The 72089-nt window shown below is 40.0% G+C and overlaps 1 protein-coding gene across 1 annotated transcript; it reads right to left on the reverse strand.

The window, feature by feature from the left end:
- Positions 1–19106: 19106 nt before the first annotated feature.
- Positions 19107–49399, reverse strand: LOC136676983 (RLA class I histocompatibility antigen, alpha chain 11/11-like). The gene is made up of 7 exons (XM_066654312.1): positions 49231–49399; positions 45354–45620; positions 23155–23427; positions 19844–20140; positions 19514–19609; positions 19264–19287; positions 19107–19157 (listed from the first exon to the last, which is right to left on the reverse strand). The coding sequence occupies exons 1-7, from the start codon at positions 49289–49291 to the stop codon at positions 19126–19128; spliced, it is 1050 nt and encodes a 349-aa protein (XP_066510409.1). The 5' UTR covers positions 49292–49399; the 3' UTR covers positions 19107–19125.
- Positions 49400–72089: the final 22690 nt, after the last annotated feature.

The following is a 72089-nucleotide window of genomic DNA, read 5'->3' on the forward strand; positions in this document are numbered from 1 at the left end:
ACCCTTGTCGTTTTTTTTATTTGAATACCTTTAGCACTAATTATTGGAACACAATAATTGTTTTGTAAGCTCTTTGACCCTTGACCTACATACACAGATGAATCTAATTATGAGAAAGGGTTGAGGTGACCAATTGCAAGTTTTTCTGCTCTTTGCGTCTTCTCTGAACAAAGATTGTTCAACATCATGATTCAGGGGAAGGATACAAACAGCGATCTCAGATTTCAGCTGTCAGTTTCTCTTTGAGGAACATAGTGAGGAAATGGAAGACCACAGGCACAGTTCTAGTTAAGGCCCGAAGTGGCAGACCAAGAAAAATCTCATATAAGCAGGTGAAGGATGGTGAGAACAGTCATTGTCAACCCACAGACGAGCTCCAAACACCTACAACATCATCTTGCTGCAGATGGTGTCACTTTGCATCGTTCAACTATTCAGTGCACTTTGCACAAGTAGAGACTGTATGGGAGAGTAATACAGAAGAAGCCTTTTCTGCACACACGCCACAACAGAGTCACTTTAGTTATTATAAAGCACATTTGGACGAGCCAGCTTCACCAGAGTAAGCATGAATAACACTTCAGGAGGAGAACAGGCTTCAAAACTCACACCAGAGCTGGTATCACCTATTATTTTAACAGCACACTCTCAGGTAAAATGTAAGCTGTCATTGAAGTGTTTGTGTTTGTCATTTGAGTTGTAGCCGCTGTAGTCAATGTGGCTTTTTAAAATAATTACTCAGTTTGTTTATATCAGTAAATGATGCTTAAATAAATAAAGCATTAAATAATGAGTGTAGCCATTCTAAATTGTGAGTAAAAAAGTTCATGTGGGGTTTAGTATTCCACTGTTATCCATGAAACAATAAAAGATTATGTGACAACATTCCTCATTACTACAAATGAATACAATTTTACAATACAATAACCTGTTTTCTGTGATCATTAAAAAGGTATTTTTCAGGGTCAGTGGAAAAAAGGGTGAGCTTGTTAAAAGTGTGGTTTTGATGAAGCAACAAGTGAAAAGGCTGAAGGTCAGTTTTGTGGTTGGAAAAAAACTTAAACCATGACTTACCAATACAGAGACACACTATCACTCATTTGCAAGCTTGTAGATGCATGAGTACAGTCACGCTGCACATTCACACCCACACACACAAACATACATATACACATTTTGTATAAGTACAGGTCTGCATGCTTAGTCATCAGTTATACCATTTGGAATCAGCTAAACTAGCAGTGCTTTTATTAGTTTTGTTTTGTTTACCCTATGTTTAAATCAGAACAAGTCACATTCTTAGACTCTGTTGTTTTGTCCTTAGAATTTTAAAACATATCTGAGCTCAGGGGGGTTTCTAGACTAATTGTTATACAGTGGGGCACACAGAGTTTAGAGGTTCACAGCTGGACCCATTTGCTCACCAACTGTTGGAGCAGAACTGTACGTCCAGTAAACAAAGCATGTTTGCAAATACTGCGCCATAAACCGGTAAAGCTCCGCCTAGACCCTTGTATTTGCCTGCTTTGTCTGTCAGAAATGTCTCTGGAAGGATATTTGAACAATATTACTTTCTATTTTGTTATTTTATATTTAGTTCTCTTTCATATTTTGTTGGAAGTGCTGCAGAAATCTCAGTATATTTGTTTTAATGGAGGTGTGGGAAGGATGTTAAAATTGAAGTGTGGAGGGTACAGCTGAAGAAGTGAGGGTTCATTCAGCAAGGAGCAGGCAGGACTCAAAATAACTCATTCCGTGATAATTTATTAAAACATAGCACACGTGATAACGTCACGATAAGAGAGGTACCAATAAAGAAAAGAAAAGAAATAAAAACAGCGAGTTAGAACTAAACAGACCTAGTTTGTCCTACTTTTAGCTACTGCAGCCAAATCCAACTGCAGCCAAATACTGCACCCAACTCTGGCAAAGGGGTAACAAAGTTACTTACAGGAAGATATTTATTCCCTACAATATAACCATTAACTGATATCCCCAGCACATCTTATTCCGACTTCACTGGTGAGTATTTATCTATGTACATAGTTTGTTAGTATTTTTACTCATTTGCTTTTTCCCTTTCACAGGTTCCCGAATCCAGCTCTCCCCCCCCCTCTCTACACCTCACCGTGGGCCCTTCGGCTAGCGCAAAGAGAGACAGGAAATTCACCGCCGTTCCCCTAGGAACAGGACCTGAAACACAAGTTAAGTAACAATAACGGCATACATTCCTTAGTGTATTATCCAGTCTTGGTGACGGGACCAATTCACTGACCTCATCACAGGAGGTTAATGTAATTTCGTGCCTCTGATTCTGGAACAGTACATTCTGCATACTTGAGTTATGACTGAGGCTAAAACAAAGTTGAATAGCACATTATTCCTGCTTCTGAGGAAGTAGAGGATTATAGTATGTCATTCTGCAGCTTCTTCAGAGACGGGACTCATGTGTGCAGTAAATTACTTTTTCAGAATCTGCCTCAGAGGATGCAGAGAATTCTGCAGCTTCATCAGAGGTAGAGTTACACACTCCTATATTTAAGCAAAAAAAAAATCGTGCTGCTATTTACAGAGAATAAATCATTGCATTGTCAGCATATAGCTGCATCTATACATCAGGACAAACAGAGGGCAGGTATTTAGTGTATAATAATAAGTATAAGTGGTCCTAGTATACAGTAGATCCTTGCAGGACACTGGTAGTTATAGTAAGAACCATGGATTTATGATTTACTTTTGTGTAAAATTAGATTGTTATTTTAAGGGAATCACCTAAAAAATCTAAAATCAAATTGTATTAATTAATATTCGATTACAGTCAAAAGTCAAACTTTTCTATGGTCAAGAAGTCCAGAATAACAGTTTATTTTGTCTGTTTTAAACCACCCCTTGTCATTATAATATTGATCACACTTTGGCTGGAATATGACGCAGCAATAGGTTAAAAGAAAACAGAATGTTTTGGAACGTACTTTTTACATTTTTTATGTACGCTGGGTGGGCTCTGGGTTTGTGGGTTCAATCCCCACCTTACATCATTTTCTGTGAAGAGCTGTGTGTTCTCCCTGTGTGTGTGTGTGTGTGTGTGTGTGTACTCCAGTTCCTTCCCACAGTTTAAAAATCCATAAGTATGAGTGACTGGGTGAGTGTGTGATGCCCTGTGATGGACTGGTGCCAGTTACTACAGAAATTAACGAGTTAATCTTTGTTTTTATTTAAATGTTTTATATAAAACATAAATATTTTTTGTATTTTGAGGGCTTCAAAGAGACCTTCATTCTGCTGCATTGTAATAACATATGGATGGATCCATGATTTTAAATTCAGCACCTGGAAAATAAAGCAATAACAAATAATGGCATCATTTTTCTGTGGAAAAGGTGTGTTATTAGGAATAATCTCTGTGTGATATAATACAATATACCACATATTCCAATAAATAACTTTAGGTTTATTAAAACTAACATTAAAATGTTATTCTGAAAAATAAAAAGATGAATTACCAGAAAATGTGATTGCACAGCAATGTAATAATTCTTTGTGCGATTTTATGCATGGTCATGTGTACATGATAAATATTATACAATAGCTGTTATGTAGTGAAATAGCACGGGACTAAGGTATCTGGGCCGGTATCCAACAAAATTTGGTGATTGCTCTGCTAAAACACACACCTTAAACCTGACAATTAACAGATGAGTTGACTCAGGTGTGTGTGAGCAGAGGTATAACCAAAATTTGCTGGATACCGGCCCTCCAGGACTGGAGTTGGTCACCCCTGCTATAGCCCATAGACCTCTAGGACAGCTATTTCTAGCCCCATCCTCTAATGATTCTACTTTTCTCCCCTTTATAGGTTTTAGACCCGTCCCCTAATTAAACCAAGCCAAACCATTCTCACCCTCCAGGTGGAACATCCTTGAAACTATTAATTCCTATTATCTAAATACATAAGATCTAATCAATAAAAAAATAAACATAGACATTACATCTATTTCCAAACTCTTTCTATCGGTGAGTATACTTCAATTCATTTAAACTCTTTCCTTCTTCCTCTACAGGTACAATATCAGACCAGTAGAACAGTCCTGTAGCTCAGTGAAGCTCACTGACCTCTATGTGCTTTTGTTTTATTTATATATATATATATATATTTTGTGTGCGTGATCTGTTTTGTAGCTTTTTTTATTGCAGTGTGTCTCTGTCTTTTGATGCTTTTTTTGTTCTGTGTCCTAATATTGTCATCATTTTGGATTCTTGAAAAGCCCTTTATAAATAAAATGTATTATTATTATTATTATTATTATTAATTGTGGGCGGCATGGTGGTGCAGCAGGTAGTGTCACAGTCACACAGCTCCAGGGACCCGGAGGTAGTGGGTTCGATTCCTGCTCCGGGTGATAGTCTGTGAGGAGTTGGTGTGTTCTCCCTGTGTCCGTGTGGGTTTCCTCCGGGTGCTCCGGTTTCCTCCCGCAGTCCAAAAACACACGTTGGTAGGTGGATTGATGACTCAAGTGTCCATAGGTGTGAGTGTTTGAGTGAAAGTATGTATGTGTGTGTCGCCCTGTGAAGGACTGGCGCCCCCTCCAGGGTGTATTCCCACCTTGCGCCCAATGATTCCAGGTAGGCTCTGGACCCACCGCGACCCTGAACTGGATAAGCGCTTACAGATAATGAATGAATGAATGCACTCAAAATACTGAGATAGTATACCATCTCAATATATTGACTCAGTATCTCAAAATAATGAGATAATATCTCAAGATTTAAATAGCAACTTACATATAAATGAAAAAAAAATGATTCGTTCACAAGCAATTCCTCACTCTGTGCGTACAAGTTTCTTGCGAGGCATATTTACACATGCAAAGTGTGCAGGTTTATATTTTCCACCTGGTGTTTTTACACTTTCTTCTTTTGACATTGATGTGTCGCCACAGTAAACAGCAGATGACAAACTAGGGACACATTTTAGTTAAAAGTTACATTTATCCAGATATAATACAGACATCAATGTGTATGTGTTAATTCAAGGCAAAACAGACTCTATTTAGACAGCCTGCCATAATTTGGGTATCAGACATTTTCCCAACTCTATTACTCTGTTATTTAATAAATAAAAATAAAAAAACGTAAGTTAAAAATGTTGATGGAGTGCTGAATTGTTATTACTTTGGGCTAATAATATTAAGTGTACAGCTTGTACTGCAGTCATTTTTGATATCCTGTTTTTATAACAACAGAATGTGAGGCTGATGTTTATCTGTGGTGACGGAAAATGAGCTGCAGTTGTGTGGTTTTAATTCAGCGAAAAGGTGAGATCTTGTGAAGGTCAATTTTTGTGGTTGGAAAATATTTAGACTAAGGGGGCATGCGGAATACATAAATATTTCCAGTTTAAACGCATGTTGCATTGTAACCTTCTCTATGATCTTTACACGTATACAGATTATGGTCATTTAATTTTCTAGTGTATTGGAGTCATCAGGTGTAAGACAGAGAGAGAAGTCTAAATGTAAATATAAAATATAGAAGCAAATCTTTTCAAACAGCCACTAACATTCACATTTGCATGTCCTAGGGATGTAAAATCACAAGCTGCTATACAACCCCATGTCCAAATAACTTAGGACATGGTGCAAAATGTAAATACATTTTTTAATTATGTTTAAACCATAACTTCAATGATGTTTAAACCATTTATTAAATTTAAAATAGTACAACCACTATATTTTAAATGTTGAAATTGGGTTTTTTTAACTTGATGCCAGCAGCATGTTGCAGAAGTTGGGACAGAGGCAGTGTTTACCACTGTTTTGCATCACCTTTTAAACACACTGTAACTGAGGAGCCCAGTCTCTGCTGTTTTGAAAATGTAGTGTTTTTTTTCCATTCTGACTTGTTAAAGGATTTCAGCTACTCAGCAGCTCGGGTCTCCATTATAGTCTTGTTTATTTCATGATGCACAAGTTGTTTTCTTCCCCCAATCCTCCCCCAAGGAGGCTTTCGGATTTAAGAGTGGGCTTGTGGACAACGTAAAAGCGGATGGGTCCATGCAGATGATTGACTCGTTGGAAGTACAGTGCAAAACAGGTGATATTTACTTGTGTGACGTAACAAGACAGACAGAAGTGTTTTGAGGAGAAAATTTATCTTCTGGTGTTTTCAAAATGAAGAGAGGAGACCAGTCTGGATATAATACTGTTTATTGAACGCTCTGGTTCCTGAATGAAATCTGATCTGGAATATGGTCTGGTCTGGTCTCAGACTGATCTGATGGTCTGTGAGAGGCACACATCTTTATGCCCCATTTTACAACCTTACACATGGGCTGATCATTATCTAGAACAGAAACAGGATTTTAAAAACAGTAGTAACCATCATAACACATCCTGGGCCACTGTTGTAAAACCTGCTCTAGCCTTTAACAACAAAGGCCATAAACATCATCAGTGTTCCTGGTGCACTGTCGTAAAACTGACCAGGTTTGTCTAACAGACTGAGCTTATCAGATGAGCTAAAGTTAGGGAGTGTGTGACCCTTCAAACCTGTTCAAATGCCAGGAGAAATGGTACCATTCAGCTTAAGCTTAAACCATTTACAACAGAAGAAAACACTGAAGAACTAACTGAAAGAAAACACTTTTTACAAGGGGATACTGGCTCTAGCCTCAGTCCAGTCACCCATAAATGAGAACTGGCCACGAGGCTAAAACTCCATACAGTCTATACACACAGACACAACTATACAAACCACTAGCAGTTGGCTCAGGTGTTCCCTCTGATAGATAGCACTGACTTTAATACTTTAATCCCTGCCCCCAAACCATACCATTCCTGCACCAGGAGCGAACATTATAAACTAATCTGAATAACACACATCATCTGTACAGCATCATACAAACAGTTACACATTTACATCTACCAGTAAGTATTTGCATACAGAAATGATCATGATCATTAATCCATCTTTACTCTTTCCTCTTTACAGGTATTGGTGCAGAGTGACTCCTCACCTCTCCATCGGCGGATCCTACAAACTAAAAGAAGATGAACCACAGTTGGCCAATACTGGTTTTGAGTCTAGTTTCTTGTAAATTGAGATTTCTCTGGATTCTTTGAAACGTTTAACCTGTTAACCTGAAATTACATGGACAAATTTGAATGATGATTATTTTCTAAATATTTGGAATAAATGAAAACTGATGGAGTTTTGTGTAAAAGAACATTTTAAAGATAAAAAAATGTGGTTTTTGACCCTACGAAAGTTTACATTTGCTTTCAATTAAATTCTAAATGCCAAAAAAAAACTGTCTATATTTATTAACACTATAAATGACTTTAGAGACATCAACCAGGATCCACAGATGTGAATTTATATGTAGATCTTTACCAGAAAAGTTCTGAGTGTTCCAAATATATTTATTTTGATATTTATTCTAAATGGAGGATCACATGTGGTGTTCCATAGGGTTATTTATTTATTTTTATTATTAGATTTTTTTTTTTTTTGAGGGGGGGGGGGGGTAATGTTTGTTTTATGAATTACTACAAATATACATTGCATGGTTTATGTTCAGGTTATGAAAAGCCACATTGGGCAATACTAGGTTCTAACAAGCAATAATGGACTTATTAAATAAGGAGTGTAACTATTAGTCATTTTTGAAATACTGGGGTAATAAATATCCAGTGTCAAAAATTGTGTCAAACAGTGCTCCATTACCTTGAATAAGGCGTTAAATGAATGGTTGGGCTGCCCTCTTGTGGCTGTTAAGTGGTATTGCGTGATAATGTGCTATTCCCCTTATAATAGAGAATATACATGTGTATATATATATATATATTTTTTTTTTTTTTTTTTTTTTTTGTAAATAAGGATTGCACATGGTTTGCTTGAGGCAGATTCCTCATTATTTGTCTTTATATTTACATAAATTAAATGGAAATAAGACAGTTCCAGCTTTCATATGACATCTTCATTATGCATATATCTTATAAAATATAAAAGTTATGAAGCAGAGAATGTGAAAGTCTGAAACCACCAGTGGTTCATCGGCGCCAAACTGATGTGTCGTACATGATGTAATCCCCAGGTTCTTTACTATATTAAGTCGAGAAATGTTTTCTTTGAATTATTTCATTGTGTGCCCATGCAGTCTTTCCCAGAGTGGTGAACCCCTCCCAGTTTTTACGTATGAAAAATACAGCCTCTGAGAGACACTTTTTTTAATATTGTCTTCTAAATTGAATATAGGATTTAAATGATGAGAACATTGCATTCTGATTTATTTACATTTTACATTTATTTCCCAAATTTCTGGAAATTGGGTTACAACACTGTACACAAAAAACCTAATATGAGGGAAATATTATAGACAGAGTATTCACCACATTATTCATCATCACTATTTTCATCTCAAGACAGTTTAAAGATCACATATGAAAATTATATTTCTTCTAGGATATTTATAGGGTGCCCCCTTAGTGTAATGTCACTAGCAGAGCACTGTCATATGTCAAGCACTCAGTGTGTGATGGGGAGCATCATCCAATATATTTAAGATGCTGTGGGGTTTGTGATCCAGAACAAATCATCCAACATCAGTACCTCAGTAATGCAGCTGTGGATTCTGAAGAATTGGGTAAAAGTTGGAAAAGACAAACAGAATAAAAAGTTCTTCTGAAATATATACTATAGAGGGGTTTCTAATATTGCAGTGAAACAGGTCTTAAATCTGAATCTGTAGAGATTGTATACCAGTGATTGTAGATAAACATTGAGAAAGGACTGTGGTGTGGTTTAATCACTTATAATGTGACTGTACTGTATTGTCCTTTTATTGGGGCCAGTCTAAGCCACACCTGTGCAATAATCATGCTGTCTAATCAGTATCTTGACCTCACACCTGTGAGGAGGACGGATTATCTCAGCAAAGAGAAGTGCTCACTAACACAGATTTAGATCAATGTGTGAACAATATTTGAAAGAAAAAGACCTTTTGTGAACATAGAAAAGGTCTTAGATCTTTGAGTTCAGCTCATGAAAAATGGGAGAGTGCTGCATTTATAGTTTTGTCCAGTATTAGGTGCACTTCATAAATCTACACAGAGTGGAGGTTATCTGTTGCTCCATTTACTTTATTTGCCCCTTTCACCCTGTTTTTCAGTGGTCTAGAACCATCACAAACCACCAAAGAGTAGGTATTATTTGGATAGGTGTCGTTCACAGCACAGCAGTGTCACTGGCATTGTAATGGAGTGTTAGTGTGTGTTGCACTGGTAAAGTGGATCAGACACAGCAGTGTTGCTGTAGTTTTTAAACACTTTACCATCACTGCTGGACTGAGAATTGTCTAACAACCAAAATTATCCAGCCAACAGAGTCATTTTAGCTGCATCCTGTGTCCACTGATGAAGGACTAGAAGACGACCAACACAAACTGTGCAGCATCTATAAGGTGGAGAGTCAGTGGGACTCCTGCAGGTCTGCTATGTCATATCCCCTCATACAATAACACACTAACACTCCACCACATCTGTGTTACTACAGTGATGAGGATAATTCATCACTCAAATAACACCTGCTCTGCTCTGTGGTGGTCCAGACCTGTGTCCAATATTGTGTAGTGTTAGAACCATCTTTTGTTTATTGTATAGTAAATTTGGATTCAACATTTGATTAATATTTGTAACAGAATTTTGAGTTATATTTATAGTAAGTAAATTTATAGTATAAGGATTTAGAAATGTAATCTGATTGGTTGCTGAGTTTAGTATAAATGCGTGGATTCGAGACCTTTTATTTTCTGATATGTGTCGTGTGTAAAAGTACTTCAAAAATCTATAAAATTCAAGAAATATATACATAATGTGCTTTTTTTTCAATGTAATAAATATAATTTACACTTGATTTTAATTAGGTGTAACATACATTAAACTTCCTGCAATCCTTTTAAAACTCTGGGATTTATTATTATTATCAAGAACCCAAAGCCCTTAAAAACACACAATGACACACAGAAAAACTTTCAAAAAACTGTCTGAGTTCTTAAGAGTGGGAGTAGCAGAACCAAACTGATCAACTATGTCTCAGTGCAGGCTACAAGAGGAGAGAAACTGAAAGTCTGAGCAACAACAGCATACTGTTGTTCTGTCTTTGGTACAAAACATCCTTGCACCAAATATGGCTCAGGAACCCACTGGTTTGTGAAAATAATCCACAGAATAACATCACTGTACTTCCAGTAAAAAAGTCAAAATATTGACCATGACCCAGTTACCTCTCCTCCACTCTAATACTGATCAAATCTCACTTAGTCCCCATGTCAAACAACATTACACAAACAACATCAAAGGTAGACACACACACACACACACACACACACACACACACACTAACACACACACATCCAATCCACCCATAACTCCAACCCACATCTCCTGAGTTTCTTAAACAGAATTCTAAAGAAGATTTCCTGAAACAGTAAGAACATTGCTTAAACGTTATAACCCAGGGGTGGGCAATCTTATCCGCAAAGGGCCGGTGTGGCTGCTGGTTTTTGTTCCAACCAACCAGGAGGTCACACGATCATTTGTTTTACTCAAGCCAACTAATTAAAGGAGTGAAATCAGGTGTGCTTGAGCCTGAATGGACTTAAATCCAGCAGCCACACCGGCCCTTTGCGGATAAGATTGCCCACCCCTGTTATAACCTGTGTTGCTGTGCTACTGTGAACTTGGGTGTCATTCATCAGTGAACTCTTCCACAGTGAAACTTAGTGTTAAATTTAATCTTACAGAGTTGAATTTTACAGCGTCAGATTACATATGGTCCCCCTCACTATAGTGTAAAATAACTCTACCACAAGAATGAATAACTTTCCAAAATGTTACCTTAAAACAGTGCTTTAAACTTACTCCATGTCACACTTTTGCCCTGTTTCGTGTGTTCCTGCTCTGTCCATGTCTGAGTTCCCTTGTTTAATTTTGTTTTTGTCTCCTCCCTTGTCTCCGCCTTAGCTCCACCCTCTCATTACTGTTTCCACCTGTGCCCCCTTTGTTGCCCTGCCCTCTCGTTATCTCTTCCAGGTGTTGTCCTGTGTAAATATACCCCTCAGATTCAGTGCTCCCTTGTCTGATTTTTTATGTTAATGTATGTGGTGTTTATGTCACACACTACATCGGTTCACTGTTGTTTTCTGTTTGTTTCTGTGCATTCCATTGTGTGTTATTTTGGTTCAAATAAAATAATCCCTTGAGTGTATGTCCACCTCCTAGTCTCCCTACAGCCATGACACTCCAGTTTATTTTAATCTTGTATTTAATTAGTCACTGAATCACTGTTAAATAACACACTGTTACTTCCCCAAACTATAAATCACTTTTATCTTTCTAAACTGAAGAAATATTTGAGTCTGTTTAAATACATGCTACACACCAGTGTTAAATAAATAAAGGGGTCATTTTGCCCTGTGTATAATTCAGCAATCTGTAAAGAAATGCACTGCCTTTCAACATTCATTCTCAAATTATGGTTGTTTCAAACACAAAAACAGATGCAGTAATGTGTCTGGTTTAATCTAAGAGTGCCACCTGATGGAGGCACAAAGCAGATCTCATATTTAGTTCAGAATATATCATGTTTTCTTTTCAGTAAAATATGAGGACACTTTTCCAGCCGTTAATGTTTGAAATAGAAAGCTCTGTGTTGCTTTGTGCAAAAAGCAAATTTGAAAGAGTTTTTAAACATTTAGCAGCTTTTAAAGGAGCGATCTGTCGTTTTTACCACCACACAACTGAACCCAGGAAGCACATGATTATGATGTCTTTGTTTTTTGGAGTAATTCTGGTCTTAATGTCACATGACCTAAACATTTTCAACAATAATGGTGTATATTTATGGATGAGAATGTGATGTCAGTATAATTCCCCCAACCCTTGAATAGAACTTTAATCTATGTTCATCAGCACAGAGCCTCCCCCTTCACACCTTGAGATAATCCCGTCACTGGAATCCCAGACGTCTGCAGGCCACCGTAGCCACCTAAAGACTTATCAAGATAGTCTCTGTCTTTCTGATTGAGTCAAACCATGCAATTTCAACATTAAAAATAAAATAAATCTCTTCTCCTGTGTTCAATATGGAATGTATTTTACAACCAAGCACTGGGACGTCACGTGACGATTAAGTTGATACCAAAAAGTTATAGAGTTAAAATGAGGAATAAGTGTCATGAATAAAACTTCTGCAGCAACTGCGCCCTCACATGGAGCTATAGCGCCCCCAAGCGGACGCCCTGAGATACAACGCCACGTGACTTCCTGTAATATTTCTGTCCTGCACCTGATACAATTCCTGTATTTTTCTCTGTACAAAGATACATTCTTTTTACCAAGGTTTTCACATCTTGCAAAGCTTCTTACATTCTTGGTAAGATGTAACACACACAGATTGTAAGATTGAATGTTTGCTTCTGCTTTTGTGTTTAATGGTGACGCGTTGTCATAAAAATTCCACACAGAAAAAATTAAACAACTAAATGTATTTAATTGTTATGTTTTTATAAGATTAATGACTCATTATTCTGTATTTGGTTTAAAACTGTTTTGTTTATATGCAATGTGCAATGGACTGGAACAGTCCACCAGGAAACATGTTTTATTCCAATATCTTTCTCAAGAGAATTTATTATTAATGAATTAATTAACCCTTAATTATGTCATTTGGAAATAATAATGAAGGGGTGTGATGTATTTGGGAGGACTGGGAGAAGCCAGGTGTCAAGAGATTGTCAAAGGCTGTGAGGATGTGAAGAACAGAAATATAATTAATAGGAAGGAAAGTGGTGCAGCAGATAGTGTCACAGTCCCGCTCCGGGTGACTGTCTGTGAGGAGTTGGTGTGTTCTCCCTGTGTCTGCGTGGGTTTCCTCCGGGTGCTCAGGTGTCCTCCCACGGTCCAAAAACACACGTTGGTAGGTGGATTGGCGACTCAAAAGTGTCCGTAGGTGTGAGTGTGTGAGTGAATGTATGAGTGTGTGTCGCCCTGTGAAGGACTGGCGCCCCCTCCAGGGTGTATTCCTGCCTTGCGCCCAATGATTCCAGGTTGGCTCTGGACCCACCGCGACCCTGAACTGGATAATGGTTACAGATAATGAATGAATGAATAAATGAAAATGAGTATGGGAAAGAGTAAAATGACATTGAGTATAGATAAGAACTTTTTCTAAAAAAGCACACAAACTTTGTTTTGAACTTAATAGTGTCTTAATAGTGTCTAGTAAACAATGTCTGAAGAGCTGACTGGAAGTGGAAGCTCTTAAATGTACACGGGGAATAAGGTGCCTTTTGGTTGTAGTGGGATCCAGCTCAGCCTACTGATTGTGTGAAAAAGATGGGGTGATATTCTTATCACCCCTGAATACTCTACAAAAATGAGAGCTTCACCAATGCTTTTTTGACCTACCCACATTAATGTGTCTATACTTTAACCTACTTTAATTATTTTTTTAGTATCTCTTTCTAGACCTACCCAGGATAATGCAGCTATGCCTTAACCTGTTTAAATAAAGAATGGAACCTGTTCTCTTTTAACCTGAAACCTGAGTCAGGGAATTTTTTTAGTTATTGATTTTTAGTGATTTTTAATGAGGAATATACAAAGCTAAGTCAGGCTTTAAAGGAGAACGCCTCTTTGACCTGACAGCCACCCGAATGTGAAGGCAGAAAAGTTAAACAAGACAAAAATTCAGACAAAAACTCTTTTTGTTAATTAACCCCAACCAAAAATGAACTGAATCCCTAAAATGAACTTAAAGCCCTTTCTTTTCTTTACTTAATACCCACTATTAACGTTCGACCCTCTACAAAGGTGCGACAGTTAAGTGCTGTTTTTTGGCTTTGTTTTGGCCTTATAGTTGAGCCTGGCCTACATTGATTACCGCTGGGGATTCTAGGACATGGAGTCTTTTCACCCACCAGCTTCTCTACTGTGATGGCCAGACACTGGTGGCTGGTGGTACAGGCAGTCACCATACAACAGTATTATAAAGTTCATTCATTCATTCATTGTCTGTAACCACGTATGCAGTTCAAGTGTGTGGTGGGTCCGAAGCCTACCCAGAGTCACTGGGCAAAAGGCAGGAACACACCCTGGAGGGGGCATCAGTCCTTCGCAGGGCAACACACACTCACACATTCACTCACACTCACATCTATGGACACTTTTGAGTCGCCAATTCACCTGTGTGTTTTTGGACAGTGGGAGAAAACTGGAGCACCCGGAGGAAACCCACGCGGACACAGGGAGAACACACTAAACTCCTCACACACAGTCACCCGGAGCGGGAATCGAACCCACAACCTTCAGGTCCCTGGAGCTGTGTGACTGTGACACTACCTGCCGGCACCAGCGTCCTGTCCGGTATTGCAAAGTGTTTAATGCAAAAGTGGTTGAACTTTGATGTCACCTACATCCAGAAACTTGTACTGTCCATTCCTAGTCAGATCAGGTCTGTTATTCATGCTTGTGGAAGTATTACATGGTATCAGGTATGTATCACTGATCGGTAACTACGTTTTTGTTCAGTGAGCTTTTTGGATAGTTTTTTCCCCCCAAATTAACACAAGTTTTTTTGATGAAACGTTAAATAACACTGGCAAATGCATTATTTTGAATCATTTGGTCAGAATTTTTAAATTCCTCCTGGTATAAAATAAGCAGAATCAGCAGCTTCGCAGTCATGATTAATAACAACAGCTTTAGTTGCAGAGTTACAGACCTACTTCTGCAGTGGGGGGTAAAATAAAAATCAGATTTCCCCATATTGAGAAAAGTGTTTAATCTTAACCTTGAACCATAACACTATTATGTTTTGAAGAAGATCAATCAGAAAGATGAGGGGGTGATCAAGTTTGCTGCTGTCCAAAAAAGTACAAGATATATTTAAAAAATTGTTTGTTCAACAAGGTGGTTTATTAAACATTTACTCACCTCAGCATTTGCTTCTGCACCTTCATTTGTCCCACAACCCGTGACAAGTATAAGTTGTGAATACATTACAGGATAGAAAAGCACAGAACTAAATTCAAAGAGACTTAGAAGAGTGCTAAGGAGAAGCTGAGGCAGACAGCAACATAGACACGTTTTCCGTTAAGGAAAACCAAGTCTGACCAAGTGGTAAAACAGTCTATGTTTTGCTTGAGGTAAAGAAAACAGACTATGCAGCATAATTCTTCAAGAACACAGGGCTGTCTTTGACAAGATCAGTGATTCCAGAGCAACAGCTGCTGGATGAGAGGCTGGTAGGATGAGACTGTTCGCTATGGACCTTGAACAGGATAAGCGGTTACAGACAGTTAATGAATGAATACTGAAGAAAAATAAAATATAAAAATTGTCAAAACAAAGGCTATATTTTATTTTAGTTTCCAGCAATCAACACTTAAATACATAAAAACACTGTCACGCCTATTTGTCACTGGAGGTCAGCTTCTCCCGAGTACTAGAGATGACTCCTCTCTATCACACACACCTGAACCACCTCTGCTCATTAACCAGCCTTTATTAACGGGACTTGCACCATGTCTCTTTGTATTGTAATCGCCACTCTCTAGTGTCCTAATTGAGCCCTGTCGTTCATAATCTTACTTTGCCCTTTGTGTGTATTCTCCTCATTAAAACTCTGCATTTGCCTCTTACTCCGGTGGGTCAGAGTGTTACCAACACAGAAGTGTGTTCTCAAGGGAATTTATCTTCCTGCAGTAAATGTGTTTTTCATATTTCAAGATGGAATACTCACCTGCTTTGGGATTGGTTACGTTAGAAGCAAATTACATGTAGATACTTACAGTACAATTTATTTACTTGAAAATCTCTACAACTAGCAGACAATATGAAAATGACAAAGCATTTTAACAGCAGGCACTCTTTGGGTTACTGGGTTGACTATTTACTTCCAATAATTTTCAGCAGTATTAGCCACTAATAAAGCAAAATATCTCAAAATCTCATTGTTCCTCAGATTTCTCACTTCTTACATTATCCGCCACTTTTTGTAAAATTATTTTACAAGTCCTGCATTTGGACTACCACCTCAAAGCCCAGATTTTCGATGTGGATGATAAAAGTTCTTCGTACAGTAAAGCTGCTAAAACAATACATCAGTGTTTTCATATTATCCATGTTAGCACTGAATATGCCGTACACCATTCAGCCATTATTACTACGTTATTACATTATTACCATCCCCTTGATACTACACTCATTATCCACTGACTGTCTACACTAAATTTTTAGTTCTACAGTTACAGATTGTAGTCCATCTATTGCTCCGCCCCCTGCTCTTCAATGATCAGGATCAACACAGAGCAGTGGTCATTCCGAAAGTGGTCACCCTTAAAGCTACTGCTTTTTTCTACGTTCCTCCTTCTCTACTGTGGCACAGAAACTGATGTGACACCATATTACAACCTGTCCAAATACTGGAGAAAACGAAAGAAGACACTTAAAATTCCACCCTGAAGCAGCATCCAGCAGAGGATTCACCAGAGGATGCTAACCAGGAAGTCTTTTCAAGATTTTGGAGTGATATCACTGCCGCTGAGACTGTGGACACGCCATCACTCAAATTTCTTGGTTCTTTGTTTCACTGATTCACTCTGTGAATTGAATTAAACTTTTTGATGATATTCTCATTTACTGAGATACACCTGTAGGTATTATTACAAAAACAGCTTTTCTACATCTAAGGTATCATCACCTTCTCCCTGTCAGATTAGGAAAAGTAGTACATGCTTTTTTACATTGAGATTAGATTATTGCAATGTGCTACTGTGAGGATGCTCCAGCAGAAAAGTAAACTCCAGCTAATTCAAAGTGCTGCAGTCAGGGTCCTCACTAAAACTAGAAAATCTGATAATATCAGCCCAGTCTCATCAGCCCTTCACTAGCTTCCAGTTAAATTCCATATTGACTACAAAATTCCTTTACTTACTAAAGCCTTGTATGGTCTTGTCCCTGAATACTTGCAAGACCTCATCGTGTACTAGGAACCAACATGATTTCTTGGATCTCAGAGTGCCAGTCTCTTACTAGTTCCCAGAATTTTTAAGACTTCAGCAGTGAGCTTTCACAACCCTCAGCTCTGGAATAATCTTTTAGCTAGTGTTTGGGACACAGTTTCAATCACTAGGTTCAAAACCCACTTGTTATATTTAGCTTTTGGCACCTAGCCTCTTCTAGATTAAGGTTGATGGAGTGGAGAGTTGGCATTGCTTCAGGATGCTCATGTTTGTGTTCCTTCTGGTTTCTCTCCTTCCAGTCAGATCTGTTGGAGTCACTACACTAATGAGAATATATACATATGCTTTTCTCTGCACTCAACCTAATACCATCTCTTTACTGTTTTCATAGAAAATGACTGACCACTGAAGAAAGATTGCTGGGGTCTTCTGAGGTCCACACCAGACTTGATGCTCACCTCCATTTACTGCTGCCAGCCTCTGACCCCTCAACATTACTCACTATCAATTACACTGAAGTAGAAATGGACTCGGATTAACAACACTCAGATTGCTGCTTCCAGTCCTGTTATTATCGCCTCAGACTGTTACCACTTTTATTGCCTTAATCCCCATAATTCCCATCACTCTTATATCAGTACTCTAATGTAACTATACTGTAGCATAATGGCAGACTTAACTGGTGATACTGTAAATATCTACCAGTAGTTTGATCAGAGGAGGATGGGTGGATGTTACAAAAAGGCCAAACTGTTCAGAACTGTTTCATTTAAAAGAGTTTTGTTCAGCAGTAGCTCCATAAAATAGCTTGCTGAGTTTAAGACTAATTATTCATGCTGAAAGGGTTTATATTTTACTAAAAGATTAGGACATTAATTCACATTAATATTTCATAAATAATTCATAAACATAAAAAAAAATCTCACAAATCACATGGAATAAATGAAAGCCATTTATTGTTTACATTACCTGTTTACATTTAAAGGGTATTACATGCCATTACATGTATTTACCTACTTAAGAAATTCTTTTTATATAACGATAAACCAGGCAATAAAATTTATTTGTTTTGAAGTGAATTGTTTATTTTAGGCCTTCTGTTTTTTTTAAATCTGTTTAATAAGTATTCAAATCTGTATCATCACATTTCTAATAAACAGATCAGAAGAGAAATATATTAAACAAGAAAATGATTTGTTTTAAATTGTACAGTGAATTAAGAATTAATATACAGCACTGAGCCTTATACAACACTCTGAAGCAGAGAAGCTTTATCTTTCTATAACTAAGTTTCTTCTGCATCATCCTGCATCTTCACACTGTTGTTTAGCTGAATAAATAAGAATCTCTGATTCTTGATGTGGAAATTAATTATTGACATTGAACATTTTATGATTCAAATTTTTCCGAAATTATTCCAAAAAGAACAAACAAAAAGTGAGTTTCAGGATGTGGCATAAACTCCAGCTAAATTAAAAATTATCAAGTGTCACTACATGAACCTGTATTAAAGATATTCACATATTAAATACTTGTATCTGTTGATATATATGCTTTGAATCAGAGTTTCAAACTGTGGAGAATTACACTTCATAAACGGTGGTGTGTGAATCAAGGGATTTAGTCAAGTGTCAAACTATCTTTCCCAAGAGAAGAACATTTCTAAGCGCAGTGCATTTTAACAGTACAGTTACAAACAGACATTAGGACAATGAAAATGGTAAAAGTAATTCAAATAAAAGACTAATCCCCTTAAACCTGTTTAACTGATAGATTCAAAATCAAAAGCTTGTCAAGATCAATAAAGTTACACCCAAGAACTAATGAAGTCTGAAATAAAACTGATCAAATGAATGTTTTTTTAATGAGAAAAGAAATATCTGCAGAAGTTGTAAATGAAGGGCTGTTGAACCATCTCTTAAAATCCATCCCATCTTCGTCGCTCTTCACCAACTATAAACACAAATATAAATACATCGTTACTCTTTCTATAATCTTATGTTAGGGTTATGTTCATGGCTTAGTGAATATGCAGTAAAAACATTGTAGTTAAAAATAATAGAAAAAGCTCACTGTCAAATCTGCATCAGCAAATTTAGCCTTTAGGATTTATCAGAAGCTGAATCCTCAGATGCTGTAAAATAAATGTCAAAACTCAATGATTCATAAAATGAACTAAACAATATTAATAAATTTAATTCATCTTTAGTACAATATTATTATCATAAAGGTTCACTTACGTGTTTGGCTGACGGGCTTGAAGCCTGAAAATAAACATGTCATTATTAAAGCACTCTCACAGTCAACTAAGCCATTCACAACCAGAGAGGAAATAAACTTTTTAAGTTAGAATAGTGAATTAAGAGTAACTGTGAGCCTGATCCATAAGAGGTAAATGCAGAAATTAATAGAAGTACATAATGAAATCTATCAGTAATACTCCTCTGCATTTCTTTTACAAACCATATATTTGACTCTCTTCTCTCTTACCAGACTTTTTCTTCCAAATGAAAAATCCAACAACGCCAACGACAATGAGCAGGAGAAGAGCCACAACACCAATGATGACAGCAACTGGCACACCACCTGAAATTATAGCGTCACACCATTATAGACCTCCATCAACATAAACATTCATCACATACCAAACTCCTCACAGACAGTCACCCGGGGCGGGATTGAACCCACAATTTCCAGGTCCCTGTAGCTGTGTGACTCTGAAACTACCTGCTGCACCACTGTGCCGCCCTTATTCAAGACAGTGATATTCAATATAAATATGTTTTTTATTAGAATCTGATTTGATTGATTGATCTGTACCTCCTTGCAGGACTCTGCGATCAGACACCTGTAGAACCATATCCTTCTCCAGTCCAGCGTGCTGAATGACACAGGTGTACTTGTCTCTGTCCAGTTCCTTGGGTGAGACCGTCAGAACACTTCTCTTCAGGAAACTACCGTCCTCATTGACCTGAGTCTCTTTGAGGTCCACATCCTCATAAAGATCCTCTCCATTCTTCTGCCAGGAGATCATCACTTCTTTGGGAAAGAAACCTGTAGCATGACACACCACTGGAGAAGAAGAGTCCTTCTGGAATACAACCCCCTCTGGAGGAACTAGAGAGAGAGGGAGAATTTGAAAAGTGTTTACTGTAACATTCACAATAAAATAAAAAAAATAAAAATAAAATGTTCCTCATTAAAGAGTAGCTACAACACACAAGTTTCAGCTCACTCTACCCCGTTTCAACTTTGATAAATGCAAAAAAATGGCTAGGCACTTTGAGTGTGTCGCTGCAGCGATGTATAAGTTTAGTGGTAGGGCGGGTGGGAGAGTTAACGTTAGGGCCTCACATTAGTGTCTTCACCCACCGCCATCACCTTTTCTCTACCCTCTCTTCTGTCATTCTCTCAATGTTTTTCTATCTCCCCATTTCCCATCACCTTTGTTCTCTCTTCATATTTCTCACCTCCATTCTCTCTCTCTCTCTCTTTCTCTCTCTCTCTCACTCACACACACACACAGATACTCCCCTGCCCCTCTTCTCACCTTCGTTCTCCCTCTCATGATATGCAGACAACAGTATAAAACTGCACCAAACTACTCCTTGTCCTAGCTTTCAGCTCATAAAACTCTCATATTCATAAACATAGCCCTGGTGTGCATCCTCAGGGGGCGGAAACACAGTTTGACTAATTTGCATAATTGTGCCTAAAGCAGGGTTGATCTTGAGGGGCATTGCAGAGGCAGCACTGATCACATTAAACATTTTATTTTCCCAAACTGGAAAATCTGGTGTGGCCATGGTCCCATGTACCACCCTCCACTGTAGACCAGCTGTTCTTTTCTCTGTGGGGGGCTTGTACACCTCCATCAGCTTTGTAGAGAAGAGCCCAAAGCCATCAGCTGTGTCCACTTAGACCCCTTCAGGTCCCAGAGGAGTTTTGGAATGAGACCTTAACGCAAGCCACATATAAGGCTCCACAGCAGTGATTAACAGACAGGAGAAAGGCAGCTGGACCCCAGTGAACTGGGCAGGTGCTGAAATCACATTCACCAGGATTCTGTGAAGAAGATGATCAGACTGGGCCTCATCTCAGCAGCCAGCACACTCACCAACTTCCAGGCTCCATCTGCCCTCCATCCACCCACCTTCATAATCCTCACCCTTATAAAAGAGTGCTCGACTGGAGCAAAGTACTACACAATAACAGCTCATCCTCAGGACTGGAGTAAACTGAGTGTCAGTTTTATCTGTTTCTAATACCAAGAGAGAAAGAGAGGGAGCCAGAGGGCTAGGGGAGTATGTTTACAATGTTCAGTTTTTTATATCTGAACTTAAGGTGTACACTTTTTCTAACAAATGGGGAACAGTGATGGTGGACTAATTAAAACTGCACTAAATCTGTGCAGGAGACTATCTTCTTATAATAAATCTTATTTTTATCATTATCTCAGTATGTGTTTCTGTGATAAACACTGTAAATGGGACACAAATGGGACTTTAAAAGCCAAACTCCTGTCTTCAAGGATGGTGTGGAAATATACATCTATTCCTTTTTGTGATCTGTACAGAATATGGTGCTCAGATAAATCTGAATCATTCTCAATAATTCTGTAATATTCTGTATATAATAGCTTTTATAGCACATTTATAGTATGTTGGAAAAACTAGCATACAGACAACAAATCATCTGCATATGTACTAATATCACTCATTGATTTTAGCCCCTTGAACATACTTGGAGAAATAAAGTGATTCTGATTCTCCTTTGATTCCATTAAATGTGCTGGCGGTTTTAAATGCAAGTAGCCATTAGGCTCATCATTTTATACTATTCTTTTTTCTACAATGGTGAATGGTTCCTTCATTTTTCATTATTTTAATTATTTTCTTTTTTTATTATTATTTTATTTATAACATTTTATCTTGCACTATTTCTTTAAAAGGATTCAGTACTTCAGTCATAATCTACTGGTTCTCAAGCTGACATTTACTAAATCTATCATTGTGATTTTTATTTTTTTTTCCCAGTGGTGTTTCTATTTGTTGTATTGGGTCACACTCAGAATTTAGAGGGGCACTGCTGTACCCCTCTGCTTCCAATAAGTCATAGTGACATAACTGTTCATCTAGTAAAAAGCCTAGAAATATTAAGTTAATTATCACTAAAGGCGCTTTTCCACTGCAAGGCATCGGTTTAGATAAAGCTTGACATGCTCCCCATCCCCCTGGGTTCTATTATTTTACACAGCAAAGATCAAATCTTATAAATTATCACCTCTTGTTCTGGAGAAGAGAATTAATGTACCTTTAGAGGACAAAACTGGTCTTTAAAAACAGTTGTACCTATCAAAGTTCCATTTACACTATGTGTCATACAATATGTCCAACAGTGTATCAGCTCACTTTGAACCAGGCATGAACAAGTATTAAAAATGTTCCCAGTTCCAGGGATAAGGTACCAGATTTGCCTAATGGAACAGCAAAAGACTCAAGCCAAGTCAAGCTGAGTAGGGACCATGCTGTCAAAAAGCACTATATAGTGGGTGTCACTCTGCCAGGGATGACAAATGAAGAAAAAAAATAACATTAATTGCATTAATTTTGTTTATGCGCACTTTCTTAGACAAATAACAACAGAAACCGTATTATTTTGTCAAAATTGCATCAGCATTTCTTCCTCTGCTATACACATGAGATACACCGGAAATGTGAGGGAATTGTTTATTCACTTACCTTTTGCCTTTCCTAATTGGATATGATATTGTCTAGAAGTGTCAGACATGACAGTCTTTAAATGAACATGCTCAGGAGAAGTGGACAGGGAATGTCAGACAGCTTTATGGCTATAATATATATTTTTGGTAGGTTATACAGTTATAAACAGCTATATCCAAAACATATATCCATCACAAGTATTATTAATTATAAACATTATTAATTGTTAAATAACTAAATATCTGAGCAGGTCTTGTTTATTTAGATCTGAATGAAAAATGAATAAATGAAAACATGGATGTTTGTCTAGATGATTAAGGGAGTACACTGATCAAGTTTTTACTGATGAGGGAATAATTTTGTGTGTGTGTGTGTGTGTGTGTGTGTATTACAGATCACAGAATTTACCTTTCCTCTCCAGAGTGGATCTGCCATATTCCACATACTTCTTTAACCAATCGATACAGATGTTATCAAAGTAGTTCTTCCACTGAGCAGCGTCTCCTAGACGCTCCCACTTTAGTTTAGTAACAACAGCTTGAGGTGTAGGTGCAGTCCAGGTTTGAGTGCTCAGATCCAGACTGACAAAGTCTTCTCCATCATAACCAAACTGACTGTAAAAATGCATGGTTCCATCATCATTCAGCTCACAGCCGTACATTTCCTGGACTGTATGAACTCCTGCAGACACACACACACACACAAACAAAAGTTTGTTTCTGTGACTCCTGGGGACTTTACATAGATTTCCATTTATTTTGTGGAGACGTACACTAACTTTAATCATAAGTGTTACCAGCCTAACCCTCGCATTTACCCAAATCCTAAGCTTTCTTTAACCTTAAAACATACTGACCCTAAAATGTAATAATTTATGTTGAAGGGACCAGCTTGTAGTCCCCACAAAAAGACAAAACCCCACTATGTAAGTGTGTGAGAACAGATGTTGCTCAACGCAACGTGACATATACTTAATACACACCAGATCAGATGAGTACATTCCATTAGGAGCCGTATAAAATGACATCAGCACTCAGACATTATACACTGTTATCTTCTCACCACATTTCATTCTTCATTTGTTCAGAAACATCATAAACAGAATAAATGGCTTCCTAAAATGTTAAGGAGAGCACTTGATATAATACTAATGAATAATAAATCATTACAAATTATAAATCATTATATTTCCTATTAACAAATACTCTATTTTGCAAGCCACATCACAGAAATGTAAGACGGGGGGGAAACAAAAAAAAAAACATTTTTTTAAAAATATATTTAAACAACAAATGTGTAATATAGTAGTGTGAAAACATGTTTGCCCCTTCATGATATATATATATATATATATTTTTTTTTTATTTTTTTTTTTGCATATTTGTCACTCTTAAATCTTTCAGATCATCAAACAAACTTAAGTATTAGTCAAAGACAACACAAGTAAACACCAAATGCAATTTTTATTATTAAGGGTGAAAAGAAAAATCCAAACCTACAAGGCCCTGTGTGAAAAAGTGGTAAATTGCAATGAGTCCTTCACAGCGCTGTGGCCCACTCATCTTTGCAGAATTGTTGTAATTCAGCCACATTGGAGGGTTTTCGAGCATGAACCACTTTTTAAGGTCATGCCACAGCATCTCAGTAGGATTCAGGTCAGGACTTTGACTAGGCCTCTCAAGTCTTCACTTTGTTTTTCTTCAGTCATTCAGAGGTGGACTTGCTGGTGTGTTTTGGATCGCTGTCCTGCTGCAGAACCCAAGTTTGTTTCAGCTTGAGGTCACGGACAGACGGCTGAAGATTCTCCTTCAGGATTTTTTTGGTAGACAGCAGAATTAATGATTCCATTTATCACAGCAAGTCTTACAGGTCCTGAAGCAGCAAAACAGCCCCAGACCATCACACTACCACCACCACCATGTTTTACTGTAGGTATGATGCTCTTTTTCTGAAATGCTGTGCTACTTTTACAGATGTAATGGGACACCTTCCAAAAAGTTCAACTTTTGTCTCGTCAGTTTAAAGAGTATTTTTTCAAAAGTCTTGGGGATCATCAAGATGTTCGCTGGAGTCCCAAACTTTAGAAATGGCTTTATAACCTTTTCCAGACGGATAGATCTCGATTACTTTCTTTCTCATTTGATCCTGAATTTCTTTGGATCTTGGCCTGATGTCTAGCTTTTGAGGATTTTGGTCTACTTCACTTTGTCAGGCAGGTCCTATTTAAGTGATTTCTTGATTGAGAACAAGTGTAGCAGTAATCAGGCCTGGGTGTGGCTAGAGAAATTAAACTCAGGTGTGATAAACCACAGTTATGTTATAACTGGGGGGCAAACACTTTTTCACACAGGGCCATGTAGTTTTGGATTTTTTTCTCCCTTAATAATAAAAATCTTCATTAAAAACTGCATTTTGTGTTTACTGCTGTTGTCTTTGACTAATATTTAAATTAGTTTGATGATCTGAAACATTTAAGAGTGACAGACATGCAAATAAGAAATCATGAAGGGGCAAAAACTTTTTCACACCACTGTATATACACTGGCAGATTTAGCCCAGCTCCTTGCACAGAGTTTTGGAATCAGGCATGGATGTACTCAAAATCCCAGCATGTTTGAAATCAATGGAGCAGTCAGACAAACCTGACTCACTCCACACAGAACTGAGATCAAGTGTTTACTGTTTGCTGATGACCTTGTCCTAATGTCTACCACCGAACAGGGTCTACAGAAGGGTCTGTGAGAATGGCAGCCACACTGCTACAGATAGACTCTAAAAGCCTATTCACACCAAGATGAAAAAAAAAGAACCTCAATTTTGAAAATGAACACATGCCTTCTTTCACACTCAATCCAAAACTGACAGACTGCGATGCTGTGTAAATTATTCAGTCAGTGTCTGCTCTATATTCAGAGCTGTACAGATGAGTTAAAATCAAGCTGATCATCCAGGCCGATGTGTTCCCTGTAGTTTCTTCACTCCTTTTTACTGAGAGGAGTAACACGCTGTAGGAGAGCCTCAAACTCCCAAAGGTGGGATACATTTCCTATTACAAAAAACATTTAGAATTAGCTAACCTTACTCTCAACTGCAACAACATCTAAACATCAGATAAGTACCAAAGAAAACAACACAGAATATTTCACCACAGGGCCAAGAGATCACACAACCTGCCCATAATTCAGCCTAATGCAGGTGGTTGCACTGACCACACATCAGTCCATCAGAGAACAGTACTTTAAAGACTCTGAGGAAATGAACAGATGGGTCCATATCCATATCACTGAGTCTCAGTAAAAACTAATTTTTTATTTATTCTAAGTTCTCTACCCACAGTAAAAGCATGATGCTACTTCAGCCCACAATGGTCCTCCTTCATAAAGGAGTGTCTGGGCTGTCTCTAGACAGAAGGCCATGACCTCTTTCCTGCAACAGCAGTTAAAGGACAGGTGCAAAAGTCCAGGAAAACTCCACATTTCTCATCTGTGAATCTTCAAGGGCAGTGAGCCTGTGCCAGAGCAAAGATGGAATGAGTGTTCGCACCCAATATTCTAAGCCCCCTTCACCTGTACATGAAGAAAGAACACCACTACCTTCTCGTTTCCTTGCAACAGAAATTTCACACCTGTATCATTTACATTTATGACATTTTGGCAGACGCTCTTATCCAGAGCAACTTACAAGTTTACTGGTATTACAGTTAGGCCAATGCAGTGTTAGGATTCTTGCCCAAGGACTCTTATTGGTGTAGCACAGACTGGTTTCCCAGACCTGCAATCAAACCCATGTCTCACACATGGGAGCTAATGGTGATACCACTGTACCACAGCAACCACCAATCAGTTCTTTCTTTCAATCCTGAGTACACTTTTCAACCATAGCTGCTGTGTGTGTGGTGTATTGTTGAGAGAAGTCCTTCATTTGTGTTTTATCCACATCCCACCATGGACCCAAACGATCTCAGTCTGTTGCCTGATACTTCACCGCTGGCAAAATACAGTAACAATGTTCAAAAACAACTCATGTTGTACCAGTAAAAACCATCAGTAAAACCTGAGCTTCGGGATCAGGGGAACATTAAGTTCATGTGCTGCTCAAATTAGGAGGATATTAGTGTTTTAAAGCTTTATTCCTGTTTGTGCTTAAAATGTAAACTCTGTCCAATCTCACTGCACTGACTCTTACTACAGCTGCTGTAACCCAGGAGCACTATTTCACTCCACACTTCTCCCTCCATGTGCACCAGGCCCCACTCCTTTACTCACCCCAACCATGGTGGACTGTGGGAGAGGCTCCTCCTCTTCCTGTTCAAACTAAAGTCTACAGCACAGTTCCAATCCCCCGCTCGCACCCAGCACTCTGCGTTACGACTAAGTTTGCTCTCGTGTTGTTTCAGAGCCTTTTCAGCTGTGAAACATTCTTCTCCTCTCTCACTACGACTGCCTCAGAAACATTCACAAACAACTGCTGTGCCTTAAAGGTCTGCTTTAACTGTGAAGAGTGGCCCCTGCTCCACCCCAGACCCCCAGAGAACAGCAGCCCATTTTCTGCACTGAGGTTAGAGCCAGAACTGAGGAAGTGCTTCCCCTGTCACAACAGCCCTCCCCTCCCCCTTCACTGTGGGTTTATTGTACGAAATCAACATCAAAACTGTTCCCACCTCAGCCCCTCAGTTACGATTAAAGAACATATTCCCAGCTTCTCTATCAGGAAGAGGAGCAAGAGAGGAAAGAGAAAACAGAGCACGACTGAAAAGAGTGGGCCCCCTTTTTTTGACTGATCCATAGATGTCTTTGTGGAGCAGGGGGCTCCTCTCCTCCTTAACTCCACCCCTGGTTTTCAGTGAAGGTCTCTTCTGTTGCTCGACTCTTTGAAGCTCACTGTTCTTTGTAACTTCACGACTGACTTCCCACATTTATCCACGATGTAAACAAATTAGAAAACATCCACTATTTCTCCAAACATTCCATAAAAAACGCCTTTATCTCCTGTGGAGAGTTCAGCTGCTGCTCCTCCTCCATCTGAGACGCTCCGTCAGAAACATCTGAGAGAACATCATCCTCCTGCATCTCCTCGTACTGCTCCACCATTTCCTCCACTGTCTGACCACCGGACTCCACCCTACAGTCCACAACCTGAGAGTCCACCACACCTTTAGAACCACTGTCCCTCAGGAGAACCCAAGCCCCCTCAGACCACTCCCCTGCACCATCTCACTGCTTAGAGCCCCACCCTCTACAACCTCCTCCTCCTCCTCCTCTCAGTGACAGCAGCAGGTTGATGCCCCTCCTCTGTGCCTCCCCCAGTTGAGAATGAGTAACAGAAGGAGCTGAAGCAGGAGAGTGTTGAGACCCCCACAGTGACAGCACTCCACTCCGAGTCTGGTCTCCCCTCCTCCTGCTCCCGCTGTGCCCCCACATTGTGAGACCCTTCTTCCGTACCCCACTGTACTCTCTGTGTGAACACAACCAGTCTCTAAAGTTCAACATCACACTCGAATCACCCCGTGCTCCCCTCTGCTCAAACACAATGAGCCCCGTCTCTTACACTGGCTTTAGAGCCGCCAGAAAGCACCAGAGCAACAGGATAAAACTGCCCCATTCCATGACTCCAGGGTCACTCTGGGGCTTAACACATCCCCCTCTGCTTCACACAAAAACACAGAAACACAGAGAGAACAGAGAGTAGAGAGGGAGAGAGAAACAGACAGAGAGGGGGGAGAGAGGAAAAAATAGGGAGAGAAGACATAGGGGAGAGAAAAGGAGAGAGAAACAAAGAGAAGTAGAGAGAAGGAGAGAGGAGACAAAGAAAGAAGAAGAATAGAAAGGAAGAAAGAAGGGGTGGAGAAAAGAGAAACAGAGAAGAAGAATAGAGAGAGAGAGAGAGAGAGAGAGAGAGAGGAGAGAAAAAAGAGAAGAACAATAGATAGGAAGAGAGAAGGAGAAAGGAGAGAAACAAAGAGAAGAAAAATAGAAAGAAAGAGAGAGAGAGAGAGAGAGAGATAGAGAGGAGAGAAAAAAGAGTAGAACTGGATAGGATGAGAGAAGGAGAGGGAGAGAGAGAAAGGAGAGAGAAGAGAAACAAAGAGAAGAAGAATAGAAAGGAAGAAGGAGACAACCACAGAGCCTCTGACGACATCTTCACCCTCCACACACTGAGAGATAAACACTTCAATCAGAATAAAGACAAAATCTTCACACGTTTTGTAGATTTTCAAAAAGCGTTTGACTCCATGTGGCACAGGGGATTATTGTATAAACTTAATGAAAGAGGCGTGGAGGAGATAACATTCGACGTCATTAAATGGATGTACTCTCACAGTAAATGTGCAGTGAAAAAGGGAACGCTCAGAACAGAGCTCTTCCCACAGTCACGAGGAGTACATCAGGGCTGCAGCCTGAGCCCCACTCTCTTTAATCTCTACATCAATGACCTGGCTGCTGAACTGGACCAGAGTGACTCAGTACCCGGCCTCTCTTTGGGAGAAACCAGAATCAAGTGCCTCCTCTACTCAGATGACCTTGTTTTACTGTCCCCCACCAGAGAGGGACTCTAGGAAAGTTTAAACGTCCTGGAGAACTACTGTCAAAACTGGGCTCTGAAAGTAAACCACAGAAAAACTGAGATAGTGACATTTCAAAAGAGGTCTAAGAACCAGGGGAACCACACCCACACTATACACCACCAAAACAAACTACAGAGCTACTCAGCTCTCAGCAGAGACTACACACTGGCCGCATACCTCACAACCATCAGAGAGAGGGCACTGAGGAAGACGCTGACCATGTACAGACTCAGTGAGCACAGTCTGGCCGTGGAGAGCGGCCGTCACAGACAGAGCTGGGTGCCCAGAGAGGCCAGACTGTGCTCTCACTGTGAGCTCTCGGTGGTGAAGACAGAGCTGTACTTCCTAGCCCAGTGTCCCAGGTACGAGTCCGTCAGGAGCAGGTTCTATCAGAGAGTGAGTCGAGTCTGTCCTGAGTTCCTGCTCCGCACTGACACTGAGAAGCTCCAGACCAATTATTATTGATTATTACTAACTTATTACTGATTTATTACTAATTATTAATGATTATTACAGACGTATTACTGATTAAACATCTATATCATCTCCCCACTCTTATTTTCCGTTTCTTGTTTGATCAGTAATCCTGTAAATATCACTTCCTGTGGTTGTAATTGTATCTGTATCTAAATGTTTCTGTATTTTCTGTAATATCCTTCAGCAACAGTGTATTGGATTACATTCATGCCACTAAAGCACTGCTGAACTGAACTGAGAGACAGAGAGAGAGAGAAAAGGAGAGAGGAGAGAAACAAAGAGAAGAACAATAGATAGGTGAGAGAGGAGAGAGAGAGGAAAGAAAAAAGTGTAGAACAGTAGAGAGGAAGAGAGAAGGAGAGAGAGAGGGAGAAAGGAGAGAGGAGAGAAACAATGACGAATAGAAAGGGAGAGAGAGAAAGAAAAGGAGAGAGGAGAGAAAGAAGAAAGAAAATGAGAGCCATGCGAGAGAGGTAGAGAGCGAGAGAAAGTGAGAGATGTGAGGCGAGAGAAAAAGTAAGAGAAGAGAGAGAAGGGACAGAGAGAGGGATAGAGTGAGAGAAGGGACAGAAAAGGGGCTATTGGGTGTTAGACAGAAAACAGAGCAGAGACACAGAGAGAGAAGAGGAAGGAGGAAGAGAAAGAGAGAGGGAATAGAGAGAGAGTGAGAGAAAGAGAAGGGGAGAGGGTTTGGAGTTTTGAACTTTATCCACTGCCTCAGGTCGACAGTGAAACACAAAATCACCTAAAAACACGTTAGAATTCAGCGGCCACTTCAAGCTTCACGACAAAAGGTCAGTAAAGATCAAGACCCCAGCAGAAATGTTCCAGAGCCCCCCACAGTCCCACACCCTCTCAACCCCACCACCTCCATCTGTTTATACAACATCCCCCTTCATCTGCATCAGCCTTTAAGACTCACTCAGGCTTCTCTCTCTCCGCTGAAACAGAGCCATCTCTGAGCTCCCCTCAAAATAAACCTCACCTCCCGACGTTTCCTCTTCTCTCCGCAGCTCAGAAAGACTCCAATAAAACCTTCATCACAACAATCACAACTCATACTCCACAGAGGAGAGAGAGACAGAGGAGAAAAAGACGACAAGGGAGAGGTGAGAGACAGAGAAATGGAGAGAGAGAGGGTAGAAGGAGAGAGAAAAATAACAGGAGAAAGGGAGAGACAGATGAGAGAGAGAAAGGTAGGGCGTGAGGAGAGAGAGAACAACAGAGAAATGGAGAGAGAGAGAGAAAAGACAAACAGAAAGAGAAGGGGAAAGAGAGTAGAGGAAAAAAGGTAGAGGAAAGTGAGAGCAGTAGAGTGAGAGAAAAGAAAGAAACACTGCAAGAGGAGAAAGAAGAAGTGATAGGAGACAGAAGAAAAGGCACAAAAAAGGAGAGAGGAGAGAAAGACAAGAGGCAGGAGAGAAAGGGAGAGAGGGAAAAGATAAAAAGGGGGAGAGAGAGAAGAGAGAAACAGAAGAAAAGGCAAGTGAGAGGAGAGAGAAAGGTAGAAACAATAGAGAAAATGGATGAGAGAGAGAGAGAGAGAGAGAGAGAGAGATACAGGAGAAAGGTGAGAGAGAAAGAAAGAAAGGCAGAGAGGAGGAGAAATGGAGACAAACAAAGACAGAGGAGAAAGGGATAAAATGAGAGAGAGAGAGAGAGAGAGAGAGAGACAGAGAAGGAGGGAGGAGACTGAGTTTTTATCCTCTTTAATCAAACACTGTTCACATAAAAGCAGCGTTTACAACCGACACAAAATAACAACAAACACAAACACCTCCCACATTCAGCACAAACACTTCCTCAGAGCCACGAAGCAGAGTCAACACTGAGAACCAGAGCAGACCCTCTCTCATCAGAACACACCCCACCCCCCAGTCCTTAATGAAGACCAGGACTGGACCTGACAGAACACATTGGACTGAGACGAGACATTGTCCCTGACGTCCACAGACAGGACACACGTCCCCAGCTGAGGGATCAGTGTCTGCTGTGTGTCTGTTTATAGATAACTCCCCTGCACCGTCCTCCACTGACCCTCTCTCTCACACACGTCGTCTCCAGGGGTCTGTCGCAGAGGGACCACCAGCTTCCTTTAGAGAAAGAGCCGCTCTCTACCTCCTCTGTCCTTTTAGTGTCTCACACGTCTCTCAGGCTGAGACACTTTAACTCTTTACTACCTGCAGGATTCACAGTGTACAGCCTCCCACAATCAGAGAGAGAGAAAGAGAGAGAGAGAGACAGACAGACAGAGAGGGAGTCAGACAGAGAGAGAGAGACAGAGAGAGAGAGAGAGAGAGAGAGAGAGAGAGAGAGAGAGAGAGAGAGACAGACAGACAGAGAGGGAGTCAGACAGAGAGAGAGAGACAGAGAGAGAGAGAGAGAGAGAGAGAGAGAGAGAGAGAGAGAGAGGGAGACAGAGAGAGAGCAAAAGGACATTGCAACAAATATTCCTATAAAAAAGAGAACGAGAGAGTGACATAAGAGAAAAGAGGAGAAAGACAAAGGGACAGAGAGAAGAGGAAGAGAGCAGAGAAAAGGGCATAAATTGAGACCAGAGACCCTGCGTCTCATCATCCTCTCTCCCCTCTGGCATCCCTTCATCCTGTCCCTCCTCCTGTCTCTCTAACTGTGTCCTCTCATCTTTCCTACTGTGTCCCTTCATCTTTTCCCTCCCCCCAGCGTCGCCTCATCCCGTCTCTCCTCCTGCATCCCCTCATCCTGTCTCTCCTGCTGTAACCCCTTCATCCTGTCTCTCCTCCTGAATCCCTTCATCCTTTTTCTCCTGTAGCCACAATCCCACATACAATCCTCCACTGGAGGTCTCTCTCTCTCTCTCTCTCTCCATAGACCTTTAAAACAGGGACCACCAGCTCCTTTAATGAGGAAGAGCCCACCTCCACAGCCTCTATCCGTTTAGTCTCATGCAGGACCCTCAGGTTCCTAACGTTCCCTGGTCTTCGTTAAGTGTTTCATTAAGAGATTCTGAGGCGATGGTCGGCAGGACTGACCTCAACACGTCCAGCACCTGTGAGGCCAGGGGTCCTGAGGAGTCCCTGCCACTTCTGCTGATGACCAAACCACCACACCCTCTTCAGAGGAGTACCTTAGTGAAACCAGCCTTCAGCAGAGGACCCTCAGAGTCCTGGAGACGTGGGCCATAAGCGATAGATATGATTAAGCCACAGAGGCTCCTCAACCAAAGCAGAAGAGAGAGGAAAGAAAGGGAGACAGTGACGAGAGAGAGAGAGAGAGAGAGAGAGAGAGAGAGAGAGAGAGAGAGAGAGAGGAGAAGGAAGAAGTTGGAGATAGAGAAAGGGAGAGACAGCACCGTGTAAGATCCTCCACTAGGGGTCACCAGAGCGCTGGGGCAGAGGGCCCTTGTACAGCAGCCTCCATGAAGGCCTCAGGTCCTCAGAGACTGAGAGGTGGACTCTCCATGTGGAGTCAGTTCTTTCTTCTAAAACCCCCCAAAATAATCAGATTTCACACAGCTCTGATCTTGTCGTCCACAGACAACACAACGCTCTGGAGACCTTCAATGAAAAGAAGACTGCCCCTCCCCCCTGTCTCTGTGTTCAGTGAAGTCTGTGTAGTGTTCAGATCTTAACCCAACTACACTCTTAATCTCTGAGTCTGATCACCATCCCCTCAACACATTGATCACATTGTGAATCCAGGGCCCCGAGGCCCTTCCGCTGATGACCAAACCACACCCCACTCCTCAGAGGAGGACCCTAGTGAAACCAGCCTCCAACAGAGTCCTGTAGACTTGGGCCATAAGAGAGAGATATGGATTAAACCACACAGGCTCCTCAACCAACGCAGAGGAGAGAGAGAAGAGAGAGATAGAGAAACAGAGAGAAGAGAAAAAGATGAGGGTTGAGAGAGAGAGAAGAGAGAGATAGAGACAGAAGAGAGAGAAGAGAGAGATAGAGAAACAGAGAGAAGAGAAAAAGAGATGAGAGAGTTGAGAGAGAGAGAAGCAAGAAGAAAAGAGAGAAGAGGTTAGAGATAGAGAATGGGAGGGACAATGAGGAGAGAGAAAAGAAGAGAGGAAAAAGGTTTAGAGAAGAGAATGAAGACAAAAGAGGAGAGAGAAAACGAAGAAGAAAGAGTGAGTTTGAAAAGTATAGACCATGGCTGAAGAAGGCAAGGCATGGAAGGGAAGCTCAGTTATTTAATTATTCCATAACTCCATACACTGTAAAATGTAATAGCCGTGGCCGTGATGACTTAAATTAATTAGTTAACTTTACTTGGTTATGAAGATAATGCACTTCTTACTAGTTTTTTATAAGTTACCGTTAATTCTAGAGACAAAAAAACAATTAACTTATTGTCTTGAGTGCAGACAGCTTAAAACAATCAAGTAGTAATAAAGTCTGCGATGTGAGCATGCGCAGGACTCAACGTTCAGTCTCCCTCCCAGAACTGGTTTAATGGCCGGTGGATGACTTCGGTGGAGCCTGCTTTTGTCTTTTGAAGTAAGGTAAGTTGTCAAGCAAGCAACGAATTTAAATGTATTTTATTATCATTTATTTAACGAAATAAAATTGTGTGACTTTATTTCTGAATACTCTCATAGCTCTATCTAGCTAGTCGTGGATGTGTTAGCTAGCATAAATGGGTTTAGCTATCATATCGTCGCACTGTAGAATATTAAACGAAAAATACACATTTTAAAGTTAAGTATAGTAGATTGCCTGTGAATAAGAAGATGCTGGAGTCAAGTCGGAGAATACATTTAGCCAAATTTAAAGGAAAACTTCCCCCAGACTGTGTGAAGTTGGTCATTTTTTTAACTGCTTTAAAATTCTTTACAGACTAGATTCCAGCATCCGCTTATTCACATAAGATCTACTATATTTTAGGAAATTATTGAATATTGTACATCATAAAGCGAAACAATTTAAGCTCTCACATATGCGACTTAGTGATAGTAAATTGACTAAACGTTAGCCGCCTATAACTTGTTTACCCGCCGCCCTCCGCCACTGATTAGAGTACGTTTAGCTATCAAAAACATTTTAGTTTCAGTATTAAATTTAGTTTCAACAGCAGGTCTTATAGATATGCCAAGGGAAATAGATTGAGAAGACCTGTAAGGCTTAAGCTCAATGAGTTTTCCATGGGGAGGTGCAATGTTTTTTCACAACGTATTCAGAGTTATTCACAACGCAACGTGTATTCGTCCCGAATAGTCACTGTACGGGGGGTTCCACCTTAAAACTGGTTAGCCGCACTTCCAAAGTTCTCCTGTAATCTACGACCTGCGTCGCAAGGTCGTAATTAGCATCTGAAATGTAAATAAAAAGTTTAATTTTTAACTGTTATGTTGCTTTTTTCCCTGAACTGTTACTTTTGTGTACTGGTGAAACAAGTGAAATGCTACTTTAAATTTTTTTATGACCTTGAATAGATATTTTAAAAAATATACATTCATATCAAAACATTTATTTTTCACTAGCACTTTTAAAACATGCACATATCAAGGAATGTTTCTACAAATTTCTACTAATCTACAAATTACAACACTACAAGTGGTGTGTTTTAACCAAAACATGTTCTGTCCTTCTCAGAAGTGGATGTGGCAGTTGTTGGTGAGCTCTTCACTGAAAAGCTGGTTTGAAGTTGGCCATATCACACTGAAGGTAAGATTGAACCTTTTAGAATTTCCGGACAAAAATTTCACCTAAACTATCATCAGATTTGCACAAGGGGGTCATACCACTGAAAATAAATGTTCAAATACAGTTGCCACTTTATGTTAAATATATATTGGATCAATTTCTTTAATAAACAAATGACCAGGTATACTTTCCTCACATTTGTTTTTTGTTGCTTATGACAACTTCATGGGAAAGGCTGGAAGGCTGTATAGGCAGGGCAGTTTATATTTTGAGAAATGGCTATGCCTATCAACATTTCCCTGATGTAATGTTATTTTTTGTTTGTTTTTTATACAGGTTTCTGACAGTGATGAGGCCTGGGCACAAGTGTCTGTTGGGGTGCTGACTGTCATCAGTGAAGATATGCCTCCCTCTCCAAATCATCTCCACCTTGACTCAGTGTCTACTGCCATCATTGTTGAGGGAGATATTGTAATGGACAATTTACAGAATCTGCCTCAAGCCATGTGCCTCTTGTTTGGGTTGGCATATGCTTTGCACTTAGATTACCCTAAAGCCATGAAAAACACGTTCAATTTCATTCAAAGAGTGATGCTTGGCTTGGGAGAGAACAAACTTCCACCTAAGATGCAAACTCTTAAAAATCTCCTCTTGAGTTAAATGGCTAATCAAGTGTGAGTCTAGGACAGCTCACTTAAGTGGATTCTTTTTTTTCTAATGTCGTTTCTAATGTTTAAACTAAATTAAGGCTCTCCTTTCAAATAAACAGCCCCGGGTTTACCAGCAATTTATGTTTATGTCTGTATATGTTAATTTTGTAGTTTTATTTTATTTATTGAATTGCTGGCATGTATGTACACATCTTGTCATCTTGTAAACCAATGCCAATCCTATTTTAAGCCTTTGTTCTTATTCTAAAAAAATAAAAAAAACAAATAAAAACACGTATAATTGAACTTTAAAATCTCAGTACCTTGATTTATTGTGTAAATGGACTTATTTTAAAGTGTACGGAATCTGCTTTTCATTCATGTTTTATGGATGTGTAAAGTACTTAAGTTACACAAGTAATACTTACTTGGTCTTTTTAAGGCAATCGGTTTGCATGGTTTTAATAAGTAATTCAGATTGCTGTTCAAGTAAACACAACTGACAAATTCTAAGTTGCAGAAAATATCACTGTAGTTAGCCCAACTTTGATTAATGAGTTATTTTGAATATACACATAGTACATTTTAATTGAAGTTATTTAGCTGTTTGAAATAGTAATTCTGAGTAGGCTATACTAAATCTGAAGTACATATGAAACATATTATTAAGTAGTATATACAGTTTTTTTTAAGTTAATTAAACCGAAGTGTAAGTAAACTATACTAAAAAAGCATTTGTTAATACAACATACAGTCCCTATTCCAATTTACTTAGTTTTTTTAAGGCAATCGGTTTGCATGCTTTTTTTAAGTAAGGTTAACTAATTAGATTTTACAGTGTAGAAGGCCTTGACCTGACAGGTCAATAAGGCCTTGACATCCTTCCTGCAACAGCAGTTAAACAGGGTCAAAAGTCCAGGAAAACTGCACAATTCTCATCTGTGGATCTTCAAGAGCAGGGAGCCTGTGCCAGAGCAAAGATGGAATGAGTGTTCGCACCCAATATTCTGAGCCCTCTTCACTTGTCCATGAAGAAAGAACACCACTACCTTCTCGTTTCCTTGCAGCAGAAATGTCACACCTGTATCATTTACATTTATGACATTTTGACAGAGGTTCTTATCCAGAGCGACTTACGAGTTTACTGGTATTACAGTTAGGCCAATGCAGTGTTAGGATTCTTGCCCTAGGACTCTAATTGGTGTAGCACAGACTGGTTTCCCAGACCTGCAATCAAACCCAGGTTTCTCACATGGGCGCTAATGGTGTTACCACTGTACCACAGCAACCACCAATCAGTTCTTTCTTTCAATCCTGAGTACACTTTTGAATCATAGCTGCTGTGTGTGCAGTGTATTGTTGAGAGAAGTCCTTCATTTCTGTTTTATCCACATCCCACAATGAACCCAAACGATCTCAGTCTGTTTCCTGAATCTCCACCGCTGGCAAAATACAGTAACAATGTTCAAAAACAACTCATGTTGTACCAGTAAAAACCGTAAGTAAAAGCTGAGCTTCGAGGTCAGGGGAACATTAAGTTCATGTGCTGCTCAAATTAGGAGGATATTAGTGTTTTAAAGCTTTATTCCTGTTTGTGCTTAAAATGTAAACTCTGTCCAATCTCACTGCACTGACTCTTACTGCAGCTGCTGTAACCCAGGAGCACTATTTCACACAACACTCCTCCCTCCACGTCCACCAGGCCCCACTCCTTTACTCACCCCAACCATGGTGGACTGTGGGAGAGGCTCCTCCTCTTCCTGTTCAAACTAAAGTCTACAGCACAGTTCCAATCCCCCGCTCCCTCCCAGCACTCTGCGTTACGACTAACAGTTTACTCTCGTGTTGTTTCAGAGCCTTTTCAGCTGTGAAACATTCTTCTCCTCTCTCACTACGACTGCCTCAGAAACATTCACAAACAACTGCTGTGCCTTAAAGGTCTGCTTTAACTCGACTCTTTGAAGCTCACTGTTCTGTGTAACTTCACGACTTCCCACATGTATCCATGACGAAAACAAGTTAGAAAACATCCACTATTTCTATTTCTCGGCTATGTCCACAGCCTGAGAGTCCACCGCACTTTAGAACCACTGTCCCCCAGGAGAACCCAAGCCCCCTCAGACCACTCCCCTGCACCGTCTCACTGCTTATAGCCCCACCCTCTACAACCTTCTCCTCCTCCTCCTCTCAGTGACAGCAGCAGGTTGATGCCCCTCCTCTGTGCCTCCCCCAGTTGAGAATGAGTAACAGAAGGAGCTGAGGCAGGAGAGTGTTGAGCCCTCCACAGTGACAGCACTCCACTCCGAGTCTGGTCTCCCCTCCTCCTGCCCCCGCTGTGCCCCCACATTGTGAGACCCTTCTCCCGTACCCCACTGTACTCTCTGTGAGAACACAACCAGTCTCTAAAGTTCAACATCACACTCGAATCACCCCGTGCTCCCCTCTGCTCAAACACAACATGAGGGGCGTCCCTTACACTGGCTTTAGAGCTGTCAGAAAGCACCAGAGCAACAGGATAAAACTGCCCCATCCCATGACTCCAGGGTCACTTTGGAGGTTAACACATCTCCCTCTGCTTCACACAAAAACACAGCTCTGTTCAGCCTCACAGTGGAGGCAGTTTAATCACAGAACACTCACTTACTCCCACCCCCCACCACCCACTAACAGCACGTCCTCCACCTGCACCTCACTCACCTCAGACACACACACACACACACACACACACACAGAGGGAAAGACATAAGGAGAGGAATTCAGAAAGGTGAGGAAGAACAGACAGGAGAGAGGGAGAGAGAAACAGACAGAGAGGGGGGGGAAAGAAATAGGGAGAGAAGACATAGGGGAGAGAAAAGGAGAGAGAAACAAAGAGAAGTAGAGAGAAGGAGAGAAAGAAAGAAGAACAATAGATAGGAAGAGAGAAGGAGAAAGGAGAGAAACAAAGAGAAGAAAAATAGAAAGAAAGAAAGAGAGAGAGAGAGAGAGATAGAGAGAGGAGAGAAAAAAGAGTAGAACTGGATAGGATGAGAGAAGGAGAGGGAGAGAGAGAGAGAGAGAGAGAGAGAGAGAGAGGAGAGAAACAAAGAGAAGAAAAATAGAAAGGAAGAAAGAAGGGGGTGGAGAAAAGAGAAACAGAGAAGAAAAATAGAAGAAGAGAGAGAGAGAGAGAGAGAGGAGAGAAAAAAGGGAAGAACAATAGATAGGAAGAGAGAAGGACAGGAGAGAAACAAAGAGAAGAAAAATAGAAAGAAAGAGAGAGAGAGAGAGAGAGAGAGAGAGGAGAGAAAAAAAGAGTAGAACTGGATAGGATGAGAGAAGGAGAGGGAGAGAGAGAAAGGAGAGAGAAGAGAAACAAAGAGAAGAATAGATAGGAAGAGAGAAAGGAGAGAGGAGAGAAACAGAGAAGAAGAATAGAAAGGAAGAGGGAGAGAACCACAGAGCCTCTGACCACATCTTCACCCTCCACACGCTGAAAGATAAACACTTCAATCAGAATAAAGACAAAATCTTCACACGTTTTGTAGATTTTCAAAAAGCGTTTGACTCCATGTGGCACGTGATTATTGTATAAACAAATTGTGAAAGTGGCGTGGAGGAGAAAACATTCGACGTCATTAAATAGATGTACTCTCACAGTAAATGTGCAGTGAAAAAGGGAACACTCAGAACAGAGCTCTTCCCACAGTCACGAGGAGTACATCAGGGCTGCAGCCTGAGCCCCACTCTCTTTAATCTCTACATCAATGAACTGGCTCCTGAACTGGACCAGAGTGACTCAGTACCCGGCCTCTCTTTGGGGGAAACCAGAATCACGTGCCTCCTCTACTCAGATGACCTTGTTTTCTGTCCCCCACCAGAGAGGGACTCTAGGAAAGTTTAAACGTCCTGGAGAACTACTGTCAAAACTGGGCTCTGAAAGTAAACCACAGAAAAACTGAGATAGTGACATTTCAAAAGAGGTCTAAGAACCAGGGGAACCACACCCACACTATACACCACCAACACAAACTACAGAGCTACTCAGCTCTCAGCAGAGACTACACACTGGCCGCATACCTCACAACCATCAGAGAGAGGGCACTGAGGAAGACGCTGACCATGTACAGACTCAGTGAGCACAGTCTGGCCGTGGAGAGCGGCCGTCACAGACAGAGCTGGGTGCCCAGAGAGGCCAGACTGTGCTCTCACTGTGAGCTCTCGGTGGTGAAGACAGAGCTGTACTTCCTAGCCCAGTGTCCCAGGTACGAGTCCATCAGGAGCAGGTTCTATCAGAGAGCGAGTCGAGTCTGTCCTGAGTTCCTGCTCCGCACTGACACTGAGAAGCTCCAGACCAATTATTATTGATTATTACTGACTTATTACTGATTTATTACTAATTATTAATGATTATTACTGACTTATTACTGATTAAACATCTATATCATCTCCCCACTCTCATTTTCCGTTTCTTGTTTGATCAGTAATCCTGTAAATATCACTTCCTGTGGTTGTAATTGTATCTGTATCTAAATGTTTCTGTATTTTCTGTAATATCCTTCAGCAACAGTGTATTGGATTACATTCATGCCACTAAAGCACTGCTGAACTGAACTGAGAGACAGAGAGAGAGAGAAAAGGAGAGAGGAGAGAAACAAAGAGAAGAACAATAGATAGGTGAGAGAGGAGAGAGAGGAAAGAAAAAAGAGTAGAACAGTAGAGAGGAAGAGAGAAGGAGAGAGAGAGGGAGAAAGGAGAGAGGAGAGAAACAATGATGAATAGAAAGGGAGAGAGAGAAAGAAAAGGAGAGAGGAGAGAAAGAAGAAAGAAAATGAGAGCCATGCGCGAGAGAGGTAGAGAGCGAGAGAAAGTGAGAGATGTGAGGCGAGAGAAAAAGTAAGAGAAGAGAGAGAAGGAACAGAGAGAGGGATAGAGTGAGAGAAGGGAAAGAAAAGGGGCTATTGGGTGTTAGACAGAAAACAGAGCAGAGACACAGAGAGAGAAGAGGAAGGAGGAAGAGAAAGAGAGAGGGAATAGAGAGAGAGAGTGAGAGAAAGAGAAAGGGAGAGGGTTTGGAGTTTTGAACATTATCCACTGCCTCAGGTCGACAGTGAAACACAAAATCACCTAAAAACACGTTAGAATTCAGCGGCCACTTCAAGCTTCACGACAAAAGGTCAGTAAAGATCAAGACCCCAGCAGAAATGTTCCAGAGCCCCCCACAGTCCCACACCCTCTCAACCCCACCACCTCCATCTGTTTATACAACATCCCCCTTCATCTGCATCAGCCTTTAAGACTCACTCAGGCTCCTCTCTCTCCGCTGAAACAGAGCCATCTCTGAGCTCCCCTCAAAATAAACCTCACCTCCCGACGTTTCCTCTTCTCTCCGCAGCTCAGAAAGACTCCAATAAAACCTTCATCACAACAATCACAACTCATACTCCACAGAGGAGAGAGAGAGAGACAGAGGAGAAAAAGACGACAAGGGAGAGGTGAGAGACAGAGAAATGGAGAGAGAGAGGGTAGAAGGAGAGAGAAAAATAGCAGGAGAAAGGGAGAGACAGATGAGAGAGAGAAAGGTAGGGCGTGAGGAGAGAGAGAACAACAGAGAAATGGAGAGAGAGAGAGAAAAGACAAACAGAAAGAGAAGGGGAAAGAGAGTAGAGGAAAAAAGGTAGAGGAAAGTGAGAGCAGTAGAGTGAGAGAAAAGAAAAAACTGCAAGAGGAGAAAAAAGAAGTGATAGGAGACAGAAGAAAAGGCACAAAAAAGGAGAGAGGAGAGAAAGACAAGAGGCAGGAGAGAAAGGGAGAGAGGGAAAAGATAAAAAGGGGGAGAGAGAGAAGAGAGAAGCAGAAGAAAAGGCAAGTGAGAGGAGAGAGAATGGTAGAAACAATAGAGAAAATGGATAAGAGAGAGAGAGAGAGAGAGAGAGAGAGAGAGAGTGAGAGAGAGACGGGAGAAAGGTGAGAGAGAAAGAAAGAGAGGCAGAGAGGGGGAGAAATGGAGACAAACGAAGACAGAGGAGAAAGGGATAAAATGAGAGAGGGAGAGAGACAGAGAAGGAGGGAGGAGACTGAGTTTTTCATCCTCTTTAATCAAACACCGTTCACATAAAAGCAGCGTTTACAACCGACACAAAATAACAACAAACACAAACACCTCCCACATTCAGCACAAACACTTCCTCAGAGCCACGAAGCAGAGTCAACACTGAGAACCAGAGCAGACCCTCTCTCATCAGAACACACCCCACCCCCCAGTCCTTAATGAAGACCAGGACTGGACCTGACAGAACACACTGGACTGAGACGAGACATTGTCCCTGACGTCCACAGACAGGACACACGTCCCCAGCTGAGGGATCAGTGTCTGCTGTGTGTCTGTTTATAGACAACTCCCCTGCACCGTCCTCCACTGACCCTCTCTCACACACGTCGTCTCCAGGGGTCTGTCGCAGAGGGACCACCAGCTTCCTTTAGAGAAAGAGCCGCTCTCTACCTCCTCTGTCCTTTTAGTGTCTCACACGTCTCTCAGGCTGAGACACTTCAACTCTTTACTACCTGCAGGATTCACAGTCTACAGCCTCCCACAGTCAGAGAGAGAGAGAGAGAGAGAGAGAGAGAGAGAGAGAGAGAGAGAGAGAGAGAGGGAGAGAGAGAGAGACAGAGAGAGAGAGAGAGAGAGAGGGAGACAGGGAGAGAAAGCAAAAGGACATTGCAACAAATATTCCTATAAAAAAGAGAACGAGAGAGTGACATAAGAGAAAAGAGGAGAAAGACAAAGGGAGAGAGAGAAGAGGAAGAGAGCAGAGAAAAGGGCATAAATTGAGACCAGAGACCCTGCGTCTCATCATCCTCTCTCCCCTCTGGCATCCCTTCATCCTGTCAATCCTCCTGTCTCTCTGTGTCCTCTCATCTTTTCCCTCCCCCCAGCATCCCCTCATCCCGTCTCTCCTCCTGCATCCCCTCATCCCGTCTCTCCTCCTGCATCCCCTCGTCCTGTCTTTCCTGCTGAATCCCTTCAACCTGTTTCTCCTGTGGCCACAATCCCACATACAATCCTCCACTGGAGGTCTCTCTCTCTCTCTCTCTCTCTCTCTCTCTCTCTCTCTCCATGGACCTTTAACACAGGGACCACCAGCTCCTTTAATGAGGAAGAGCCCACCTCCACAGCCTCTATCTGTTTAGTCTCATGCAGAACCCTCAGGTTCCTAACGTTCCCTGGTCTTCGTTAAGTGTTTCATTAAGAGATTCTGAGGCGATGGTCGGCAGGACTGACCTCAACACCTCCAGCACCTGTGAGGCCAGGGGTCCCGAGGGGTTCCTGCCACTTCCGCTGATGACCAAACCACCACACCAACCTCTTCAGAGGAGTACCTTAGTGAAACCAGCCTTCAACAGAGGACCCTCAGAGTCCTGGAGACGTGGGCAATAAGCGATAGATATGATTAAGCCACAGAGGCTCCTCAACCAAAGCAGAAGAGAGAGGAAAGAAAGGGAGACAGTGAGGAGAGAGAGAGAGAGAGAGAGAGAGAGAGAGAGCGACAGAGAGAGAGAGAGAGGGGAGATAAAGACAGATGAAGGATGGGCGAGAGAACACAAAGAAACAGAGAGAAAGGAGAAGGAAGAAGTTGGAGATATAGAGAAAGGGAGAGACTGCACAGTGTAAGATCCTCCACTAGGGGTCACCAGAGCGCTAGGGCAGAGGGCCCTTGTACAGCAGCCTCCATGAAGGCCTCAGGTCCTCAGAGACTGAGAGGTGGACTCTCCATGTGGAGTCAGTTCTTTCTTCTAAAACCCCCCAAAATAATCAGATTTCACACAGCTCTGATCTTGTCGTCCACAGACAACACCACTCTCTGGAGACCTTCAATGAAAAGAAGACTCCCCCTCCCCCATGTCTCTGTGTTCAGTGAAGTCTGTGTAGAGTTCAGATCTTAACCCAACTACACTCTTAATCTCTGAGTCTGATCACCATCCCCTCAACACATTGATCACATTGTGAAGCCAGGGTCCTGAGGCCCTTCCGCTGATGACCAAACCACACCCCACTGCTCAGAGGAGGACCTTAGTGAAACCAGCCTCCAACAGAGTCCTGTAGACTTGGGCCATAAGAGATAGATATGGATTAAACCACACAGGCTCTTCAACCAATGCAGAGGAGAGAGAGAAGAGAGAGATAGAGACAGAAGAGAGAGAAGAGAAAAAGAGATAAAAGGGTTGAGAGAGAGAAGCAAGAGGAAAAGAGAGAAGAGGTTAGAGATAGAGAATGGGAGGGACAACGAGGAGAAAGAAAGTAAGAGAGGAAAAAAGGTTTAGAGAAGAGAATGACATGAGCAAGAGAAAAATAACAGTTGAGAAAGAGAAATAAAGAGGACAAAGACAAAAGAGAAGAGAGAAAAAGAAGATGAAGACTGAGTTTGAAAAGTATAGACTGTGGCTGAAGAAGGCAAGGAAGAGGAGCTCAGAGTTATTTAGTTATTCCATAACTCCAGATAAACGGAGGAGACAAAGAGAGACAAGAGAGAAACCAAGAAAGAAAGGAGAAGGGAAAGGAGAGAGTGGAGATAAAAGAAAGAGTATGTTTTCACTTTTTAAACCCTTTTATGAACCCATCAGTTAGTATCAAATTCTTAAGTGAAATAATGAAATACGATGAGAGATAACCTCCATCACAGGAGAGTCACCAGTGAAATAACAACACGCCCCAATCATCAGGAAGAAAGAAAGAAGGGACAGGAGAAAGAATGAGAAATGGAAAGAGGAAAGCGCCACTGAGCTGCTCCCTAAGACACCAGTGAATTTATGCTGTCTGTTCAAAAGCTTCTGCACACAGCAGCCCTGTGAGACCACCAGCATGTGACTGCATTAAAATATTCTGGGGTGTGTGATATTTTGATCAGAGAAAACACACTCACACACAAAACAGTTATAAATGGATATATACATAAAAACAAAAAAAAACTCAAAAAGTAATCTAAAAGTTTACACTGTGAACACGGTATCAACAGCTGGGGGCGCTAATGATCCCCGCTACACTTCAATATCACTAGAGGGCAGCAGGGTGGGGTTATTTTTTCTAGCCTTGTACAAATATATTCATCCACATAAACCATTATTTTAAAATCTTCAGTCTGGTGTAGGTGCATAAACACGTTTAATTATTTATTTACCCATGATTCCTAGCAGTGTTTCTAAAGTAAATCTGCTGAAAGTTAAACTCGTGGAGCTAGAGACACACAGAGACACAGAGTGGAGTTTATACAGAGCTGGTGTTAAAGCTGTGAGTGTGTTCATGCTCACCTCCGCTCTGATTGAAGCGCTGCATTGCTGTAGCCACATTGACTTTGTAGGTCTCCTGAGTGCCCTGTGCGTTCTGTGTCTGAATGTCCCAGTAACCTGGCTCATCACCAACAACCTTCTGTATCCACTCTGTCTTTGGGGTCATTTTGCCTGCGTTGCTGTCATAGTAGACAAACTGCCCTCCATCCACCAGTCCCACAATAGTAAATTCTGCAAAGTTTATTCCTGGTGTGACGGCAGTGTAGAAGTACTGCAGAGAGTGTGTGGCTGAAAAATGAAACAGGAATTTAAATCACGGTTATCACTTACACATGAAAAACCAACACAATCTTACAGCTCAGAAATGTTCAGCTACACGTCACACAGCCAGAAAAACATTAAACTTATAAATAAAACAGAAATGCTGGCTGTTTGCATATGGAAATAAAAAATAAAACTGAAGTACTAAATTTAAACAGAATTATAATACCTAAAGTAGCAACTATTATTTTTATTATTGTTGTTATTGTCATTGTAAAATATGGGTCCAGGCACAGGTTCTGCTCAATACAATAACAGCTCACAACCGAGAGAAACAACAAACAAGCGCTGACACTAGTGATACAAACTCCAAAGTGTTTATTTAATCTTATCATATGTCACTGAAATGTTACTTATTGTTATTTATTATTAATAAACAGTCAGAGATGTGAGTGAGTTTATAGCCACACCCCCAAATACATAAGCAGTCAGGCAACATAAAGCTTGAAATTTATTATTGAGAGCATTGTTATATTTATGTATCTGTTTATTATTTATGCTATGATTTAAAAACACTTTCAGTTTCTTTGGCACATTATTATTATCATAATTATTGGTATTTTTGTTCCAATATGTGATGAAATATAATTCTTGTCAATGTTCTTATAGGTCAAAAAGAAAAACAATTTCACTTCAAATTAAATAGCACTTACATTAAGTCTTAATATAGTCTTTTTGTTAAGATGTTATTATTATACTGTAATTACACTGTTATTATGTTGTTATTATGATTATAACGCCAAGAAAACATCAGCTGTCGTCAGGCAGAATGAAGCTCTAAAGGTTTAAAATGAAACTAATCTGTGGTTGTAATCTACACAATTCACATTAAAAACACCTGTCATTTACTACACAGTGCACCTCAAACAATTAAAGACACTGCCACTGAAACCTGGGACTTATTACCATTGAGAGGAACTGTACTGTATATTTGTACCTTAGTGTGACCTTTTGTTATTCCCCCTCATTGTCTCATCCCCCATTCCCACCAATCATTCCCCCTTATATTATACCCCTCCTCTCACATCTCTTCTTTGTCCAATTCCCTTTTCCTATTTCTCCAATGTACATAAGGTCCTCCTAAAATATTTGCTGTTAGACTGGACTGGGAACAGAGTGAACTGAGCCTCCAGTCTCCAAACTTCAGATCATCCTGTGACAGACTGCGATCACCCAGGATCCTGTGTATTTGTAAATAACCTGCAGTCAGCGCAGAACTCCAGTCTCCTGACTCTTCATGTCGAATTTCTAACACCATCCAAGTATTATCATATTTCTAATTATTATTATTATTATTATTATTATTATTGGAGGAGACATTTAGGGAATGGTCAACAGTACTACAGTAACTTTCCTTCAAATCTAGTTTAATCAGTTTATTGGTTTAATGTAGCAAAAAAAACATATCTGCAGCCTAAAGACACAAATACATATTTATTGAAAATTATTATTTATAAATAACATATAAAAATACATATTTCTTCACTCTGGTTGGTTTACTGCCATGAGTTTAAATGTTAATCATAAACTTAACCAGGGGTGGATTTTCCAAAAGCATAGTTGCTAACTACCTATAATATTTTTTCATATATTTGCCAATTATAATTATATTTTTCTTATTGATGTGTGCATAGAAAGGTGCTTGAAATATTATTATTATTATTATTATTATGCAATGTTTACCTATGACATAGTAAAAAAGGATGGTAGCTTAAACACCCAAAATACAGAAAAATCCTGAAATACTTTGAATAACATATATGTGAATTAAATGTTATTATTATTAAAATTTACAAGTAATTTAATTTACATTAAAATGTTTGAAAAATCTATAAATAAAACACTAGTCTTAACACACAATAATCATTTAACACCTGGTTTTAAATCATGATTTTTATGTTGTTATACCTGATGTTTTTGAACTCTAAGTGACCGTTATGATACACACTGTGTGAGTTTAGAGATAAGTTTCAATAAAGGGAACAGGAGAGAAATATTTAAGAATTATTCATTCATTCATTCATTGCCTGTAACCACTTATCCAGTTTGCGGTGGGTCCGGAGCCTACCCGGAATCACTGGGCACAAGTCAGGAACACACCCTGGAGGGGGCGCCAGTCCTTCACAGAGCAACACAGACACACACACATTCACTCACACAATCTCACATATATGACACTTTTAAATCACCAATCCAGAGCACCCGGAGGAAACCCACGCTGACACAGGGAGAACACACCAAACTCCTCACAGATTTGAGGACACTGTGTCACTTCTTTCACAGAACCCCATTGGACAGAATAAATCTAATTCCAACTCCCGCATCTAGGAGGGAGATTTGGGGAATAATAGAGGCCTGATTTACATTTTTTTTTTTGATGAATGCAGAAAGGATCAATCTGTGTCTGTAAACTAAAATAAATATCTTATATAATACAAATCAAGAGCAATATTAATTTACTCTCTGGGGGGTGACGAACATTGGGGATCTAAGGAGCTACTCACTGCACTGGCACTGACAGAAGATGATTCAATGCCAGTGGGTCTGGGTGTGAGACCTCTGTGGTGAGGCAGAAGGATGGATAGATAAGTTCCCCTCAGTCTACCCCGATGAGTTTGACCACTACCACAAGGACTTATATAGTCCATCACAGGGCAACACACACCCACACATTAACTCACACCTATGGACAATTTTTGGGTTCACCTATAAAAATGTGTTTTTGGACTGTGGGGAGAGTGGAGAGTGGGGCTCGAACCCACAACCCCAGGACCCTGGGCTGTGTGACAGTGACACTACCTGTTGTGTCACATGCTGCTCTATTAGATAAACTGCTACAGAGAAGCGTCTATGTGACATACAGGGTTTGTCCAGGGTGTGTTCCCGCCTTGCGCCCCAACGATTCCGGGTAGGCTCCTGACCCACTGTGACCCTGAACGGGTAAGCGGTTGCAGACAATAAATTAATTAACTTATCTATCATAAAAATGTACTGAAATTCAAGTGAGGAATATTTGATCAAACCAAAGGTTGTAGTTTGTTGGTCAGATTTTAGATCTGTACGTCAAATTAATAGCTTACCGTAGCCATTTTTTACGTTAAAAAACAATTATAATTCAATTAAATACATTTTCAAAATTCAAGGCATATTTTACCAAAGATTGTAGATTGTTAGATGTGCATCTGTGCACTAAAACTGATTTGAAATCTGTAAGTTACATGGATGTAAAACAGTAGCAGTTTTTATACGCACTACATGTTTACAAATGTCTAAACTGGTGGAAAATTAATAAGTTAATATTGAGGAGTTTGTTAAGGTTAATCACTGATTTTACCTCATTTCTGTTGTTTTTATGTTTTTAGTCTTTGTAACTAACACCAACACGCTCCTTAACTATGTGTTTATTTTACGTTTTGTAAATAGCAGCACTGCTCTGTGTTTAGAGATTTATAAACTGTGTCTGAACAAAGTCTGAGACACTTCACACGTTTCTACAAGTTCCTATAAGTGTTAATAAAGCATCCTAACAGTCAAACTGCTTATAACATGATTATTACATGAACACCATCGCACTGACCTGCTGAAGCCAGAGAAAGAGTAAATGCCAGGAAAACGAAGGACTTCATGATGTGCTCCATTTCTGAAGCTTCTGCAGCCGATGAACACCAATAATCCACAAAAACTCCTCAATCCAAACAACACAATGTCTCCTCTTCTCTCGCGACGTGCGGCTCCTTGGCCGTGATCTAGAGAGTAATTATCTCCACAGGCGGAGGCGGGGTTATTACAGCAGAAATCTGACCAATGAGAATTCAGTGTCCAGGAGCTGTGTTCAATAGAACAAAATGATTCTTTTCAGAGTCAGGAGTCTCTGGGCAGAAAAGGGCAGAGGAGGTTGATTCTGAAAGTGAAAACTGCAGCTGATATGAGTTTTTATATTAAACCAGTATTTTCCAGATTCATTCTCCTGCATATTTTGCATAAGATGGGACTGTCTCTATCCATGAATGTAAGATATTTAACACAAGTTCATCCATTCATTCATCATCTGTAATCAATTACCCAGTGTCCCTGTGGATCTGGAGCCTACCCAGAATCACACATTTTAACACTCATTTAACTTATTCAGGCTTAATTGCTGCTGCCTGTGCTGTGATATCTGTTGATGCTCTATACACTTTTAGAAAGAGTAGAAATTTAAATTACTATTTCTTTTTTAAATTATTTATTTATTTATTTATTTATTTAATTGTATTAATTTATTTATTTTGGAGGGTGTTTCAGCAGGTAGTGTCACAGTCACACAGCTCCAGGGACCTGAAGGTTGTGGGTTCAATTCCCGCTCCGGGTGACTGTCTGTGAGGAGTTGGTGTGTTCTCCCTGTGTCAACATGGGTTTCCTCCGGGTGCTCTGGTTTCGTCCCACAGTCCAAAAACACACGTTGGTAGGTGGATTGGTGACACAAAAGTGTCCGTAAGTGTGAGTGGGTGAGTGAATGTGTGAGTGTGTGTCACCCTGTGAAGGACAGGCGTACCCTCCAGGGTGTACTCCTGCTTTGTGCCCAGTGATTCCGGGTAGGCTCCAGACCCACGGCGACCCTGAACTGGATAAGCAGTTTCAGAATGAATGAATAAATGTGACGTGTGGAGAATGTAGATGTATTTCCCCATGGCTCTGAGAGCATGGCTAATTTTAACTTTTAATTTGCACAGGAACTCATTTTTCTATGCAACTGTCCTTTAGTCGTGCCACTGAACAGAATGTTATTCTCACAGCAAACTGAAACACTGAAGCCGGGCCGCAAAGCCACAAGTGTGAATTCTCCTCTGAATTCACACAGAGGCGAGGACAACTCAGTCAATGCTCCATTTCTAGGCCATGACAAATTCCCTACACAGTAAACTTAGTAAGAATTGGAACGTACCCTCACTGACCACAGTGTGCAGCTAACAGAGATAAAGATGGCCTCTAAGATAAATGTGAGGATATGGAGCCAGGCTCTTGGAAGAAATATCTGTGGATTACAGGGGTCCCAGAGGTATCCAAGTGTCTGCAGGTGACAGAATTTTTTTTCATGCTGCTTCAAAGTCTGCTCAAACTAGAGGAAAACCCACTGCTGGACAGGGCTTTACAGGAGCATTACAAGAGAAATATTATACAATGTTGTTTACTGTGTATACTGTTGTATACTGTGATTATACAATGTGCTGGGAGGGCTTCACTATTGTGTTATAGAGGAGAGAAAATGTTAATTTCACCTGACTACACCTTGTCAGTTGCGAGGAGAAGAGAAACCTTTAGAAGCATATAATGCAGCTACGATCATACACTGATGTACAGTTTGGTTTGCAGTATCCTGTGAGGTTAAAAATCACGCCACCAGACCGTCACACTCACAGTTTTGAGGATGTACAGAAAGCCAAAAGTTTGCCAAAAACTCTGCACCTCCTAAATCTGTGGTTCACAGAGTGGGGGTACAGAGCTATTGCAGGGAAGGAGCAGCAAGGCAAGTGAATACATACATAATACATGTATCTTTAATAATTCCATTGTAAAAGTGATTTATTCATTTATTTTGTTAGTTTTGTTCAATAAGAAATTGTGCATGAATTAAAATGTTTAAATAAAATTCCAGAGGAGGTAGGAATCAAAAGACATGTCACTGTGTGTCAGAGTGGGGGGCCTTTAACCATTCTTATCTACACAAAGGTAGAGGGAGCACTGCAGAAAACCTTGATGGGCCACTGTGCTATATAGAGTAGGGTGTGTTGTTTTAGTAGAACTACATTCAAGATTGGTGCATTCTTGTAAAGCAAAAAACACAGAATTTATCTTTATTGTTAAACCATTGGTAACATTCAACGTTCAGTGTCACGGTGGGTCCGGAGCTGACCCAGAATCACACAAGGCAGGAACACACCCTGGACAGGGCACCACGCACATCACAGCTATGGTTTTGGACTGTTGGAAGAACAGTCTCCCTGGCCCAAAGAGAACAGAACAAACACACGGTTGGCTCAAGACCACAACCCAAGGAGCCTGGAGCTGTGAGAGAGTGACACTCCCCATTGTGCCCCAGTGCCCCATTAATAACAATGCTGTACAAATTTCTTGTATATACTCTATTTAAATTATTTTTCATAAATTCTGAAGTTGTATGAAGTTATTATGCACTATAACTATAATATTAATAAAGTATTGCTCTTACATCTCAGTCAGGAAGATGCTAGACTGGAGTGAGTTGAGAAGGCATCTTCCTTCTTGTGTGTTTTTATCAGTGCTGTAACCAACAGAGCCATGGTGCCTCCTACAGGGTGTGTTTTACAGCTTTGGTGAGAGCAACAGGTCAGTGCTGAAACACTAGGAGCTTAATGTATAGCTGTTTTTAGACAGAACTAATGTTAGGCAAATTACATTTTGTTATTCCCTCAACACATCTGTGATGACAAGAAATGACAAGGAATCTGACTGACTTTTATCTTTTTACAAAAAAATCACATTCAGTAATAAATGATATAAGAATAAAGAACTCTAACTCGATCATAAAGTGGTGGTGTTTCCATTGAAAAGAATCAAAAGCAGGTTCTCATGTAAACTGCAGTAATGTGTTTGATCGTTAGACTACATTTAGTATTACAACCTATGGAAAAGACTAAATCACTCGGTATGGAAAAGAATAAGCCTCAATCAGAAAAGAATGAATAAAGATTAAGTTAGAAAAGTATTGCCCAAACAATGAGTCAGACAAAGTCTCGCAGGAATATAGATTCATTTCCTTAAATAGAATAAAAGCGAACCTTTGAGCTAAAACAGGTTAAAATGATTTTCAGCAATAACTGGCAAATGATGTGTTACAATGAATACATTCCATACTTCTGTGCATTTTAACTGGACATAGGTTAAATATTATAATGTAAGTGACCTGACTGTTAGTAAAGGCTTCCACTCAAGATCTGTAATAATAATTAATGAACAATTAAAATAGTACAGTTTGTAAGCTTGTTATAAAGTATTTACAAAATACATGGACAGATTCTGCTTTGCTGCTGTTCAGGAAGACTACAGACTTTTTCAGTTCTTTGTAGTTTTTTTTCGAGGGTGCGCCCGGTGATTCTGAGCAGGCTCTGGACCCACTGTGATTCATGTGTGGAAAATGTACGAATAAGAAAAACTTTTTGTGAATAGGTATTCAGACTTCAGAATGAAACAGGATTAAAACAATTCTGAGCATCATCAGTTGCTGGGTAGAAGAGAAGTGGGGCAGTTGAATTGAAAACTGAAAGTAGAGTGATGCTGTATAAAGGACTTTCTTATTGCCTTCAGCCCTAATGCATTTTTTGGTATCAGTATTTAATGTGAATTTAATGTGAATTGAATATTTATAATCAAAGTGTTTTCTGTAAAACTGGCTCAGTAAACCGAAATATTGGGTTGATGTCAGATGAAGCCAATACATTTCCTTGTTGCCTTTTCAAATGAATACAGCTGTTGGAGGATTAAAGTCAGCAATTTACTGGGAAAAATATTCTAATAGAGTTTAGTTTAATGATCTTCAGGAGAGCAGAATGTCTCTGTATCTGTTGCATGAATCACTGAAGTCAGAGAGAGAGCAGGGTTTTATATGAGAACATGAAGATCATAGAGATGTTTCACACGGACTCTGCTTGTGTGTAAAACAGGAGAGAATATGCAAACACACAAAAACATATCAGATGTTATCTATGTGCTTGAAATATTAACTGCTTTTCACCCTTTAAAATAAAAGACTTTGAGAGATTGTTTCTGTTATTGATTGTTTCTACGTCGTCCTCAGTTCAGAATAAATTCAGTAAAATCCCTGCCATTGTTTGGTGCGCTGTGGCTGAGTCGGGGACAAACCTGTTTATAAGCAGTTGCTGTGAGCATCAGAGGGGGAAGGAATCTACCTGTTGTTCCCGAATAGACACAGAATTACTTTCAGTTTGTTAAAATATATAACAGCTCCTTCTGAACAGCTATGAATCATGTCCTAATGACAACAAGATCATATCGTAATAAAACATATTACATCTGGATCTCTTACCAGATCAGTGATGACATTGTGAAAAATATTTTACTTACATTTTAAACACTCTCTACATGATTCTCCCATTAAAGAAGTGCACTAAATAATGAATGAAAAGTAATGGAGAGCAGTGAAATTAATGTAAAGGCATTGTCCAGAAAGAAATATTACAGCTTCACTGCTTTCACATTTATCAGACAAGTGTGTATTCTGAACTCACACTCTTAAAAATAAGAGGGTGTTACAGAGGGTTATTGGAGCAATTTCATAGAACAACCTTCTAAAGATTTAAAAATCCATCACTCAGTCTTAAAGTTCTATATTCATTTAAATGTTAACAGCAAAAATGGTTCTTTATGGAACCAAAGGTGATTCTTCTATAGCATCGCTCATCACTCTTTGTAGCACCTTTATTTTAAAGAGTGTATCATTAATTATAATGTTTATCCTTAACTGTCTTATTGAATCTAGTCGTTTTGTTTTTGTGTATTGTGCAAGGGTGTTGCCAGAAGTGATCAGTATCTGATATTATTTCCTTATGGACCAATGAGCCCAAACATTATTCCACTGACATTGAAAAGTCATAAATAGTGAAATGCGTTTTAGATTGATACATAGCTGTTGAACAAAGCTCATTTCCGACATGATATAATTATAATACAGGCCAGGGTTCATTCACACTGTTATAATGAACAGTAACCTAATGAAAGTAACTTATTGCAATATTTTAAGATCCTGGACAGTGTTTTTTCTTAGTTCACTAAGCTTTTAACCTAAGGCTTGAGTGAAGATAAATGTTGCCGTTTAAAAGGAAATTTACCTGAAAACTTTTCACACAAAGCCACAAAATAGTTCCTTTACCTGAAAATAAAACAAATCAATAGCTCACAGATACAGAGAAAACAACCTCCATCATTACAACATTAGCTAGCCAAGAGCTAACAGGCTGTCCTTTAACTTAAACTATTCCTCTACTAAACTGAATTTAGACTTAATTCCTGCAGGGACCATCCAAACACCTTCGTAATGGACATCACAGATCATTATTTGAAAGTCACAGTGCAATAAACATATTCCTCAGTTTAAAGAAACGAAGTAAATATACAGATTAATTTATTCATTTTATTAGATAATATTTTTCTGACTAAATAACAATGTAATATCAGGCCTTAATCATTAGTTATCCAATCACTTCAAACAACAACAAAAAAGTTATAATTATCCTATAACTTTCCTGTAAACTACAAGAGTTTCTTCACCAGTTTGTGCCCTTGTCTCTTCTTCAGCCTTTTTGGTTTCAAACATTCAACAGGGTCACAGAAAATGTACTGCAGTTAATGATGTGGACTACATTCAGTCATTAGTCGACTCTAGATAAGCAATTCCTTCTGAATTGTATTTACAGTTAGAGCTGTGTCAGAGCTGTGCTGGTGAGGGAAGTAAAACAGTGAGGAACAGTGTCCTCATTTGGTCTTCTACACACTCCTCATGACTCTGCTGGTGAAGAAAGTAATGTAAGAAAGTAATGTAGACTCTGTGTGCCACATGAGGACTCATGAGATTCTGCTGAGAGGATTCACTTCAGACTGACATCACTCAGCAGAATCTTAGAGTCTAATAAATGTGTAGCTTCAGGACCATGTTCAATAAGATACATTTTACAGTGACAGTGAACTTTGTTATTTGGTATTTTCGGGGTAAACACTGTCCTGTGTTCCGAGCATTTCAGCCCACAGTCTTTGGCCCAAAATTATTAAATTAAATTATGATTGTAGTATGATTTTTTGTTTTTATTATTGTTATTTTTTAGTTGACTGACAGGTTTTTATTTATTCACAGAGAATCGCACTAGTTTTTCAATATCTCTTCATATGTTAGAGATTGAAATAAAATAAATTAAAATGGAAAAAGAGTATTCAGTCTGGTTTAATGTAGAATGCTCTGGTCTAGAGAACGGTGAAGATTCAGAACTGTTTACACAACTGTTGTTGGGAACCAGAAGTTCACACGTGTGAAAGACCTTTATACATCTCAAATGTCTGAACTGTGATTGGTCGGTCTATTACAGAATAAAAGTGAAAAACAGGCTGAATGTGATTTACTCAGTTACCCACAGAACTAAAGCGTATGTTGGGCGTTACTTCTCTCATTCTGCAAATCAAAAGAGAGGATAATGTTCTGCATCATGAGTCTCTGGGCAGAAAGTGAGAGAGCAGGTGGTAGGTCAATGCATTTGTGATGAATGTGTTTATCCTGAAGATCATAGTGTCCTCCTCACAGCTGTATACCTGGTGGATCCTCCATCAAACAAGAAAACCTGACTGTTAGGATAGTGCTTGATAGTTCAGACTCATCTGTGTTTAACACACGCAAACACACACACAGAAAAAAACCCTGTCTGTGCTTAATGCATTATTATTTTTCTGTTGTAAAAAAAGACTTTGGTAAAAAACTGGTGTTAATGTCTCTCTTCTGTCTTCCTCTGATCTGTATAAAGTTTGTAAAATGCCTGGCGCTGTTTGGCGCGCTGTGGCTCACTCAGACCAAATCTCTCTCTACGCCAGTGCTGTGTTTTCCACAGGAGGATGGAAAGTCCCTGCTGTTCCAGAACAGTCGCTGAAACACTTTCGGTTTGTCACTGTGTAAAACAGCGCCCTCTACAGAAACCACCGTCCTTCAGGGCAATCATTCCCTACCCCTTCCTTTATCATGTGTCCTCCGTAAACAGTGTGTATAACTGATTATGATTAGATCATCCAAACCACTTCTGAAGGAAATGAAGGTCCCATTTGATCTTTATCTAACATTTCTGGAGACAACATTTATCACTGCATAGTTTTTACTGTTCTGTTTTTGCAGCGTACAAGCTAAAACCCAAATAAGGACCCACTTAATTCCTGTCTGACAAAAACAATAAAAAATACAGCGACAGTGACTCAGGACCCTGACTCCAGTGATGAAATCCTATCACATCTATCACTGGAGACCCCATATACAGTATGTAATGCTTTTCAGATGTGATCATATCATTCAAATTTACATTTAGTGTGAACAGGGTCTTAAAGGCTTGGACCGGTTCTGAATCAATGTCCAAATAAAGACATCTCTCACTGAAGCACTTGTGATATGGTAGGAAACTAGAGATCCTCAAATATTACAATGACACAGTGACTCAGGATGAAGTGGAGAATGTAGTTCTCCAGCAGAAAAAAACATCTTCAATTAAATCATGTGTCAAAAGCTAAAGAAAAGACACTTCCCTGCCTTTACTGCTAAAAAAGAACATATAGAAAAGAAGACAAAGCTGGTCAAATATCTAAGAGGTTAACAGCATCCTCACTTCACTCCTGCAGTCCACCTCCTGATCTAATGTCAGTCTTTTCTGAGTGAAGTCTGGAAAGTTTCTGCTACAAATCCCCTGTGTCTTGTTGCTCAGAGGAGTGTTGTATAAAAATTTAATGTCATGATGAACAACAAACGTCTGTTATGGGACATCATTAAAAATGGAAGACAACTCCAGGACACAACCTCTACTCTGTGAGGCATCTGTGTTCTAATGGTGAGAGAAGGCTTAGGAATAGAAGTCACTCATTCAATTCCCACAACCAACAGGGAACTTAGGGGCAGTGATGTGCCCTTCATCAAGGAACGTAACCCTCTACTGCTCTTTGGGGCTCAGAATCACTGCCTGCTGCTGTGTGTGTGTGTGTGTGTGTGTGTGTTCACTATCACAGATGGGTTAAATGTAGAAGACATATTTGTTGTACGTTGCACATTCATTCATTCATTCATTCATCATCTATAACCGCTTATCCAATTCAGGGTCGCGGTGGGTCCAGAGCCTACCTGGAATCATTGGGCGCAAGGCAGGAATACACCCTGGAGGGGGCGCCAGTCCTTCACAGGGCAACACAGACACATACACATTCACTCACACCTACGGACACTTTTGAGTCGCCAATCCACCTACCAACGTGTGTTTTTGGACTGTGGGAGGAAACCGGAGCACCCAGAGGAAACCCACGCGGACACGGGGAGAACACACCAACTCCTCACAGACAGTCACCCGGACCGGGAATCGAACCCACAACCTCCAGGTTCCTGGAGCTGTGTGACTGCGACACTACCTGCTGCGCCACCGTGCCGCCCTGTACGTTGCACAATGACAAATAATTGCACATTTACATTACATTTACATAAAGCTTCAGACAGAAGACCCACTAATAACAAATCAACTGAAGCCAATTTTACAAGCAGGTCAGTCTTTGGTAATCTGGACTTTTACTGAGAAGATGATCAAAGAAGAAAGCCATCTTCATCTACAGAGGAGGCAGGAGGTTGCTGTAATAACACCTTCCCAGGGGATAAAATTGTTCCTATATTAAAAAATCAAAAACATAAACATATTGTCACCAAACATATCCACACAGTACAACAGTACAACACAATCAGATCCCGTGGTCAGGACTAAGTGTTATATAATGTTATTAATGTAATATGCTACATTCCTACCCAGATCAACTCTAGACCAGCGCTGGATCAGTGTAAGGAACTTCATTCAAATAGTGACTCTAAGTCTTTGCTGATGAGAAAAGTGAAACCATGAGGAACAGTGTCCTCATATGGCCTTCCACACATTACTCATGACTGTGCTGGTGAAGAAAATGAAGGATGTAATGTAGACTCTGTGTGAGAGGCCACATGAACTCAGAGATTGAGTGGAGACACCTCAGACTGACATCATGTTGTGTTTGATGTAACAGAAGAATATACAGTGTGAAGAGTCTCCACGCAGCAGAATCTTAATGTAACAAGGTGTGGATTCAGGAACATGTTCAGTGCTTCATTCATTAAGATTCATGTTGTAGTGAATGTCAAATTTGTATCTGAGTATTCTGGGTGTGGTTTTCACATTTTTTCACCACTTCAGTGTGTTCAGAGTGAGGCTCTAGAGTGAGAATCTCTCTGTCTGCGGCAGCAAAAGGACACACACTGCATCACGTGTCGCGAGGAAGAGATGAAGGAGGCAAGTTGTGTTGTAAACTGAAAGTGCTGCGCAGTGGAGGAGTAGACCAGTTTCAGTCTTTGTGAATTTATATAACACCTTTCCTGAAATCTCCTCCCCTTTTTTTAAAACAGCAACAACAAAACCCACACCTAAAAATACGTTCAAAAATCAACTGACTTGTCTTGTAAAACCAGTTTTTCTGAATCGCAAAAACACTAAACCCATTCTCAGAGCAAAAGTAATTAATTGAATGAATCATTCAATCCATAAACTACATCTACCCAATTAGCACAGACTTCAGAACTGCTGCAGAAGTTTTACAAAACTAAACACATTCACACTCACAAAAACATTCTGCACAGTGTTGATCCTAAATGACACACAAAGGTTAAACACAGCTAACACAGTGCTATCACTGTTACATTTAAACTTTTAAACTTTTAAATGTAACACTGTTACATTTAAACTTTTCATGAAATGGGGTGTGTAGATACTGTAGCTCTTTTACTCTTTCTGAATTAAGCTCAAAGGGTTTTCAGGATGCTTGTTTAATCTGTATCTGCTTGTGTTGAAGGATAAAATTAATTGTACTAAGACTCACAGTGTTTATCCCTTCAAAATATACACTGAATGATTACTGGATTACGAGCACCTACCTTGAATCTACACTCACTGTCCATTTACTCAGCTCCACTGACCACACATGAGCACTTTGTAGTTCTACAATTACAGACAGTAGTCCATCTGATTCTCTACATACTTTGTTAGATTCTCTACATACTTTCTTATCCCTATTTCACCCTTCTCTTCAAAGGTCAGGACCCACACAGGACCACCACAGGGCAGGTATGATTTGGATGGTGGATCATTCTCAGTGCTGTAGTGATGTGTGGTGGTGGTGTGTTAGTGTGTGTTGTGCTGGTACGAGTGGATCAGATACAGCAGTGCTGCTGGAGTTGTGAAAGCCCTCAGTATCACTGCTGGAATGAGAATAGTCCACCAACCAAAAATATCCAGCCACCAGCGTCTTGTGGACAAGAGGATGACTATCACAAACTGTGCAGCAACAGATGAGCTACTGTCTCTGACTTTACAGCTACAAGGTGGAGTGTGTAACAGAGTGGACAGTGAGTGGACACAGTGTTTAAATATGCTGGGAATAAACTGAGTTTAATAATCAGTGGTTGTAGTGAATGCAGTCAAATTGCTTTGTTCAGACTGACCATATAAACAACAAAATTCTCTTGTTATTGTGAGAACACATCCCCTCTCATGTGACCATCTTTTAATTTTATAAATTGAAGTCGTTTTAAAGTATCAAAAGTTTACATACGGTAACATTGATACTGAATGTTTCCTCTCATACTTTTATACTTATCCTGTCTCTTTTCTAGTATACTTTTAGAGCAAAGCAGTGAGCCGTGCTACTGTATACACTTACTTTATTGTACTGTAACGTTCAGGTACCAAGCACATATTTATCAGACTATGAAAATCACTGTGAATTTGCTTATAGGCTGCACACATCCTCCTTCCCTCATGGTCATACCTGTAACTGAAAGACATGTGCACAGTTTTTACCTGCAGTGTGTTAAGTATTTCTGAGCTGCAAAAATACAAAACTTCATTCTTAGAAAAAAATATAAACTGGCGAAACACATATTAAGCACAATTTTCAGATCTGATGCAGTGTTTTGCAGACACATTCTCACTCACAAAAACACATCCTGCACCTCGCTGTACTTTGACCCTATTAACAAACATAGGCCACAAAGTTAAAAATAACTAACACACTGTTGTCCCTGTTATAGTTTTTTCTCATTTGGATACACACTGCAACTGAATGAATACAACAAGAACCCGATTCTGTATGTTAAAATCCCATAGCCATACAATGTTTCTTCATAACTTTAAACACATTGTTGTTGATTCAGCAGTTCACAGTTCTGCTGCATTCATTTTGCAAAACTCTGCCCACAACTCTGAGCACACTATTCAGTTCTCATAGGGAACACATTTGTCTCATTTCCCCTAATCACTGGCATCACCAATCAAAACTCAGAAATACAACACAGAACTAAGAAATATTTCCCAGGAAATTTGAGCAATTCTTGTTGACAGTGTCATAAACCATGGAATGATCATGAGGGAAGATGGGCAGAGAATACAACCAAATTTGAGTCTTTAACCCTGTGGCTGGAGTCATAAGGACCTTTCGTCCTGAAACCAGGTAAAGCTATGTACATTAACACATTGTCTTTCTGGGTTAGGACATAAAAGACCCAGTTTAGTTTCGTATTCCAGAACAGAGGCAAGACCATCAGGTGGTGGGAGACCACGCTTGTTTAGCCAAGTCCACGAAAATGTGGTCATGGTTTTGGCAAATAACAGCATCACACTCCAGAAAATCCAAGAGGTGGTTCATCGCCACCCAATCATTGGCTCATACAACACAGCACTCCTCCTAGAATTCCTCATAGGTCTGTATGACATTTTCTTTCCACCTCCAGAGAGACAGCACAGTGGGGCATGCACACTTCCTATGTGGTTATCTGGGACCATGTTAGCGTCCATCATGCACATCCCATAACAGAATGGTTCAGCACACATCTGCACGTCCAGATGATATGCCTTCCGTCAGACTCCCCCTTCCTCAATCTATTGAAATTCTTTTCAGAGTGGAAATGAAAGATTTATGGTCAGAGGCCACATGAATGAGTGAGTGTTCTCAAGGTGATGCATGGAGCCTGTGAAAATATCAGTGCAGAGTCGTGTCAAGGGTGGATTTGTCACTCTAGGCGCTTCTTCCCCCACTGTTTGGCCAGGGAGGAAATAAGCTGTGATGTGGCCAAATCCTCATGATCAACACGATGATTGTGGGTTTTTTTGTGTGTTTGTTTGCATTTACCCAACTTTACTGATGCAATAATTGTTTCATTTTGATTTTCACAGTAGGTTTTTTAAATGTATTTTTTTAATCTGTAGCAGTGATGGTTTTGTGACTCATAATTCATGAGTTTGTGAACATTTACACTGATGTAAATAAATGGCTTATTCAGTGGCTGTGTTTGAGTTCTTTGTATCTTAATAAAATGTATTTTGTGTTTTACAGCACACAGGGGTTGTGGGTTGTGTGCATACAAATCTGCTGTTTGTGTGTAGTATTCTGTGTGAAGTGTTTAATTTTGAGGTGAGTGTGTGTAGAGTTTTTCAGTCAAAAGTGAGTTTTTCTCTGCTGATATAAAGTTTTGAGACTAGTGTGTATGGATAAGAGCTTTAAGATTTTTGTCTGGGGAAGTATGTGTAATGTTGTTAGAAATGTGTGCATTCAGTTGAGAAACTGTACCTGAAAACAATACCTATTCTGAAGAGATCAGCTGTGGGAATCTAAGGACAGTTAACTGTATCCTTCAACACAAACAGATACAAATGAAACAAGTGTACTGAGAACAATTTGAGCACAATTCAGGAAGAATTAAAGAGCTAATAAATCAATTTGTATAAGTAATTGTAGATGTATACTACAGTTGAATTAGGATATAAACTGTACTCTAGCACACACACTCAGAGACATGAGGTCTGTTCTGCTGTGACAAAAAAAAATTGTGGTCTATTTTCAGTCTGTGAATGTTTGAATTGGAATCAATGGAGATGGCATAACTGAATCTATTTGGATGAACCTAGGATCAATCAATTTTAAACAATTAAATAAAATAAATTAAAAACAATTAACTATTTTATTACTATTACTATATTACAGTTAATGTGTTTCTTTCTTTTATGCAGGTTTTGTAGTATAGTATTTTCATAAATGCAAAATTCCTGAAGATAGATTTACTTCCTTCTGTGTGGAGAGAGCAGTGTTTTGTATTTGTTTGTGTTGTGTGTAGTGACTACTGTGTAGTGTTTATGTACTGACTGTATTTTGGAGTCATCTGACAGCAGTGTTTTGAACAAAGATAAAAATATTTTTGAGTCTATTGTTTTATTTTGTAAGACTCAAAGCCTTTGAGTATGTAGCTTAACATTTGGGTGTTGTGTTTACTGTTTTGAGAAAAGGGGAGTAGACTTCAGGAAAAATGTTGTAGCAATTCAGAAAAACTCTAAAGGAACACTATGCTTACATTCACATGACTGAAGTGACTGCAATTAGATTTTTTTCTTTTTTCCTTAATCTGATCTTATTTTTTCATGTCAGATCTGGTCTTTGAAAATCAGATTTCAATCGAACTCATGCATGGTCCTACAAACCGGATTCCAAAGAAGTTGGGACACTAAACAAATTCATTCATTCATTATCTGTAAGCGCTTATCCAATTCAGGGTCGCGGTGGGTCCAGAGCCTACCTGGAATCATTGGGCGCAAGGCGGGGAATACACCCTGGAGGGGGCACCAGTCCTTCACAGGGCAACACAGACACACATTCACTCACACCTACGGACACTTTTGAGTCGCCAATCCACCTACCAACATGTGTTTTTGGACTGTGGGAGGAAACCAGAGCACCCGGAGGAAACCCACGCAGACATGGGGAGAACACACCGACTCCTCACAGACAGTCACCCGGAGCGGGAATCGAACTCACAACCTCCAGGTCCCTGGAGGAGATGGCAAATGTCAATATTTTATTCGTAATAGAACATAGATGACAGATCAAAAGTTTAATTTTAAAGGAAAAATATGTTGATTCAAAATTTCACAGTGTCAACAAATCCCAAAAAAGTTGGGACAAGTAGCAATAAGTGGCTGGAAAAAGGAAATTGAGCATATAACGAACAGCTGGAAGACCAATTAACACTAATTAGGTCAATTGACAACATGATTGGGTATAAAAAGAGCTTCTCTGAGTGTCAGTGTCTCTCTGAAGCCAAGATGATAAGAGGATCACCAATTCCACCATTGATGCGCAGAAAGATAGTGCAGCGATACCAGAATGGTGTTACCCAGCGTAAAATAGCAAAGACTTTTAAGTTATCATCATCAACCGTGCATAACATCATCAAAAGATTCAGAGAATCTGGAACAATTGCTGTGCGTAAGGGTCAAGGCCGTAAAACTCTACTGGATGCTCATGATCTCCGGGCCCTTAAACGTCACTGCACCTCAAACAGAAACGCCACTGTCAAGGAAATAACAGACTGGGCTCAGGAATACTTCCAGAAAGCATTGTCAGTGAACACAATCCACCGTGCCATCCGCCGTTGCCAGCTGAAACTCTACAGTGCAAAGAGGAAGGCATTTCTAAGCAAGCTCTACAAGCTCAGACGTTTGCACTGGGCCAGGGGTCTTTTAAAATGGAGTGTGGCAAAATGGAAGACTGTTCTGTGGTCAGATGAGTCACGATTTGAAGTTCATTATGGAACACTGGGACGCCATGTCATCCGGACCAGAGAGGACAAGGATAACCCAAGTTGTTATCAACGCTCCGTTCAGAAGCCTGCATCACTGATGGTATGGGGTTGCATGAGTGCTTGTGGCATGGGCAGCTTGCATGTCTGGAAAGGCACCATTAATGCAGAGAACTATGTTCAGGTTCTAGAACAACATATGCTCCCATCTAGACGTCATCTCTTTCAGGGAAGACCCTGCATTTTTCAACAAGATAATACCAGACCACATTCTGCAGCAATCACCACATCATGGCTACGTAGGAGAAGGATCCGGGGACTGAAATGGCAGCCTGCAGTCCAGATCTTTCACCTGTAGAGAACATTTGGCGCATCATAAAGAGGAAGGTGCGACAAAGAAGGCCCAAGACGATTGAACAGTTAGAGGCCTGTATTAGACATGAATGGGAGAGCATTCCTATTTCTAAACTTGAGAAACTGGTCTCCTCTGTCCCCAGACGTCTCTTGAGTGTTGTATGAAGAAGGGGGGATGCCACACAGTGGTAAAAAATGGCCTTGTCCCAACTTTTTTGGGATTTGTTGACGCCATGAAATTTTGAAACAACATATTTTTCCCTTAAAATGATACATTCTCTCAGTTTAAACTTTTGATCTGTGATTTGTGTTCTATTCTGAATAAAATATTAGATGTTGGCACCTCCACATTACATTCAGTTTTTATTCACAATTTGTTTAGTGTCCCAAATTTTTTGGAATCCGGTTTGTAGACTGGATATGGTGCATGGTCCTTTTTATTGAGAACTGGTGCTACTGTCATATTGAAAATGTTAGAAAATGAGTAATGCAGGTGAAAGTGGAATATAAATGGATTTACAGCATGCATTACACAGGACTTAGGGATCTATTTGGGATGGAGCTGCATAAACATATCAGTGTGCGCCTGTGTGCCACAGACACAGGTCATTTACATTTAATAATATATATAATTATCTAATATACTTAATATTTTTATTTATCAGAGCAAACAATCAGAATTATTAATGAGACCTGTAGTGTGAATGTGACCCATGTCAGAATGGGTATTTTTGGACTCCCCCAGTTGCATAATGTAATGTATATTTTCTGTCAGAAAAACTGTCACTGTGGTGGTACCCTCTGTGTTACATATTCAGTATTTTTAATTAGGGAACATTATTGTACCATATTCAGTAAAAATTGTAGACTTTAAAACTGTGTTGATCGCATACACCCCATTCCATCTCCAGGACTTATATGATGTTTTTTCATTTTACACAGATCTATAACAAAGATTATAAATATTCACTTTTGCTTCTGGAGAAGACAATGTACCTTTAGGGAACACAACTGGACTCTAACACCTGGTTGAAGGAGTTTATTTTTGATATGTCCTTGAAGTGCATTGGTGGTCTGAGAGAGGTTTAGATGTGAGATGAACTGTCTGGCTGAGATACATGTTGCTAACACAGATTGTGTGAAGAGAGAAAAATTAGGTACAGTTTTGACTAATGCATATTAGCAATAAAAAAAATCCACCCCTTAATGAAGAATGTGCATCTGTCATGAAACTGATTTGTATCACTGTAGGCCATTATTGTTATTTAAAACATCCAGCTTCTGAATGAACAAAACTATACTAGCATCAGGTCACTCTGTGATTTTGATACAATACTGTGATCACCTTAATATTTAGAGTAGATGAGAGGGATATATTTAATCATAGCATTATGGCTGTGATTTGTTTACAGGCAGGAATCAAATATGAGCTCTGCAGATCAACATCTCAGCCATGATAATATTTGTGGTGACCCATGACCTTGAGTGTTTCCTAGTGTCAAAAAAGTATATTCACTCTATCTAAAAAACATATTTAACTGATTTGCCAAATGTGTTTGTAAATAACATTAATGTGCCAAATTCACTGCCTCGGGTCACTGTCTGTGAGGAGTTTGGTGTGTTCTTTTAGTGATTGCTTGGGTTTTCTCTAGGTGCTCCAACTTCCCACAGTCAAAAAATAAACATTTTATTATTAGGTGGACTGGCTGTCTGAACTTGTCCACAGGTGAGAGTATGACTTTTCATCATGACTTTTGTTATCGTGATTAAAGTTGTAAGGTACATACAGTCACAAATCAACCCTCCGGTCAGTACCGGAGCAGTTTAAGGAACTTCCTTCAAAAACATAGTGACCGTTAGAGCTGTGAGGAAAGTGGTGAGGAAAGTGAAAGAATATAATGTAGACTTTTATTGTGAGAGTCCACATGAGAACATGAAGATTCTGTTGAGTCTGACACAATTTTGTTTGCTATAGTAGAAGAATGTAAAAGTGTAAAGTGTCTCCTCTCAGCAGAATCTCAGTGTCTAATGAAGGTGTAGCTTCAGGAACATGTTCAGTGCTTGATTCAAATTAATGTTCCAATCCATATCTAATTTCTATGTGAATATTCTGGGTGTAGATTTCACATTCTCTCTCCAGTTCGGTGTGTTCAGAGTGAAACTAATAAATAATCACCAGAGAAGCTCTCTGTCTGAGGCAGCGAATGAACACGCGCGTCACGTGTCGTGAGGAAGAGATTACGGGAGCAGGTTGTGTTGTAAACTGAAAGCACTGAGCAGTGGAGGGGAAGACCAGGTTTATTCACTTCAATAGCCCCTAAACGTCTTATTCAAATTGTGAAAATTGATTACTAATTTATTATTGAATCACTCTCAGTTTTACACGGAGACCTTAAGATCATTAAAAAAAGAAACGGTTTTCTGACTTTCCAGTCCCCAGTGTTTGGAAGAGAGTTAATTTGCCCCAATTATTTACAACAGAATAACACTATTTTTTCAGGGTTTGTTTCATAATTTAATGATTATTAAGGTGTACTAAGCCATTTAGAGTGGGTTAATATGAATGCTCTGGTTTAGAGGATGTTGGTGATTCAGACTAAAGTGTTAGTCTTAAAGAAGTTCACACGTGAAAGATCTTTATAAACCTCCTGTGTCTGAACTGGGAATTACTGATACATTACAGAATAAAGGTGAATAACAGGCGAAATGTGATGTAACTGTTAACTTTACCCAGTTACACACAGAACTAAAACATCTACAGGGCTTTACTGCTATCACACTGTGAATTAAAGCAGAGGAAACTGTTCTGCGTCATGAGTCTCTGGGCAGAAAGTGAGAGAGCATGTTGTAGAAGGCCTAGTGGCTTTACGATGAATGAGATTATCTTGAATTTCATTGTCGCTTCTTGAAATATTTATAGCTGGTGGTGCTATGACAGAGTCAACAAAAGGCACCAAATTCTTGTTCAACCGACCAGCTTCAGGATACAGTGACTGTTTTAAACAGATCTGTGTTTGCAGAATGAATTAATGAAGGGGGGGGGGTTGGGGTTATAAGGACACGAAGATTCTGCAGTGTAGAGAAAATGTCTAAAGATGTTTTACTGTTTATGTTTATATTCAATAAACATAAATATTCAAACACACAAACACACACACACATACACAAAACTACTATCAGATGATGCCTATGTACTTGAAATATTCAGTTTGTCACCCTCATAAAATATTAGACTTGTCTTTCTTTCAGTTTTCGGTCACAGTTCAGATCTGTAAAGTGCCTGGCATTGTTTGTCCTGGCACTCATGAGTCATGCCAAACCTGTCTCTGTGCCAGTTCTGCTTTCTAGAAGGGGGATGGTAAGTCCCCGCTGTTCCAGAATAGACACAGAAACACTTTCGGTTTGTTACTGTGTGGAACAGCGCCCTCTACTTGAACTACAGTCCTTCACTGCAATCAGTCTCCACTCAGTCCTGACTTTAACATGAGTCCTGAGTAAATATCAGTGTGAAGTACAGGTGTGGAGAGGATCCAATGTGTTCAAAAGTTTTCACTGGACACACAGAGATACAGCGGGTAATACTATTAACTAATAATCATATCATTAAACACCAAGTGTGAAGAGCCAGAGAGGCTTCAATCTGTTCTGGGTGAATGTCAGAATAATGAGATCTCTCACTGAAGCAGATGTGAAATAGTAGAGAACTGGAGTTAGATTAGATTAGAACAGGATAATTACTCAGTACGAAGTGATAAATGTAACCCTCCACATTCTTCCGTTAAATCACGTGTCAAAAGCGAAAGCAAAGGCGTTTCTTCGGCTGTTGTTTACCGCTATAGAATTTCTAGTTTATTGAGACGCACCTGTATTTTGGTAACCCACGACATTGAGTGTTATATTCATTTATACAACAATGCTGTGAAATATAGAAAAAAGTGAAGCAGGAAGCCTGGCCATTGTTCCAATTGTGTTAATGTGAGCATTGGCCTTATTACAACAACAGCTCCCATTTATTACCCACTTATGTGCTGCAAATAATGGTTTGGAATAATAATATTGTTAGCTGCAGCACAGAGTCAGTGGTACAGTGGTGCTACAGGTAATATCACTACCACACAGTCCTTGGGTTCAAAACCACATCAAGACACGGGCTGTGAGGGTTTCCTCTGGGTCCTCTGGTTACCCACAGCCCAAATACACATTTTAGTAAGTTGACTGTCTGTCTGAAACGGTCCACAGGTGAATGTTGGAGTGACTGTTATCAACAACATTAGCCTAAAAAGTCCTCATCCAATCAGATCTCGAGGTCAGAACTGACTGTTGTTTTAAATGGGCTGTTGTGGGCTACATTCAGTCACTACTGGGTAAATTTAAGGAAATTCTGTCTAAAATGTTGTGCCTGTTAGATCTAATAAGTCATTGTTGGTGAGGAAAGCGAAACTGTGGAAGGGTGTCCTCATATGACCTTCCACACACACCCCTCATGACTCTGCTGCTGAAGAAAGTGAAAGTAATGTAGGCTCTGTGTGAGAGGCCACATGAGGACATTATGATTCTGCTGAGTGGAGACGCGTGTCTGACACAATACTGTGTTTAATTTAATAGAAGAATATAAAGTGTGAAGAGTCTACACTCAGCGGAATCTTAGTGTCTAATGAAGGTGTAGAGTCAGGAACATGTTCAGTGCTGGATTCATTAAGATTCATTTCCCAGTCAGTATGAAATTTGTATGTAAATATTCTTGGTGTAGTTTTCACATTTTCTCTCCACTTCAGTTAGTTGCTGTGCTCTAAACTCACGGATCACCTCTAATCAATCTCTCTGTCTGAGGCAGCGAATGAACACACACTGCGTCACGTGTCGCGAGGAAGAGATGAAGGGAGCATGTTGTTCTTTGAACTGAAAGCACTGAGCGGTGGAGGGGAAGACCAGGTTTATTCCCTAGAAATGCCCCTAAAATTTCTTATTTGAACTGTAAAAGTGGATTGTCGGTTTATTATTGTGGCACTCATTTTTTTCACTGAGACCATAAAGTAATTAAGAAACAAAGTGTGTTCTGACTTTAAGGAACACTAGCCCCCACTGTTCCTCCTCAGAATATCTTTGTGATTTTACTTTTTTTATAACTGCGTCTGTGTAACGATTTATTTTCTTTGTTGCAGTGGTGTATTTAATATTTCCAAAACAAAAATAACATTATTTTAAAGAAAATTTACATACAAAATAAAACCAGTTCTGTAGGGTTTTTTTGATAATTTAATGATTATTAAGGTGTACTAAGTCACAGACTGGTTTAATGTGAATGCTCTGGTTTAGAGGATGTTGGTGATTCAGACTACAGTGTTGTTGATGAGAATCAGAAGTTCACATGTGAAAGAATGGTGTAACCCTCCTGTGTGTGAACTGGGACTTGTTGGTACATGGCAAATGGTGAACAGTGATAACAGGCGAAATGTGATGTTGCTGTTAACTTTAGCCCTTACACTGTGAATTAAAGCAGAGGAAATTGTTCTGCGTCATGAGTCTCTGGGCAGAAAGTGAGAGAGCAGGTTGTAGAACTCCCAGGGCATTTGTGGTGAATGAGATCATACTGAAAGTCATTGTTGCTTCTTGAAATATTTATAGCTGGTGGAGCTTGAGCGCTATGCCAAAGTCAACAAAAGGCACCAAATTCTTGTTCAACCGACCAGCTTCAGGAAACAGTGACTGTTAAAAGAGTTGTGTGTTTAATAATTAATGAAGCCAGACCAGGAGGGGGTGGTTACCTGAGGTCATGAAGATTCTGCAGCATTTTATACAGGAGACAAATATACAGTCAGTCAGTCTCTCTCTCTCTCTCTCTCTCTCTCTACTTGTACTTCAAATATTAACTGGTTTAACCTCATAAACATTAGACTTTGATAAAGCATCATTGTTGTTGTTTCTTTCAGTTTTCTGTCACAGTTCAGTTTAATGTCTGTAAAATGCTTGGCATTGTTTGTCATGGCACTGAGTCACGCCAAACCTGTTTCTGTGTCAGGGGTGTGGAGGGGGTGGAAAGTCCCTGCTGTTCCAGAATAAACACAGAATCACTTTCGGTTTGTTACTGTGTAGAGCAGCGCCCTCTACTGGAACCACAGTCCTTCACTGCAATCCGTCTCCACTCAGTCCTGACATTAACATGAGTCCTGGGTAAACAACAATGTAAAGTTCAGGTGTGAAGAGGGTCCACATGTATCTGAGATATATTAGTTATTATGATCATTTAAACCACCTTCAGAGAAAGTAAGGGACACATATTTTTGCAATTGCTTTAAGTTACGTTAGCAGTCCATGCTCTTTACAGTTTTGTAACTTATAACTAAACACAAAACCTCCTTTAAGATCCTTCTAGCAATGAGCACATGAAGAGAACTAACACTGTGCCCTAACTCCTTATGAAACATGATCAAAGGGTTTCACTGGACACAGAGATACAGTGTTTAATGCTGTTAAGGAACGATCATATCATTAAACACCAAGTGTGAACACTGGGCTTCAGTCTGTTCTGAGTGAATCTCCTAATAATGAGATCTCTCACTGAAGCAGTTGTGAAATGGTGGAGAACTGGAGCTCCAGAGTTAGATTAGATTAGAATAGGATAATTACTCAGTATGAAGTGATGAATGTAACCCTCCACAGTCTTCTGTTAAATCACGTGTCAAAAGCGAAAGCAAAGTCATTTCTTCGTCTGTTGTTTACTGCTATAGAATTTAATGTAGGAAGCCAAAGCTGGTAAAATATTTAAGAGTTTAACAGCGTGTTGTTTTATGAGCTACGTTCTCCTACATGGTTCCTCTGTGTACACAGTAATAATGAGTGTAGTATATGCTTCCATTACTTTGCCTCATTGCTCCAGTGCAAAGCTAAAGAAATGCTTTCATCTGACAATGAAAATGTCTTCTGATTGTTTGATGATGTTCGCTCTAAAAGTAAAACTGTAGAAATGTAACTGTAAGCTCCACAAATTCCTCTGTAATTCTCCACTCACTGATATATTTCTCAACCTCGTTCACATGAGATATGAGGTGCTTAATGTCTCATGAAAAACAAATTGAAGGCTCATGTGATCAGCCATAACATTATGACCACTTCCTTTTTCCTACATTCATTCTCCATTCAGCTCCACTGACCACACAGGAGCATGTTGTGATTCACCAGTTATAGATTTCAGTCCATCTGTTTCACTGCCCATTTCACCCTGTTCTTCGAGGGTCAAGACTGACAGTGTAGGTATGATTCAGTTGGTGGATCATTCTCAGTGCTGCAGCGACACTGACCTGGTGGTGGTGTGTTAGTGTGTGTTGTGCTGGTAAGAGTGGATCAGACACAGCAGAGCTGCTCAAGTTTTTAAATCCTCAGTGTCACTGCTGGACTGAGAATTGTCCACCAACCGATCAGAGAGTGACTATCACTGCAGCAACAGCTACTGTCTCTGACTTCTACAAGGTGGACCAACGAGGCAGGAGTATCTAACAGAGCGGACAGTGTTTAAAACTCCAGCAGCACTGCTGTGTCTGGTCCACTCATACCAGCACAACACACACTAACACACCACCACCACTTCAGTTTCACTGCAGTGCTGAGAATGATCCACCACCCACACCATACCTGCTCTGTGGGGACTTGACCTCTAAAGAACTGGATTAAAGGGGGCTATCATA

Source organism: Hoplias malabaricus, chromosome X2 (genome assembly GCF_029633855.1).
Source record: "Hoplias malabaricus isolate fHopMal1 chromosome X2, fHopMal1.hap1, whole genome shotgun sequence".
Classification (NCBI taxonomy): domain Eukaryota; kingdom Metazoa; phylum Chordata; class Actinopteri; order Characiformes; family Erythrinidae; genus Hoplias; species Hoplias malabaricus.

What these genes read in the sequence shown, in the direction of transcription:
- LOC136676983 (XM_066654312.1), bottom strand. Translation starts at nt 49,291, where the DNA reads ATGGAGCACATCATGAAGTCCTTCGTTTTCCTGGCATTTACTCTTTCT. An exon ending in GCGCTTCAATCAGAGCGGAG is followed by an intron (nt 23,428 to 45,353) that starts GTGAGCATGAAC and finishes GTGTGTCTGCAG; the next exon opens with GAGTTCATACAGTCCAGGAA. An exon ending in CATTTGGAAGAAAAAGTCTG is followed by an intron (nt 19,288 to 19,513) that starts GTAAGAGAGAAG and finishes GTTTATTTTCAG; the next exon opens with GCTTCAAGCCCGTCAGCCAA.